A 72,089-nucleotide genomic window follows, 5' to 3' on the forward strand; every position below is an offset into this window, starting at 1 on the left:
TTCTAGAGTTTAAGTGAGAAAATTTGTAATTTGTTGCAATGATAAAGTATGTGAATCGTGCTCAAAGGACCGTTTCATGATAAGATGAGCCCACACAGCTGCAGGATGCACAGCACCGATATGTTGTCGGAGATCTGCGGTGCAACAGGAAACGTGGCGAACCAAAACACACAAAGAGGAACTGATAATATGAAGCAGAAACTGTATTTTGGCCATCACCGTTGTTTCTGTTGTGCCTTTTTAAATTATAGAACCATATTTATTTAGTTAAAGTATGACCAAAGTCACACTGTGTCATTTTTTTATCAATCGTCCGTGGTTTATATTATCTATATTGCATTTAAGTTTTGCTTTAAGTCTTTATTGTAAACAAAAAATAAATAAAAGTGTTTTTTTTAAATTATTATTATGAAAAATCCAGACTAGCTACGTGGAAGTGACGTATGAACTTCCGTTGTGGTGAAGATATCGAACACTAGCCGTTGTCAAACCGGAAGCTATGTGAACCTCTTTAATGTACGTTTATTTAGTTGGAAAACATCAACTACGCGTCACTAAATTACTTATTTATTTTTGATAAAAAAACAATAATATATTCTTTATATTATATTACATGTTTATCGTATAAACGGCTTGTCTGGTGTTATTAAATAAAATACGTTTTCAAATTAGCGCTTTTATTTTGTAAGACGACAACCGGATGTGGGTATCCTCGCTAGCTAGCTAACTTTTCTGACAGCTCGTTGCACGCTCGCAGTTTAGTTGCAGTCAACCCACCTGGTGCTGCTTTCTCAACTGACAGACGCAGTTGCGTAAACGGACTGAAAATGTTGTCCTACATCATTGGCGTGAGTATACTTTAATGAAAACTTTGCATTTTCGTGTACGTCCGCTCATTTTTGCTTTTAACTGCGTTAGCCGTTGACGTTAACGGCTAACGTTCGATTAGCTAACGGCCAGACGACGGTCTGTTAGAAGCTGGGTCGGGCCTGCCCTGCCCACAGGAATGACCGTGACTCATTTCTCCTGTTACGGCTTAAAAAAACAAAAAACAAACCCTGGAGCGGGACAACGCCCCGCGGGGCTTTTAAAACAGCTGTTGGCTAATGCTAGCTGGTGGTAGTCTGAGTCATTCTGTCGCTTTTTTGACCTTCATCACAGCTGATCCGAGGCGGCTTCGACGGCATCATCAACCTCATCTTCAGGCTCCTGTTCGGCAAGAAGAGGGCTGCCATCACGTTAGAGGACCCCAACATTAAGTACGCACTGCGGCTCATAGACAAAGAGGTACAAGCAGCCTGAATGGCATTTAAACGAACGCACAAATAAAAACACAAACTTTTTTTTTGTTGTTGTTGTTGTTGTGTCCGCGAACGCAGCAGATGCGTTCACGCACCGACGCTGCTCTGTGTGCATTGGAACGTAGCCACCTGAGAGTCTCTTGTGTTTGTGCAGATTATCAGCCATGACACGAGGAAGTTCCGCTTTGCGCTGCCTTCACCTGAGCACGTCCTGGGACTGCCTATCGGTTAGTATGCGCACTCATAGCATTATAACACAGGTGTCAAACATACGGCCCGCGGCCCGCAAGTGGGCCACCAGAGAGTCGGATCTGGCCCGCAGCATGAATTTGCAAAGTGCGAAAAATTACGTGCAATTTTTTTAGTGAAAATAACTGCTATCCCTAATTTGTCTACTGTTTTAGTGGACAGAACACAACACTGAGGCCCAGGACTAAACAGCAGACAGCAATGTACCCAAATTGCACTTATTTTCTTAAATTCTCCTAATTTACTTGTTCATCTTTGCACTAAAACAAAAATCTGGAGTTGTCGTTACTTATAGGTTATTATGCTGTTATCTTTGAGATCAAACTGGGCTGTATAGGCCCCCGAACGAAATTTAGTTTGACACCCCTGCATTATAATAAACTAAACTGGTTATAAGACTTCAATTTAACTTTATTTACAAAAATCCAAATACACAAAGACCACGGAAATACAGACGATGCCATTAAACACACATTACGATGTGTTCAGTGGAAATAAATCAGTATTTATTTTATGTATGTGGACAAATAAAGAAAGTGTAATATTTGAGCTGCAACCAAAGACTTGTGTCATCAAATCAGGTGGTTTAGTAGAACTAAATAAAAAAAATACTTGCATTTAATTTGGTTGGTCAGTTTGGTTGTTTTTTTTGGATTTCAAAAAGTAGAATAAAACCAATTTAATATTTAGTTATGTGATTATTCCTTTTATATTTAAAGCTAAAACCAGACATTAAGCATTTGTCTTCCTTAGTTGGTGACTGGTGTTTTGTTTCAGCTCTAAATGTCTTTTTTTCTACAGAAGAATTAAACAAACACTCTCTTTGTTTCCTGTTTCCAGGACAGCACATCTATCTGTCTGCAAAAATCGACGGGAAGCTGGTCGTGCGCCCGTACACTCCCGTGTCCAGCGATGACGACAAAGGCTACGTGGATCTGGTGGTGAAGGTAAACCGCTACAGAAACCTGTTTGTGTGTGTGTGTGTGTGTGTAGAGCTGTTAAATGAATTGTTTTTAATACCTTTCTCCTGCTGTTTCACGCCTGCAGATTTACTTTAAAGATGTCAACCCTAAATTCCCAGAGGGTGGGAAGATGAGTCAGTTCTTGGAGAGCCTCAGGATCGACGACACTATTGACTTCAGAGGACCGAGCGGCCTTCTCGTTTACAAGGGCAAAGGTGAGCACATGAAAATACGATTCCCGAAGGCGGACCGTTGTGTGGCAGGTGAATCAAACTTGAGCTTTAGCAGCTTGATGTGATGCCGTGACTCTGCTGCCGCAGGTGTTTTTGACATTCAGCCAGAGAAGAAGTCTCCAGCTGTGACGAAGACGGCCAAACATGTGGGCATGATCGCTGGAGGGACCGGTGAGAGCCTCTCAGTGTTTTAATTAACGAGTGAATGAGTAGCTAGGACTGTGTAATATTCAAACCGTGGTTCCTGCACTGAACAAGAAATCAGTGTGATCTCTGTTGCTGATTACCTAAAGGAATATTTTCATAAATGATCAACGTTTTCTTAAATAATGATCTTGTTTTTTTTCCACTAAGATAAATAGCTCAACTAAAAAAAGAAGGGAGGAAAGGTTTAGTTATTTAATCTGATCAAACCACACCCACACAGTCCTTACAGAGCAGAGCAGCAGTTAAACACAGAACTACAAGTCATGAATATATTTCTTTTTAAACAGAAAGCCAAGGTCTAAGCAGCTTTTTATTTTCCTATAATCTGACTCAAGCGTCTCAAACGTTGACCAAACATATCTAAACGTCTTCATACTTTACAATATGTATTTTGTTAATGTTCAAAGGAGGTCATTGTGCGTCTTGAACCCAGATTGTGACCTTCTCTCTGTGTCTTATTACAGGAATCACTCCCATGCTGCAGCTCATCACAGCGGTGATGAAGGATCCTCAGGACCAAACCGTGTGTCACCTGCTCTTTGCCAACCAGGTGACTTTCAGAAACCACTGTTTACAGCACGGATGTAATAAAATACAGACCGCTTTATTTATTTATTTATATTTTATTTTATTTTCTCTCTCCAGACTGAGAAGGACATCCTGCTGCGACCGGAGCTGGAAGAGATTCAGGTGAACCACCCGGACCGCTTCAAGCTGTGGTTCACCGTCGACAGAGCGCCCGACAGTAAGTCCTCCAGCTCAGACGGCTCACACTGATCAGGAAGCCGTGGAGATATTTAGGCGCCAGTAAAATGAAATCTAAGCAGCGGCGCTGAGTGCTGAAGAAAAGGAGAAGTGGTGTTCATTTAGAGACTGAAACTCTGAGGCGTCTGTGTTTCATCGTCTTCAGACATGAGTTAGGTTCTGTTTCCTGTAGAATCTTTAAAGTCAGTAGCTCATATAAGAGGAGCTTTTTAACACAGAAATAGTTTCTCTTTATTTAAATCTTCCAGCTCTGAATAATGACAGTAGAGATAGATTCAACAAATACATATTGGTTATACAGATATTTATAGAAAGCTTTAGTTTTCCTTATTGATTGAAGCTTGAGATCTGCAGCGTTGAACCACAAGATTATTTATTTACTCTCAAATGTGTTAGAATTTAATTTCTTAATCATTCCAGCTGCTTTGTTTTGGTTAAAACAGAATTATAGTTACAAAAGCAAACAAACAGCAGAGTTAGTCCAGATATGATAATAAGTGGATTATATTAACTATAGGAGCAGTAGCGCTGAGTAATTATGCATAAAGTTGATGTTTTTGCAGCGACACGTTCATGTTTTTTCAGTTCCAGATGTTCGCCACTAGGTGTCACTGATATTTATAATGTTTAACCTGCTTTATTTCATTAGTAGACGCTCAGAGCAGGTTTGGGCGTCTTACATATGTTGAAAACTTAGTTGAGGCATCCATTGGTAAATCTTATTCAAGACGTTTTAGTCTATCTTAGCTAACTTTGTCTTAGTCACTGATTCTGTAATGAACCGTTCTCACTCTGAGCTGTGTCTCAATCGTCTCAGACTGGGAGTACAGCCAGGGCTTCATCAGTGAAACCATGGTCAGAGAGCACCTGCCGCCCCCCAGCGACGACACCCTCATGCTGATGTGCGGCCCTCCGCCCATGATCCAGTTCGCCTGCAACCCCAACCTGGACAAAGTGGGACACTCTGACAGCCGCAGGTTCACCTTCTAGACCGTCCCGTCCCGTCCCGTCCGTCCACGCAGAGGAGTCGAGGTTTGGATATTTAAGGGCGTCCAGTTATTATCGTCTCAGCCCTGAAAGCTTTAAAAGCACTCGTACAGCTGCAGTGGGTATTGCACTACGTATAGTATACTATAAATAAATATATATATATATATATATGCCGTGATATTTATCATGCAACACAATCACAGCAAGGACCAACTCATGTAAGTTAAGATGGACGGACGTTATGTGTGTTAGGGAAGAAGGACGTTTGAAAGTTAAGAATGATCCAACCTGCTGTGGCCTCGTCTGGTTTCAGTGTCGGAGGAGTTGATGTTTACTGGCTGATTACTGAGTGCCTTAACACTTATTTTTGTCTTTTTGTTTTTTTAATTAAATGCGCCACTCGCTTCCATCACAACGCATTAATTATTCTGTCAGGATTCAGGCTAAGTGCAGAGTAAAACGTTGTTACGTCAGAGATGTCAAATATTTTGCTAGAAACGTGTTCCTGAGAGTTGAATGTGTCGTCACTGATGTCGCTTGTGTTTGGATATGCAACATAAAAACAACAACGACTGCTGTTTAGTTATTGATGCTTTGATCGTTGTATCATGATGACTCTATAGAGGACATTCCTCATTCACAAGGACGTAGGAAAACTTGATTCATTTTTATTAGCAAACTTAAAAACAACATACAAATAAAAAGATTTGGCCGTTCTGGAAAAAAAACAAACAACAACTTTGGTTTCCATGTTTTCTTTCAACCACATTCTTACATCAGGATGAATTAGCTTAAATAAAGACTAGACTGAGGTAAGTTCCGGCCTGGATCTGTCTGACTGACTCGTTTATTAAAGACGTGCAGAATAAATGTAAGTTGTGATTTTAAGAAGACGACAAATGAGGTGATGAGTGGACGTTGTCTGATCCAGGCTGGACATGTCCTCTGTTTGAAGTCTTTCTCTAAGCTAAGACATGAGTGATATCTCTCTTTTCACTTCCTTCTCTCTAAGACACATTTATAAAAGTGACTCTTAAACCTTCTTCTTTCAATTACGTCAGACATTTCAACCTCTGTTGAGAACCACAGACAATTAAATCTACCTCCGTCAAGTAGAGGAGTGACTCTCCAAACCCTAAACATTTAGCTAGACGCCTCAACACATGGGACAGCGAGGGGACGGGTCCTTTAACGTAAGGAGGAGAAACACTTAAAGCTGAAATCACTGGTTATTACCAACCATAATAAAACAAATGCAGTCACAAGTACATTACTAGAATAAAGTCCTGCGTTTTCAGTTCATGCATGATATTTTGGACAGCTTCAATAAATATGTGGTCACGGAAACTACGGTTGAATGATGGAAAACGTCTCACAAAGAAAGGCTGGAGGGATGAATCTGAGGACGGCACAGTTTGTTCTTTTTCCGCAGAGCTCAGCGTCTCTCGGTCAGATGTTGGAGTTATTGTGTGTCTCTGCAGCAACAGCAGCGTCGTCGTCGTCCTCCGCAGAACGAACAGAGAAAAACTCATCTTCCTTCAGCATGCTCTGAAACGCAGAGAGAGAGAATAGAAACCTTGTTCAGGTGCTCAGAACAAATGAACTGACCGCTGTGCTGTGTGGCCTCTCACCGTCAGGTTGTTGATTCCCTCAGAGAAGGCTCCGATCTGTCGGACTGTTCCTTCAGAGTCTTCCATCTGACAAAACAGTACAGAGAGTTAGAGAAGAAATTCAGTCGTGGGACAAAGTAGTAGAAGAAGAAGAAGAAGCATCCGTACCTGTTCCAGGTGGTCCTCATAGATCTGGACGCTCCTCTGGAAGCTGCTGTTCTTTGGCATTTCCACGTTCATGGGGCAGACGTACTCGTCAACATCGTCGTGACGTTTTTTCCTCAGAGTCCCAAAACCACCGAATGACAGACGCCTTGGCTGGACGAGGAAAAAAGACAATCAGCTGATGTTTGTTGTTTAAATATATATGTAGCCACAGCTAGTTAGCTTAGCATAAAAAAAAAAAGGGCAGATTAAACATGTAAATCACTGAGTTTTATGTCTGACACACATGATATCAGCCTGAAATTAGCCTGAAGAGTGTAGGACGTCTCACAGGATCACGGTGTCAAACCTAAGCCGGTATCAGCAGAGAGGGATTTGTCTGAGAAGCAGCAGCCGGCGCCGTTACCTTGACCTTGGCCGTGGCCGTCAGGACGGCGTAGTCGGGGTTTTCCAGACAGTCCTGTTTGAGCCGCTGCGCCTCAGAGCCGATGAGCAGGTGGAAGTGTGTGGCCAGGTGGCGTCTCAGCAGGGTTTTACTGGGAGGGATGTTGAGCAGGAGGGCGAGCGCCTCCACGTTGAAACGAGGCTCCAGGACCTGCAGGACGCCGCCGTTAAAACGCCAACGGAGCAGAGAAGGTCGAAAAGAACGAGAGACGACATGAAGTGAAACGATGAGGATGGAAACAAGGTGACTTTACTTTAACTTTCTTTGTTTATCTGACAGTCAGTAGCGTCCTAAGCTACATTTTTCCATTTAACCAAATTAAATCCAGTCATTTTCTGATCATCAGCTAAAAACAAATGACTGATGAACTTAATTACTAATTAGCAACAGAAATAATGACCTTCTAGAAATGATCTTAAATACGCAAATAACTGGAACGTGATAAAACACTGAGGATAAAGTTATTCATGTTAATGTAAATTTAAAAAATGCAGGTCGTTAACTGTGAGACTAATTAGTTGGAGCTGTCACTAATGAACAGATTGGTGGATAATTAGCCGACATGTTAATGACTGCTGCATGTTTTTAGGTTTTTAAAGGCAACACACGCTTCCTGATGCCTCAACACTGACTTTTAATAAAAGCTTTAAAGCTTTGATCAGTTATTTTCTAATTTTCTGCTCCAGTTAGTTTCACTTCAAGTTATTTATGTGACTTCCCTCCTCACCATCAGGCCTCCATGAACACCACTCCCCCTCAGGTTGGGGGCATATTCTGCCAGATCTACGGAGCGGAGCCACTCCATCACTCTGTGGTTGGTCCACTGGGAGATCTCTGCTGGAGTCATGTTGTTCTGAATCACAAATTAAATAAAAAAAACAGATTTCAGATACGTTTAAAAAAAAAGATAAAAAGTAGAAGAGGTGCTGGTGGTGACTTCCTGTGTGATACCTCATCAGAGGGTCTTCGTCTGAGACAGCTGGGCTCGTAGGAGTTGAGGCGGAGGACCTGGATGGCTCTCTTGATGCTGAGGTGATGGAGGACGCTGCCGACCTTCAGAGACAGCAGGTCGTCCTGGGAGACAGACACAACATCAGAGAGTTAGCACAAAGTCATGAGACCTGTTGATTTATTCAGTGGAACAGAAGAGTCAGAGAGTTTCTGTCTGGATGATTTTAAAAGCTTTGACATGAGGAGGTGTAAAGAGTCGCCACAGCTCACCACCGTCATGTAGTGCAGCATGCGTCCATCAACCCGAGCCTCGTCAAAGTGACTTTTATACTGAGGGAGGCCGATGTCGTCCAGCCATCCTGAAAACATCATAAATCAGTTGAATCTAACTGTCGGTTGTTGTTTTTTTATTAAGTTCTGAGACGACGTCACTCACTGGTCACCCAGTTGTGGTCCAGTTTGCCCTTCAGATCGTCGTCCTCTGAGCCGAGGGCCTGCAGGGCCAGCTGCAGCTTCTTCCTGTGGAGAGGCTGCTTCATGCACAGCTCCTGAAGGAGGGGAACAGACGGCGGCTGTCATTAGGAGCTGAAGAGGCATCTAACTGATAAACATACTCCATGACTGAGGCGTTCTGAGTCTGCCTCTCGTCCCTCCTACCTTCTCCAGATCATGTTGCGACGCCTGCAGTAGCGTTTGTCCTGACTTGATCCAGCTGTGGCCCTGAGCCACGTACAAGCCGAGGCCCTGCTCATGGAGCCACACACACACGTCGTCTTTACTCCACCGAGAGAAAGGAACATCGACGGCACTGAACAGAACAGAGACAGAAAACAAAAAAAAAAAAAGATAGTGATCAGAGGAAGTCTAAAAAAACAAGCCAATAAATGTCTGAACTAAAGAAATTAATTCAGTTTAGGCTCAACAAGACTTCCATTAAGTTGTAAAATGCCACTAAATACATTAACGAGTTAAGACGAGGACGTCATGTTCAGAGGAACCAGATCAAATCAAGTCCTAAACAATACGAGGCAACAAATGTACGAACTCTTTTACTCGATTAAAGGTTGAGAACAGCTGATAAATAAGAGTCTTGGGAAAGAAATTATTCACATATCTTTTTTAATCTATGATCTAAACATAAATAAGAAGATGTGAAGCAGGACTGGTTCTGTAAATCTCATTCCTACCAGTGTTTTGGTTCTCGTGACCATCCGAGTCGCGGGCCGGCTGTGGCTCTGACTCCGCCCCTCCTGAACTCCATCTCAGCTGCATCGTCCAGGTTGAAGGAGGTGGAGTGACTCCTCTTCAGCCTGCAGGAGCATCTCATTAGGAGCGACTCAAGGTAACGCTCTCACATTAGTTCAGACACGGGTGCTGAGAGTTACCTGCCGAAGAACTTCCTCAACCCTTTGGACTTCTTTTTGGTTTCTGGAGAGGACGCCAGAGGAGCTGCGTCGTGGGGTTTCCGTGGAGGGACGCCGGCCAGGTCGAGGTGCTCCGTGGCTTTACGCTCTGTCTCAGCTGTAAAAGTTATTATTGACACGTTAACACACAGCGACCAGACGGGATCACCCACCACCACCACCACAGAGAGGGAACAGGAGCTCCAAGAGCAGCATCCATAAAAATAAATGTTAAAACTAAAAGTAAAGTTGGATACGAGCAGAAGAACTGACACCACACATGCACCACTCTACTGGTTTTACTCATTTACAAACGAATGAGAAAACTTTACTAGACTAGAAGAATTCATTGCAGATGGTTTAATGTCACGGATAAAGAACAGCTGGATGGTTTTGAGACAACTCAAAGTTTAAATCCTCTAAAAAACTGCTTTTCATCAGTGATTTACAACCTGTTTTACCTTAATGTGAAATAATATGGTTTGATTTGTTTATTAACATGCTGTGATGAGGGGTCATGAGTAAAACTGACTGGAAGTCACTGATTTAAAAGAAGCAGGAGAAGAGTTGTTGGATCAAAGAACAGTTTTGCATGGCTGCCTTTGTTCACATCCAGCTGTGTCATCCAGCGCTGCCATACTGCAGACCGACAACTGTACCTAACGCAGGCGCACTGGCACTCCAGGTACGATCTTCACAGTTTACAGAGAGAAACACAACGATCACAAATAAAACAAAAGACACAAACAAACAAAAAAAAAGAAAAAGCATAGATGAATTTAAAGCAGAGTCTCACCGAGGTTTGGGGCGCTGGCCGCCTGCTTTCCTCCACGCAGCTTAAAGAAGCCGCGGCCGAAAGAGGCGCGGGCCTTCTTGGTACCGAAACTCTCCACGCTGGAGTGATTTCCTTTATTAGGAGACGAGGAACCTGATCCTGCTTTATTTTTGGCCTAGGATGAAAAAAAGACAAAACCAAATATTAAAAAGTTTTAAAATTCAAGTGTAGCTGCAGGATTCAACCACTAGGTGTCAGTGCAGACCACCTGTAGACCTGTGACTGAGGAGCATCTCGTCTCAGTCACAGGTCACAATCAATCATAACAACAAGGATCAGTTTGATGGATTTAGTGTTCAATTTCAAAAGGATGATTACAGACTAATTAATGGCATCATATCACAGTGTTGTACAGTCGTACCTGGTCAGAGTTGCTGCTTACAGCTGAGTTGCCTGGCTGTGGGACATCTAATGAACTGAAAGAAGAGTATTTGAGCTTCAGTTAGTTTAAGAATCCAGATAAAGGCTCATCATCATCATCATGTCAACAAGAGGTACACAGCTTCACTAACAGAGCTCGTAATTCAACTCAAATAGGTGGAAAGTAGAGTTTAGGTGAAGGTAAACTACAATACCGTCTTCTTTGAAAAGCATCTATAAAAGGAAATTAGTTTTCCTCTCAGCCACATTTAGCAGCAACTGCTTACATCATATCTTAGTTGTTGTGCATCTTCATAGACCCACACAGTCCTGAGAGGTCTAATCAAGCAACTTTCTTTCAAAAACTTTAGCTGCATCTTCTAGGGCAGGACAAAGAGACTTCATTAAAGCCAGCTCTCATTTAGCTCAGGTTAAAGGTGAGCGTGTAGCTGAGCTGGCAGCTCATTAGGATGTGAACACAAACCGGAAAGTGAAAATTTGAATAGATCTACTAGACTTAAACTGATATTTTGTGCATAAATGTCTTTAAGTTAGTTTTAAATTCCACTTTTGAGACTAAATAAAGCAGAAACGAATGGCTTTTTACCTTTTGGCTGCGTGCAACTGTCGTTCTCTGTCCAGTTCATTCATCTCAGAGAGCACTGCTATACATGGAATAGACTGAGACAACACAGAAAACATGATTAGCAGAATATACAGCCCCAAAAAACCCCTGAAAGAATCTGTGACTTCCTGGGAGAAGCCGTTTCATAGTGGGAGGCAGAGATTGAGTTTTAGTGAAGGAAGTCTACAGTCTGGGGTTCATCCTGTGTCAGGATTGTTTTGACAGAGGTTGTGTTTACCTCGCCAGAGCTCCTTCCTGCCTCCCCCTCCAGCTCCAGGGTGACCTGATCCACCTCCATGGACACAGAGGCCGAGGGCTCGTCTGTGATATCGTCGTAGTCGTCTTCCTTCAGCTTCTCTGTGATGAAAACACAGAACGTTAGCGAGGGTTCATTCAGCATTCAAGACATTTACGATAGAAATACAAAGTATGTAACGAACCTGAGGCTTTAAGATGAAATATTTATGTGTTTCATCAAAGCTACACAAATAATTTTATTACTGATTAATGTGCAAACCCCCAAATAATGAAAATTAGCCACCACAGTGTCCCAGTTCATACAGTAATGGCTCAACTGTTTTATTTTGAAGGATGTACGTATTGAATAAAGTCTAAATGTGTAAAAACAAAGAAGGAAACCTGTCGTTAACTCTAATGTTTTGATTGAATGACGTCTTTAACGACAGCTTTGTGTCATCTCTGACCTCTGACCAGCTCCTGCACCTTCTTGCACTTTGTCAGCGACTCCTCCAGCTCCTTGATCCTTCGTTCCTGTAGATAAACACACACAAGGCTTCAGTAATGACCTCTGTTAGGTGACTCGTCCACACACACACACACACACTTTACCTTCTGATCGTTATCTGACATCAGCGACTCCAACACACTCTTCATCTTCAACGTTTCAGTATCTGGAGGTTAAAGGAGAAATAATGAAACTATGGGACGACGTTTGAACTCGTTGCTCTTGATTCAGTTATCACCACAAATGGTAAAAACAGGGACGTCAATCAAACACGTAACAATCACTTAGTGATCTAATCAAAATGTCACAAACTGTTAGATGCATTTAACTGAATCAGAAACTCAACACCCTGTTGCGATGCTAATAATCGGAGTAATAATGTCTCGTGTAACCAGAACAGCCTTCTGATGTGAGAGCCCTGGTGTAAACCTTTAATAATCCATTCAACAGGAAAATATTAGCTCATAATAACCATGTAAACACATGATCCAAACATTCCTCTCTGCTCGGAACGAATCGGTTCTTTCTGCTCATGTTTGCCCCGAGTACAGTAAACATCAGGTGACGTGATGAGTTTTCCAGGAGGGACAGAAAACATGGAGGTAGTAGAACAAGAGTTAGAAAAGATGAACGGAGCTTGAATCGGTGTGGGCAGTGTCGTTAAAAATCACCCACTTAGTCTTATCCTGGTAAATGAATTCCTTTATGATGGATGTGTTTTTTTGGGGGGGTAAACACATCTCATCCTATGAGATCACTTATTTAGCGTCTATGTAAACTGTTAGTTCTGAATCTAATCCGAATCATCTCAGTTGGCTCGCTGGTAAAAGCCGAGTGTAAGTTGTTAAAGAGGAACAAGCGGTTCCTAATGGACTCGCTCGCTCACATTATCAGCTTTAGAAGATGATATTATGACAATATTGTCTTCACAGCTTGTTCCACTGGCCTGAATAGTTCAAGCTCAGCGCTAACAACCTCTGAGCAAAACCTCCCGTTGTTTGAGTGACACTGACCTCTAAAACCAGGCTACCATGTCCCTCGTTACATAAAGTTATTCCACTGAAAAACTGGGGAGAAGCTGCAGTTTGATTTTCTCCAAAGCAGATTCCTAACCTCTAACTTGTGCTGGGTGTGTTGTTAGTCAGTGTCTAGCTGCGGGTGCCCGTGCAGGAGGATCTGAGGACAAAACAAAAAGCTGCGGTTCTTCTTCAGGTTTCACCGAGCGGCGCGTGTTTACAGACGGACCTGCACAACAGACTCCAGTTTAGATACGCGGCATTCCTCCAGCATCAGTGAGGATGAGATAAGGTCTGCAGCGGGTGGAAGGAGTAAAAGAGTCAGACGTGTTTGGTACGGATCCTACAGACGCACAGATAAGGGTCGGCCTCAAATTGACCCCTGTGTAATTAAAACTGTAAGATAAAATGATTAATGGAGGACTCCAGATAAAAGGAGGACATGTAATATTTGTCCAGTGAGACGGCTGGAGGCAGATGAGCTGTTGTTGGAATGTGAAATGTCTTTTTATCTAATAACCTCTTCTGTAATGTCAGAGCTGAACTACATGATTCGGGACAAGAAGAGTCCAGACAGTTATTTAAACTGCTCCCACCTCTTTCTCCTCCGTCAGCTCTGTTGGGGCTCTCCACCCTCGGTCGGCTCTCGTCCTTCAACCTCCTCAGCTCCACCTCTCGCTCCTCCAGCTGCTTCTGAAGAAGCTGCAGCTCGTCCTGTAGCGTCAAGTCATCAAATTATTATTTATTTACAAGATTATCAGCAATAAATTAGATGATGTTTGGCTCCTTTTTTATTAAATTACTTCATGTGCGCAATGATTATTAAAGGGGAACTCCAACTTATTTGTTTTCTATAAAAACTGAGGCATTCATCTTTTAGTTTAGCTTTTAGTTCAACCTCCATGACGTCGTCAGGGTTTAGTATTACACAGACATGTCTGAGCTGCCCTGTTATAAACGTCCATGCGTATCGACTTGTTCCGTCTTCAGCTCAGTTAATTAGTCAGGCCAGAGCAGAGGTTCCTCTAATGAGTCAAACAAGAAAATGCACCAACAAACTAAACTTGACCTCCGCTGACGAGACGAGACGAGACGGACGGATTCTGCATGTAGAGGAATGTCTCTCAATAACATACCCTCAAAAACTACTAATATGTTGCTGGAATAGTGATTAACCATGTCTTTAGTTTATTTTACCGAGCTAGAAATCACTTTAAACTTTATAAAAACATTGCTAATTGCATCGCTAATAACATCTGTGATCCCTGACTAAATGTCCTCAGTACTTTTGTTTTTACCTCAAGCATCCCCATCGTCCTCAGCTGCACGTCGTTTAAGTAAATGCTAACGTTTTGAGCATTTTGAGCCAGTTAGCATGGCTAATGTCACCATTAAGTTCAAGTATAACCTCCCAGAGCTGCTAACAAGCTTTAAGACAGACCTACATAAAAAACAAAAGCTGAGTAATCCAAGTAAACTGTGTAAAATCATTGGAGAGCCCCTTTAATACGACACTACTGAGAACACACTGTGATTCTAGCTACGTGAGGCTACGTTAGCATGCATGCTAGTGAACACAAAGAAAACTGTCTGCTAACAGCTAATAAAATCTACTTGGATGACTCTAAACTCACGTAACGACGACTGAGGCTGGATGCCACAAAGTTAATATGATTACTATACAACAGTACGATTCTACCAATATGTTATTTCAGTCTACAGGTGTTATTAATTACACAGAAGTTAACAGAGGATTTGAACCTGGGACAACACCTGTAACCGGTGCAGGGGGAAGCACTTACAGCCAGTGTGGTGAAAGTCAGGAAAGCAGAGTGCAGCGGTGGAGAAGGTTTAGAGGAATCTGGAAGGACCAGGAAGGAAGAGAGAGAGAGAGAGAGAAGGAGCTGCAGATTAAACCTTCACCTCGTCTCCAGTGAAGCGCTCGGTGTTCCACTTTGGGCGCTTGACAGGTTAGCATGATGCGGAAAGATGTTAAAGTCACGGAAAAGACAGAGAGAGAGAGAGAAGAAGAAGAAGAGCAGGAGGCAAATGAAAGAGGGCGAGGGGACGAAAGGTCACGGGTTGAACACCATAAGAATTCAAACAGGTAACGATGCATCTCAAAGAACAACAAATGAATTCAGATCTCCTGAAATGGTCAAATGAAGACACACACACTCACTTTAGTAGCTCTGAGTTTCTTCTCACACTGAAGTCTTTCATTCTCTATGTCAGTCACCCTGAACCGCAGGTCCGTTACTTCCTGGTACAAGCCCTGGGGAGGGGGAAAAAAAAATAAAAATGTCTGTGTGGGGGAAGAGTTTTTCAACACAGTGAGAATTCCTGCCAAATGCATCAACATTATTTTCAGACTAATGTCCCTCTGGAGAGAATATGAGAAGTTTGGTCCACACAGAGTCAAGTCCCAGACGAGAGGGAAGAGTCGTGGTAATTATTATTACTGCAAAGCTGCTTTAAACCTGATCCACAACACTTCATTTTTTAACATTAATATAAACACATTTCTTTACTTATCTTCCCCTCCCTGCGTAATAAGATGCTTTTTAAATCTGAATGTGCATGTCAAAAGCATTTTAAAATCTCACCGTTCCCACACTGAAGCTAGAAATATTGCATAAAGACGTCAATAAGCAAAACAAACAGGGCATTTTTTAAAAACATTGCACCCGACATTACAAAAAGTGCCTTTGTGCAGCGTGTTAGCAATTTGTTTATCTACCCTCTTAGCTGTACTTACTGGAATAAATGCTTGATTTAATCGCTTTAAGCCGTTTAAGTTTTAGCGATTCGGCCGAGGAACGTTAACGCTGCATTAGGGTTGTTTTATTGTTACCGTCACGATGGATGCACAGACAATAAAACTGGGTGTTTATCCTGAAGCAAAGTGTCGGAACTGGATGATTATGAGGCTAAATCTAAAAGATAGAAGTAGTTATGTTTCTTTTGAACGGGCTAGATGCAGTGATGGACAGCTGAGCACTATCCAGTTTACTGTTTAATATCTGTATCTGTTAAAACACGCCCCATAATGAATTATCATTAGGATAAGAACTGAATCTGGCTTCTCCAGGCTATATATTATATCAGGAATCCCTATTCCTACATTGGACTATACCATGAGTTCCTCCTGGTGTGTAATTTAAACAGATTCGTGGACATTTCTCCTCAGCATCTCACTGAAAAGCTTCGTTCGGTTTGACTTGATTTAAGGCGCTGAGAATTGAGGGGGTGAGATTCTTCTATGCATCAGCTGCTCAAGGTTAAACAAATACATCAATCAGAGCAACGGCAGAGTTTGCTCAGACTGGACTGACATGATGCGTTTTTCAGAGTTTCACTTAAAAAGCTAAACGGCACCTAAATGGAAACAGAAATAAATTGCTGAAAATGCTACGTACCCCCTTAAGGTTTTTACCGTCTGAATATACCACATAATATGTCCCAGCAAGCGTATGGAAACTATAACTCTCACAGCACTTTAGCCCCTCAGAGGGGGACGACGAGAGATTTGGCCGGGTGGGGGTATGTGGGCAGGAAACAGCTGCTGGATCAGAAGGGGTGTTTAGGCCTCTTTTGTGGCCCTTAAAGAACTTCACCCTGCGCCACATGACATATGTCTGCGACTCTAAAACAATGACTGGGTGACTGCCAGGAATCAGCGACACGCTTTACATAAGGCGCAGGTGCAATTGTCTGAGAACTTCGTTCCCAGGATGAGGGGGAGGCAGGGGGGGTGGGGGTCCTACCTCGTTGCCTCTGTGGTCCCTCTCCACAGAGGTTAGCTTCAGCTTCAGGCTGGACACTTCAGTCATCAGCTCCAGCTTCTGGGTCTCCAGCGCCGTCCGGTTCAGCAGCTCCTGTGGAGAAATGTTGACGCTTGACTAAAAGGCTGCACCGACGTTAACCGACGGATAACTCACTTCTCATTCGTCTGGATTTGTTGTTCTGTTCATTTTGTGGAAGCCTCACTTGTTGGAGCAGCTCCTCGGTCGCATTTAGTTTGTCCCGGTGATGCTCAAGACATTTGTCCAGGTCCCGAATCTTTTCGCCTTGCACCTCCACCTGGTCTGTTAAAACGCTTACCTGGACAATAATGACACAATATTAGTAAACGTTAAAGAACTGAAAAAGAAGAGTTTGACATGTTTGGGGGAAAAAGCTGATACTCTTTCTCGTGGAGAGTTAGACGAGATGCACCAGACAGTGAGACTTCTCTACTTCTCAGTGGGTGAAGAAAACTGAGGGCTGTGTAGGACTATTTCTTGGCCAGACACAGTAATTTCCTAGAGTCTTAAGTCTTTGTGTCTAGGCAACAGACAGATCTGCTCATAACTCATTTAAAATCCCCGTGTGTCATCATTGGAGTGGTATCAATTTTCATCAGTGCAGCTCATCTGGATTTTATGAATGATATAAATTCAGTTGCTATTGCACAGCGTCTCCAAATTTTCTTCTACAAGTGTTACGCAGACGCACCTTTACATCCACACGGATATGGCAGCCGATTAAAATAAAGAGTATTTCCCCCCCCTGTTTGGGCCTAAACCGACAGATTTGAAGACAAGAATTTTGGATTTCGTCCCCTGACTACGCCTACAGTGTTTTTCCGTGGCTTAAAATGTGGATTCGAAAAACTTCTTTTGGTTGTTTTTGCAATATTCTTCCAACTAACTGACAAACGGGACTAACGCAGCTAATTACACGACGGCAACCACCTACAATAACACTTAATTGACAATTTGAGAGCCATTGTTCTGCCGTCGTGGGCGCACACACCTGAAGAATAAGACACTCTTTGTCACTCTCCAGCCGTGACAGACGTTCTTGGTATGCCGCTTCAGCGCCGTGGACGTTAGTCTGAAACGAGAACAATATAGTATTGATTTGTGTCGTCTGAACAAACGGCTGCACTTGTTACATCGGTTACGTAAGGCTTTATACTGTTGTTTCTTTTGAAACGAGAGCCCATGGAAAAAAAGGGGAGGAAAGCCTTCAGCTGTCGCGTTAAAATACAGGTCTGGATGAAGATGCCGAAGGAGAACACACAACAACCTCGAGCAGCAAAGATCGTCCTAATGGGTATACTTGTTTTTGTGTATAATCACATAACCTCCCAGACAATGAACTCACATGGTTTCCCATTGATGAACAGACGTACGAGTTGTTCTGGAAAGCATGTGATGTGGGTCAACAGTGACCTCTCACATGAAAGTGATTAGAAAATTGAATCAAAAGCAAACTCCTCTCTCAAATATCACACGTGGACGACGGCGGCGGACGAGGCCGCGAGGGAAGAAAAACAAAAAGGCCTCGCTCTGAGTCAGCGCGACTTTAAATGATGGAAACTGTTCGCTGCGAGAGAGAGAGGCCCTATAGGAACTCCATCGTTCACAAAGCACGTCATAACATTACTTTTTACAATAAACACAGTCACGGTAAAGTATAATCTAGAGATGGAAAGCAGATCAGAGGATAATTCAAAGCGGGCTGTGTCTTTAACCTGCACTGTACAAACACAACAGTCTATGTCTATGATTTTAAACATCAGCTATAAGATCTTTTATGATGGCTGCCCCAAAAAAGCTTCAACAAAAGAGAAACATACATGTGACTTGAATGTAAATCAAAGGCTACTTTACATGGACACTAGTAGTTTATTAAAATTGGATTGATAGTGGTAAGGGCTGAACGATTAATTGCATTTGCGATAATATCGCGATATGATAAAACGCGATTTTCTAACCGCAACTTGCGCGATTACAAGGTGGTCACGTGACGCGAGCGACGCGGATGATAAGCTTCTGACCTGGACGATGTCTCTGAGCGGCGCGCGCACCCGCGGCAGTCGGCTTGTTTACCTGTAATTTGCTACTGCTAGCTCAGAGATGACATCATCCGGGATGATGTTAACACGTAACTCTGTTCTCAACGGGGAATAGCACTAGCGTATCATAACAAAATATTGGCGGAATTAACGAGTTTCGCTGCCGATAATGCGTTATTATTTAGAGGCTGCGTTTCGAGGCCTTGAACACTCCCGCTATATGGATATACGCTGATTTAATAATCTCCTGAACAATTGCAAATGAAACAAAAGTGATACTGGTGAGTAAACGATGATATTTTATGCTAGAAATAAGGTCCAGGTTGTAAAAAAACAGTAGTTTCCCTTTAAATGCACGGTGGCAAAGCCACAGATGTTTCTGTTTCTGTTTCTGAGCAGTTAAATAAAATGTCATTTATTTCAAGTCATACATCTTTTAATTTAATTATAACAAATAGGCCCAGCCAATGGGAAACAACATTTTACACTAAATGTATCTAATATTGTGTTGTTCATATTTAAATCATTCATTATGTTTTGTTGGGGAAAAAAAAGGATAAAATAAAAAATAAATAAAAAATCGCATATTAAATCGCAATCGCAATATTGGGGGAAAAAAAATCACAATTAGATTATTTTCCCAAATCATTCAGCCCTAATAGGAAAATCTTAGCTCCATAACCACGGCTTTGTTTAACCAATGACACACCTGATCCGATCATTTCTCTCTGGTCGGAGTGAATAAATTCCTTCTGCTGGTGTTTCTACCACGTGGGGTAAACATTAGGTAACGGTCCAGGACAAAAAACAAACGTTTGAAATGATGACTGAAGCCAGAAAAGGCATGTGGGCAAAAACAAGAAAATGTAGTTCCATCCTGGTCGTCTTCGTCTACTGAATGAATTCAATGTTGGATTTCAACTGCACAAGCAACACATGAAAAGAGAAGTGTAAACGTAAGCACAGAGAACAGCTCTTAACGTCTCACGGGCAGCAACACTACAGAACAGGCTGATGTAACAGCAACAATAACTGTTTAATCTGAGATGCTACAAGCTGCCGTGTTTGACGATTTCTTGTACAAACATAAACCACGCCACCATCGTTTTGTTTCAAACACAATCAGTAAACACTGGACTGTGAAATAGATGTTCACCGTTCGTCCGTGCAGCCAGTCCGCCAGCCCCTCTGCGGTGGAGTCGGGGATCTGACACCGCAGGTTGTCCCTCTCCTCGTTGTCCATGAGCTCCAGGGCCGCCCGCAAATCCTCCAGGAGGTGCAGCACCCGAAGGCCACCCAGGAAGGGCGACGTGGGCGACTGGCAGTCAAACAACCCGTTGGAGTAGTCCATGGCCTTGGAGCCTAGGGAGGCGCACAGACACACAACATAAATCATAAACACAAAAGCAAAACAGCGACGGTACGAGAACTCATTAGGCTGGCATGAGACTCTGAATGAAATGTGTTGGGTTGTCATACACCAAATGACAAGCGCTGACTGAAGAGAGGCATTTATGACTCCAGCTGCATCTAGTGTTGATGTGGAGGCTGTAAATTGTAGTTTTTGTGTAACCGTTTGTTAATACATGGCAGCAAACTCCTTTCAGATACATAAAACACAGCGTATACACAAAGACAGAAATATACCCGTGCGTTCTTTCGTCATAAAGCAACGCAGACACATGGTTTTGACAAAGAAATCATTAAGAAAATGGATGATTGCCTTCCACTCTCACAGAAAACCATATATGGACGCAGAGTGGAGCTACTACTGCTATCAGAACTGTCAGTATAAGACTTAAGTTTTAACTGATGTTGTTCGAGCCTTAGACGTCAGCCACGAGCGTCACCAAAGTCAAATCAAACACCCCAGACTCAAAAGTTTAAAAAAGAGCTGTTCTAGAGTTGGGTGCAGCTCAGAGAAGTTTAGGAGTTAAACTAGATTTAAACTTGCTCAGCTTGTAGTTTAGACATTCGTAGGTGTCATTAACCTCTTCTCAGCTGTGCAGTAAAGGTGCCATTATTTTTCAGCTGGCTGCTACAACAAAAATCTTTCCAAAAAAAAACAAGAAATAAAATGGCAAACTAAACAACCTGCATGAGGTTAAAGTACATGTAAGGCAAGCACACGTTGTCCAACACTTTCTCTGTCGTCAGTGTGTTATGACAATTAATTGCAGCACACGTAGTAACAGTCTATTAAACATGCCAGATTTATATTATGGCATGACTAAGGGTCTGACTGCGTGTGGTGTTTAATTTCCAGTACTTCACTTTCCAGGATTGTGTTTGACCTGTATTCATCTTTACCCTCTTTATCCAGCTGCATGACAGGGGTTGGGTATCGAGTATCGAGAATCGATTGGAACCGGGACTAGCTTTGCGATTTTCCCGGAATCGTTCAAAAGTTTAATTTTTGATTCCTAGTTTCGATTCCCAGTCCGCCGACCGGAAGAAGAAACCGCTGAACACCAACGAAGAAGCGTCCACCGGAAGTGTTGGATTAACCGAATGTCTATGGTCGAACATGGATAGCGTGCGTCGGAGGTCGAAAGTGTGGCTTCACTTTTCTAAACAGAATGAAATCTCGGCAAAATGCAACATTTGCGACAAGATTGTTTCGTGCATAGGAGGGTGCACGTCGAACATGATAAAGCACCTCCGAATTCATGGAGTAGAAATAAATGTGTGCCTCGTCTTTGACGCGCTGCGCCGACCGTCCTCCGCTGCATCCAGCAGCCGGATTCGGACTGCAACCGCTGCCGGATGCAGTCCGAATCCGGTAAGTAAAACAATACATATACATTAAATAATACGTCTTAAAAAACAATACATATACATTAAATAATATGTCTTGCGCCAACATTGAGGCAGCTAACAAATTAGCCCACGTATAGAGTTCATAAAAAGGAAAAAGTTCATAGAATTAAAATTGATGGAGAAGGTCAGACTATTTCCTTCAGAAAGACCGTTGGCTAGCTAGCTCATTTAAAATATCCTAAACTTTTTTTGACCCTGCCTCTTAAAAGAATCGGAATCGAGAATCGTTAGGAACCGGAATCGAAACAAGGAATCGGAATCGGAATCGTTCAAATTCAAACGATACCCAACCCTAGGTATGTCAGGGGTTTCACGAGTTCAAATTTTCGAAAGTCGACTTATTATGTGATAAAAGTCAAGTTGACGCCGACCAGTCGCTGATGGCGTCACTAACAATAACACAGTAGAAAGTAATGCTTTGCAACAATGAAATCTATATTCTTGACGTGAACACATATGATGAGACAGCTCATGCACTACACCTTCCTAATACTGTGACTCATCAGAGAATGGACATGGGCCTTGTGAGGGTGTCCTGAGTGTTGTAGCGGGGGCCTTTGGGTCCTATGGGTTGAGGGGAGGGCCCTCTGTGGATCAGGCTTGTTCCAGATACTTGATCAGTTTGGGATTCGGAGGACAGGTCAACACCTTGTGCCGTTCTTCATGTTTTTTTTGTTTTTTTTTTTAGTTGTTCCTAACGCGTTTTTGTGTGTGGATGGCTGCAGCTAGCCTGGTCGTTACCATCCTATGTTTCCGCCCAAAATTTGATTTCGGTCTGGCACGTTAGTCTGGCACATTGTAATAGGAATCTGTCTCCGTAATGGGCGGATGCTTATTTTGAGGTTTAAAATCATTGGAGTTCCCTTAACCAATCAGCAACGTTTGGTAATGACGTATATTGTGCGCCAGAGTTCAGGCTCTTACGCTTACCACTTCCGCTTCCAGTTAAATAAATCAAACTTTTCCCAAAGCCAGTTGGAAGGAGAGCTACGACGTCCTTGCCATTTATAAAATTGACAAGACAAGCCTCTTGTTCTGGTTTTAATTCCGTGATGCTCTCGAGAGTCGAGACAACTTCGCGGATGGCTTCTAGCGTCTCTTCCTCCGTCGCCATTGTTGCTATGCTGTTGAACTACAAGCTTCGCTGGACTACAAGCAACTCGGGCAGGCGAGTTCCGCGTCATCACTCTCAACTGTTCGCTGATTGGCGCGGTTACACGCGAACCGCTGAAGTGCAATTGGGCCAGACTCCGTGCGAGACCGAAATCAAATTTCGGGCGGAAACGTAGGATGGTAACGACCAGGATAGGTCTGCTGCTATCAAGGAGTGTCATTGCTATAGGGTGGGGGGGTCTGGTCTGGTCTAGGTGGGTGGTACATGTCTAAGGAACATCCACACGAGTCTCAAGTCCAAAAAGTTTCCCAGCAGAACACTGAGTTGTCACAAGATGGCCAGTGTTATTCACTTCACCTGTCCGTGGTTTTAATGTTGTGGCTGATCGGTGTATGTAGACTATTTTGGAGTATTTGAGCACTGTGTTTCTTCAAGCCTCTTTCTGTAGCTGTGAACCCGTATTTTACATTTCTCTTGGAAGCAAATTCAGCGGCGCATTGACTGAACTCAAGAGCATGATGTTCTCATCACGTGCTCCTTCCTCCATCTGTCGTCCGTCTTAAATGTCAGCCATAATGAAGACGTACAACGGTAACAAAGGAGGGGGGGAGGTAAATAAATAAATATCCAAACAATCATGGCTTCCCCACAGTAGCAAGGGAGCGGGGCTTCATGATGATGGCTGTGGTTTCTGCGGAAACAGGGAGGAGGAGGGGGGGGATGTCATGTGATCAGCCGCCTTCGCTCCCATTGGAAAGGTCAGTGCTATAATTACACACATCAGTGGAAAAGTGGGGACTCTAAAACTGAAGCCTGGTCTGCTCATCTGCAGCAGCACACAAGTACACAGAGGGCAGCCAAAAGCTTCCAAGCAAGAAGTTAGTATTCCAGGACTCACGGAGCTTGAATAATCATTAGCTTCCGTCACTGCAGGGACAATGGAAAATGAATTATTCGTGCAGCGGAGGCAGGGAGAACCGAGAAGCAGAGTTGCAGATACAGATTTTAACTTAACTTAAAGTGCAGGTAGGGAGGAGTGGGCACATTGTTATACCCTCCACTGGAGCTTAATGGCTTCCAGATGGGACTAGACCCCCATAGCACGCCATGCCCACTTAACCGACTCCCAAGTGTTCAGCGCGGTTACCTGCTATGATCCCATCCATTTGCTCCAAGGCTGCTGCCAACATGTCGCTGGCGTCGGACATCATCTTGCGCTCGATGAATCTTGAAAGAGAAAAGGGAGACGAAGGAGAGAAGACGAGATGAGAAGGGGGAGAAACGGAGAGGGGAAAAAAAAAAAACCATAAAAGGACTTGGCCGGAGCCGAGACAATAAAATATAACGCCGCGAATCCAAACGCGCCACAGACAGGAGGTTTGTTACGGTGGTCAGGAGTCGGCGGCTACGTCCGCAGCTGTTGTTTATTTCTTGGTAGATTTTTAATCTAGACTGAGGTATTATAGTAGATATTTGTCAGGCGCTACCAGTATCCAGTAACATGTCAGCTGTGGTAATAAAAAGCCTGGAACTTGGTCATTACATGCGACACCAAGCAGGCGACCAAGAGCCACTTCCTCCAAGTAGGAAGACAAATTAGCAAGCTGGTTATTCGTCAAATTAACTGTAATTAACGTGCGCAGCAAAACAGACGCCTCACAAAACTGCAGGGCTAACTCTGTTTTTAAAGCGACGGGATAGAAAAGCTTGCGCCATTTGAAAAATAAACCTAACTGCGTTATCACTAATCCTGTTAAACAACAAGGTCTCATTCTTCCTTCTCAAATGACGCCTGCATCGTATTAACCCCGCCGCCCCCGTGCCAAGAGAAACCCGGGGGGGGCCGCCTCGGAGACAGAAAACACAAAGTGATCTTCAGGAGTTGTTACCCAGAAGGCCTGATTTCCGGACAGTGGGCAGTCACGGGTGCTCATGGGCAGGCTCTCCTGTGCGGAATAATGACGCTATTCTCCAGGGGGTCCCGGGCCTCGTATCGCTGGCACGCCTGGCATCTCAGAACTTCCAAAACAAAGCTGGACAGTGTCCCCGTGACTGCTGAATTCAAACACTTATCACATGCCTCTCGTTTACTTACTTCGGCCACTTTATCACTTCAAACTAAATCTGATTTGAAGGGATAGTAAACAGCTTGAGCAGCTACGGCAGCAGAAAAACTGTGCCTCTTCTTGTTCAGCCATCCCAGGGTAGCAGTGGTCGGGGTATAGACTATATACTTTGCTTCATTTCCTCCTTCTCTGGGGTCAAAGTGTCACACCCAGTAGGGTAAGAAATGAGCATTAAGAGACTAATTAAACCAATGACCTCAGTGTGTGAGTTGGGGGCCGGGGGCTGCGGTTAAAACAAGGAGTCTTAAGTGTTGCCTGATTTCCACTACACACTGAAAGGGGGTGTAACTTTCTCTTCCAAAATCCTGGTTATGCAGACGCCATTACTGGCCAATAAGCGTGTTGTGAATACTTCAGATTTGAAAATAAACCTGTTTTCTAATTAAACTTTAAAGTTCCCGAGGGGACTGGGACTACGAACGTGTTTTCCTCAGCAGGTATTTCCGTAGTTTGATGGAAAACCATCCCTCACTCCCACCAGGGTGAAAGCTGTATTTAGTCAGCTGCTTGACTTGAACCCCATGGGAGTATCCTAAAGCTTGTTCCTTTCTCCAAACTGTCTTTTTGTTGTAAATCCAAATATTTTCTCTCTCTCTCTCAATGCGAGCACTGAAAGGAACCCAGTGTGTAGCTGGCTTGGTCCCGATTTAACCACAACTAAGAGCATTTTTGTGTTAGCGTAGTTGAGGCTAATATCTTGTGATAAAAGCCATTTCAAACCTGCTATTATGACTTTCATGAGAAATCTCGACACAAACGCGTCAGTCTGGGGTCAATTTACGTCACAGTCAGAATAAGCATCAAACAAAATCAATCTTGTGCCGGTTCATGCAGCAGAAAATTCACCCGCTCGAAACTAGACTTACAAAACTAGACTCTTTAAAATGCCAAGACATTTTCCACTTCTGCATCAGTGACGATCAGGTCATCTGTAAAAGAAGAAACCCTACAAATAAGAGCCCACCTGTCCAGCCAAGAGGCCAGTGATTGATGACGTAGTAGGAGTGAGCGCTGCACACATTCCTTAGCAGGTCTTGTCCAAACTAAACGCCTGGTACTGACATCCCCGCTGACCTATTTGACCCTCCACATTAAATCCCCCTGAGGTCTGTATTCTGTCAAAAACAAAGACATCTAAACTGACAAAAAGAACAAATAATAGGCCAACGAGCCACAAGTGTAGTGCGTGCGTCAAGGATAAAGCGAGCGATATTCCGAACCGTCAACAAATAGGATGAAAAGACCAAAGCCTGCAATGAAGTGATCTTAATAACAAGCCTCGTCTGTGCAAGCAAGAGCCTGAAATATCTATTCCTCTGCGCCATTGAGCTCTATTGTTGTCCACTGCAGTTTGTTTTGGCTACACACACACACACTCCATCCTGCTGCTGTAAATGCTCGCCAGAGGTGTGTTCTTCCCCTCAACAAAACGTCCCAATTTTCATTTTTCAAAACTGATGATTCTGACAGTGTCTTGTAGGACTGGACTGAACGGGCCTCGGAGAAATGTTTAAATGTTTATAAGTCAGGACACGGACGTCGCCCTGAGGTTTCCTGGGGAGTGGTTTTGAAACTCAGTGTGGTGTCTCCGGGCCTTTAACATCTTTGAATTGTTAGATACTGCCCTACTCTCTGCAATTCAAAAATGGATAAAGAGGTAGAGCGGCGGAGTGGCGCTGAGGTGAACATTGAGGCAGAAAGCTGGGAATGCCTTTAAATCTAGATATACATTTTTTAAAGTGCGTTAACTTTGAGGCCTATGGCGATTTGAGTGTTTTTGGCAATTATTACACCTTCAGAAATCCTTCAGTTTTGTAGCTCATAAGCATCCAAAGCTAGAGTCAAAACCAACTTACATTAATCCCATAGCCTAGAATCTAGACGCGCCCCTAGCGGCAGCAAATTACATTTGCTTCCAGGGTCAGTCTAGTTACTCGCCGTTGACTTGAGATTTCGAAAAATCCAAGATGTACCGGACCAATCACGAGTCGGTGGGCGGGCTTAACATGAGGACGACTGACCTGCGAGAGAACTATGTCTGTCTCCTTGTTGAGCTTTACCGTCTTCTTGCAGGACGAAGGCAGAAGCATCAAACGAGGTGAAAGTCATTATAAATCGGGTCATGTCGAGAGCTGTAGTTACACGAAGGGAGTTTTGGTCGGTTCTGTACGCGCCAGCATGCGGGTAAGCGGTAAGCGACTTGGACTTGTTTTACTAGCGTTTTACTGAACTATCTTGCGACAAACTGTGACATTCTTGACATGTAAAATCATTTTTTATTCTGAAAAACAATATATGTATAATCCAAGGCACAAGTCGATCGGGACCAGAAAATAATTTATCTTTCGCCACAGACTGCCGTTCATATTTTTTCGAAAGATAGGTCCCATGGAGGCAATCGGCTCTCTATAAATTCCGTGAATTACGCGGGAATTCCCCATCCTGGTCAATGACTACATGAATGCTGGACCGTCAAGTGGCAGAAAGTTAAGACAGGTATAACAGAAAGATGGATCCAAGAAAAGTAGTTCTGTAGAGGCAAACTTTAGAAATATTTGACTCTAAGAACATAAGGAGTACACTTCAGCTTCTAAGCAGGACTCTTACAGATGGAAAATGTGCTTTGGAAACTGTAAAACAGGCTTGGGTTTAAAAAAAATATATATAAAAATACATATTTCTAATTCAAATTGATCTTGTTTTGGCAAATCCTCTGATCAATACATGCCCTTTCTTTCTTGCATCCTCTTGTAAATACCTTGAGAAATCCTGCCGCGGTCTCAGAGACTGGTTTCACACAACAAATTTCACAAGACAAGGAAAACCCAAAACATGGCGGAAGCAACTCTGAGACCACCGTCGGATCTATGACAGCTGACAAGATTTAAAAACTATGACAACAGAGAAAGAGCTGCGCAAAAGCAAAGCCACATGCGAGATGTGCCAACCAGAGGTAAAATATTACAGTAAGATCACAAATGTCTCTCAATCAGAAGCTGAAATCTCTAAAAGCATTGATGATAAATCAGTTTGAGCTGCATTGGGACCTTGTGAATTGGTATTAAATCAAACGAGGAAATCTGTAATGATACCCAACCCCTAGTTGCAAATGCTTTACTTTAAACTTTAGGTCATTCGTAGACAATCGCTGTCTTCTGTACAAATACATCTGACAGAAGCTGTACTATTTTAACAGAAAGAATCAAAGTTGACTTTTCTAACGCTGAGCGGCGGGTTTTAACGTCAACCAGATGCCCCGAAAGAGATAGAGAGGGGGGAGGAGGGACCGGCGACCACGACCTTGAAAAGAAAACAGGGCTGGGGATCGCTTGACCATACACTCAACTATACGCCCCTCCACCGCTGCCTTGTGCTCCAATAACCTACTTCCAGCTGTGGCACAGATGTGCGTTTCAGGACTGGACTGGCTCATTGTAGTAAACGGGAGTAGCTGAAGCAGTAGTAGTACGACAGCGCAATTAGTAGTAGAAGTCAGAGTTTAGACGAAGCAGTGGTTATTTTCTTGTGGAGGAACTGTGGAGACAACAAGTTTAAATAAGTTACTTTCCATTTGTTCAAATCAATGCTGTAATTTCTCCATCCATACAGACTTAGTGCAGCTCATAAACTCACAATAAACTAATAATTGGAAGCTAACTCTGATACCCAGACAGACAGAGCTCATTTCTCTGTATGCCAACATTGCTGCCGCTGCTCATAACGGTCTCCAGTGGCATTTGATTTTTAACTCAAGACATCAACTTATGTCTTGAGTTAAAGGAACAGTATGTAAGATTGTGGCCAAAACTGGTACTGCAATCACTTTCAAAATACTGTAGAACGGTGTATCCCCTCCAACCTCCCCCCTGACTCGAGGTTGCCAGGTTACCGAGGTAACGTTAGGCTACTCAATACGTCTCAATTACGTTTCACGTTGCCATAATCGACGTGCTAATGTTGTTTTCCTCGGCGTTTCAGCATAATGACAGAGAAACGGGCTCATAATGCATTGCTAATGTTAGCAATGACGACTCGCCGTTTTTATTTCCCAAACAATTCCTTACCTTTTCAATTCGATGACCCACCTCCTCTGTATGCGCAAACGTAACGTTACTTTGCACGAACATGCATAACTTTGTTCGACTGTCGTGAATATTTTAAATGTCCATTTACATTATGTACAAGTAAGTTAGCCAGGAGAAAATTAGCAACGTTGGCGTCTGTCTTCAAATTCTTCTCCGTTTTCAGCCGTCTCCATCTTTCAAAGGCACCTCCGATACAAATCCTTGTTTTATTTCGGACTTTGTCACGACGTAGTTCGGATTCATAACGAGGTCTTTTAGGTTTCGTAACGTTATACATGTTTTATCCGACACGTTCGTAGCTGCAGCTGCGGTAACTAGAGCAGAGCTGGCAACCCGGATGACGAAACTCTACTGACTTCGTGATTGGTCGATAGGTGGAGGGTGGCGCCTCAGGCCAAAACACAACATGACAACATCAACATCAGTTGAGGGCTGTAACTTTCACTTTTAAATGACAATATCCTGGCCGGACCACTGTTGTCAGTGGTATAAGTATTTGAAATGAACATGATTTCTTCATGTCTAGTGACATATCAGGGCCATTTTATGATTAATTGAAATACATTTCTTACATACTGTTCCTTTAAGGATCAAGAGAAATATGATAATGTCAGACTTCATTAATGCATCCAGAAAGCCCCGAGCATATTTGTGTTTTAGACTTAAGAGATATCAGTCCTCCTTAGACGAATGGAAGTTTAAAGCCCCTCGTACATTAGTAGATGTAGTAGTAGTAGTAGTAGCAGAGGCAGAAAGAACTGCAGTAATATGTGCAGTAGAAGGAGGAAACCATTCAATAAAAATTGTCGTTAGCAGATTAATTACACCTGTACTTGTAGAAGTGAAACCTGACCTGGACGTCTGGAAGTCAGTCCCACGTTACGGCCACGGCTCCAGCCAGACACCCTCTCTTTGTTTACCCTTTCCCTTAAGAGACGCCCAGACCTTAAGAGATTTTTAGTCTGTGACGGCTCAGGCTTTAAACTAGCGCTTTACGTCTCCCTTTAAACAGCAGAGGTCAAACTAACAAGCTAGTCTTTGTCTTCCAGGGGGCTCACATGGTAGCACCGCGACGCTGATCCCAAGTTACTGCACTTTTTCCACGTGGCCTCAACTACATCACCGTCAGAAATCACATTGAAGGGGAGGAAAAAAAATAGAGAAGGGGGCTGGAGGAAATGAGTAACATCTCAGCATGCCAAGAAAAACTGCATTTCTTTCCTTTTGTTATCAGGATCTTAAAACTGAAGAAGCCCCCCGAGTCTCAAGTCTTCTTCGTAACATTAGTTCAAATATGCTGCTATAAAATGTAGTGAGAGCTGAAGCTGTAAACAGGGACCGAACTAGAGGCATCCCTACGCTCAGGAAGACCTTCACTTTGTCCTGTCAGGAAGCGCTTCCTGGCACATCCTGGAGAAATGTCTTCCTCTAACTCAGAAGCTGCAATCTCCCTGTAATCCCAGTCTGCTAAAAGCTGGAGCCACACCAGATAATATATTACTTCAGTCACATCATACGAGCCTCAACTTTCCCCAATTTAGAGAGGAATTCATTCAGCCCATATATATATATATATATATATATATATATATATAAAACCGAGCCTTTAATTATGTTCATGTGAAACAAATGTTTCAGATTAACGTAATATCTTAATTTAATTTCACAACGACGTAAACACCCCGATATATCAACAAGTGACAGATCTCGTCTTTCAAAATGCGCCACAACGCGAGTGCTGTACCAAGAATGCGAGGAATGCAAACGCGTCAAGAAAAAAAGGTGACTGAGACAGAAAGGCCTCTGTCGACTCTCTGGATATTTGGCTTCTAGAAAAATAAAGTTTTAAAGCTAGAGAAGCTTCAGGGGCCGAGCCGTGTTGATCTTTGTGCAGGCCGAGCTCGCTGCGAAGACAAATAGGGGCTGATGATGGACTTTGTCTTCTCTTTACCTGACTGAGCAACAAACAAACGTGATGGCCGCCAAGAGATTAGATTGATTCGTCTCTTCAATAATCACTTAGCAGTGTGAAAATGTGTTTTTATGATGCCACTGTACACACTAGACTTGGCCCTGAAAGAGCACCAGCATGGATTTTTTGGATGAGCTCTGCAAGGATATAAATATGGTTATCAGACAGAGAGAGAGGGGGAATAAAATCCTTTGTTATGATTTCAGCTCTCTGCCTGGAAGCAGAGACAGGATCAGAAGTAGGCAGTGAGCGGTGGAGGGCTGCCAGCAGGTCATGCAGCGCCTCGGGAGGAACTACACAGGTTTACCCAAACAAAAGGCCTGCACTAAGACCGAGACTGACAATGAAAGAAGCCGACGCTGGACCAGAAGCAGCTTTAAAGTGCTCCTGGCCGCCGTCGCTGCTGCTTTTTCTAAATGACGCTGGGCGCCAAAGAGAGCCTGGCCTGGAGGTTCATGACAGTGATTCACGATTTGGCTTTCACATCTGTGGACATGTGATGCATAAATAAGCTGCGGTGCAATTTGAAAGAGGCCTCAGACAAAATTAGCATAATTTAACACAGTAAGAGAATCTAAAATGAAGTAAATTTGATGGAATATTAATAAAATGTTGTCATAACTTTTGTTTATATGGCATTTAATATAAATTTGGGTAGATTTTTTTTGTAGAGTTGCAAGTGTATGACACAAGTTACTTAAAAAATAAACATTACAATAATAATTAAATAATTCCTATGGAAGTTTTTACTGATAACTAAATCATTTTACTTCCGGTGGTGTTAAATATACATTAAAACTACAAACTAATTTAATATTTAAAAACATAATCAAAAAATAGAGAGCTAAATTCTTACATTAGTACGTTAGCTAACACAAACACATACTATTTAGCTGAGATATGTCCAATTTCTACCGAAAATAAAAGAATTTTAGCTTTTTTTTCCATGCTAGGTTCAATACTATTAACGTTAAGCTAGCACTGCAACCTAGCTTGAATAAACAAACCGTTAACGGCTACTCTCGGTTAAAATCTACACAAACTTTGGTGAACTTACAGTTTTCGACCAAGGAAAAAAAATAAAAATGTTAACGACGGGAACCTGCAGTCTCCGGTAGCCTTAATCCAAACACTTTGAGGAGCTTTTGTTTTACCGGAGCTTCATGACTGGCGTTCACCTTCCCATTGAATTTCTCTGTGAAGTGAAGTTTTCGTCCCAAGTAAAAAAAAAGCCGAGCACGGCGCGCGTCAAGCTAACGGCCGGAAGCTGGGGGCGGAAGTCGCTCCGTCCTTCAGAATAAAAGCATTAAATAGAACTACAGTTCTGGTTAATTCTAGGTCTTATTTCCGGTGTCACTGTTATTATAAATAAAAGAAAATTTAACTTTTTATTCTATCACAGAAAGTTGATACTGTTAAAAAAACTATTATAAGGATTTTTATGCAGTTTAGGTAATTGATTACAGATCAGATTTATTTATATATATAAATTCCTTCCCATCCTGCAGAGTTTTTACATTTACTTGTTTGTAAGAAGGTGCATATATGTCTGTACAAATGCAGCTTTTATAATTCTGCATGCAGGAAAAGGTTGCACACACAGAAATGAGAAATGCACGCTGTTTGGCTGCATTAAAACTGGCTGCTGCTATTTTAATAAAGATTAAAACGTCACTCAAGCTTGAAAAATCTGAAATCAACTTTTCACCATTTTTTTCCCCTGTTTATGTAATATTTTTATTCACTGTCTGGTGAAACGCGCTAGATATCTCAATTTGCGTGACCTTTCTTATTTCGTATTTTCTAACTTCTATTTCCTAAAAACCAAATTGTCTCTAGATGATTTGCAGAATCCGGAGACTTAAATCACAGCGAGCACTAAGGTGAGGGTGATAATGAAAAGCTCCCTTTTAACAGGAAGAAAATAGCTTCTCTTTTTCTCTCTCCCTGAGGAGAAGAGAGAAGAAGACTTACAGGTGATGCATGAAACAAAGTGAGCTCAATAGTGGCTAGATAGATAGATAAAGCCAGCGTTCAAACTATATAAATAAGGCCTGAAGACACTGGCAAACTACATATATCGCATACATTTATTATGGCAATTAAATCTGCAGCTATTAAAGACTTTAAGAACAAGAAAAGAAGCTAATCTCTGCGAGGGCGGGTCACCGAGGAGTTAGCTGGGCTATAATAAAAGCGGTCAGTGCGTGGGCGGATGGGAGAAAATTGAGTTCAAATCACATTACACCGTGTGCAAATGAAAAGCCCTAATCTTAGCCATAAATGTCACATTCATTTTCAGTCAATTGTAGACTAATCACCTGTTTGCATCTCTCCTTATATGTATGTTCAGGCCGTTCAACCAGCAGGTGGAGTAAGAGGTGTTTTCATTAGACTGAGGGAACGTCCAGTATGTTTTCTATATGACCTCGCTCTGTAATAAATTAAGCGTGCCTTCTTTAGGCGTGAGGTAACAGACTGGCCCTGTAGCACAAGATTAACCGACGGCAATTCGTCTCCCTGGCTGAAAACTGGAGACGCTCACGGTGCATTATGGTGTTTGATTTAACGACAGTTTAAACAGCTCCCACAGAGAAACAAGGTGATAATGGTGCAGCAGCCTGTGGCGCAGTGTAATGACTGTGTGTTATACTTAAACATGTACCCCCATTATTAGAGCAGACCCCTGAGCCCCTCGCAGATTCTTCTTCTTTCTGTACACTATTTGAGATTCTGAAACATTTTTCCTGAAAAAAGTGTTTACACTCCGTTTTGAAATCTAATTCCTTTCCATATATTGCTTCATCGGCTGCATATTAACTGAGGTTCAACAAAGGGACTGTCGGCTGGTGTTACTTTGCAGCTTCTTCGTAATGAAAAACATCACAGAGCGCGGAGGTGAGATACTGGAGACCTAGAGCCGATATTAGGGGATTAGTCAGGCGGATAAAAGCTATTTATTTTTTTAATTATGGGTTTCAAAATCATCTCGAGACTTGACATTAGGAGTTGCACCGATCTAAACTTCTTGCCATTATTCTATTTTACGGCAACGTGAGCCATAAAGGGATTCAAGTAAGGCTAAAAGTTTGTTGACGATAGCGAGCACTAAACTTTATAGTGAGAAACCTTATCAAAGAAGCTGTATTTGTCATTATACGTAGATTCCTCTCAGGAAGAACTGATGCTGACTTTGAGAGAATAAGTTCTGCAGCATTAAATCCACATTACATTCCTAACTTAAGCAGACACCATCGTAGCTGGGAGTGTTTTCCTTGCAGCCCCCACTACTTGTATGTAAGAAAAGCTGAGCCCCCACAGTTTGCACACAAAAGCATTAAGAGCGTCTTTGCAGTGCATGCAGCGGTGATCCACAATTCTCCAGGCAAAGGCGCATGTGTGGTATCCTCCAGTCCAAGCTAGAATAATCTGTTATAGTGTAAATAGAAGTGGGTCCCTGGAGGGGGTTGTGAAGTATTGTCGATGCACTGTAGGACCGTCATGGGTTTAGGTTTATGGTGCACAATATGGCAGAAGGTTTGTGACCATCTGAGGGCCCCTTGGTCGCTTGGTTTGCCTGTCCTGACGGTGCCCTAGACTGCATGATGCGCTTTGAGCCAAAAACTGTCAGTAGGCAGCAATGCATTCTGGTTAAGTGTCCCAGCCTGGTGTAGCTACACTCGATTTGCAATTCAGTATATAAGTCTTTCTGTGTGGAGTTTGCATGTTCTCCCTGTGTCTGCGTGGGTTTTCTCCGGGTACTCCAGCTTCCTCCCACCGTCCAAAGACATGCTGGTTAGGTTCATTGGTGATTCAAAATTGAGTGTGAATGTGAGTGTGAATGGTTGTCTCTCTGTGTCAGCCCTGCGATAGAGACCTGTCCAGGGTGTACCCCCCCCCCCCCCCCGCGACCCTTCACAGTACAAGCGGTTACAGAAGATGAATGAATGAATGTAAGTCTGGTTTCATTATGGGGTGTGTTTCAAGCGAAAACCTCTGCACACAATTGGATAGTCCTACAACCAATCAGAGCCGTTTTGTGTCTGGTGGAAGCCGGGCACTACCTCCTCCCTGTGATCCTTGGCGCCCCCTCCTCCTCGACCCCCCCTTGAGGGAACCACAGTGTTATTTTATCAATTAAACCCAGAAATAAATCTCAGATAGTTTTCGTCTGAAGTGGTTTCGCATCTTGATCAGAGGTGGGAAAATTTGCAGTGAAACCGAATTTTGAAAAGTCTTTCGATTGGCATATATTTCTTTTCTGGATTTATTTCTGCATTGAGTGAAAATGACTTCAGCGGGAGGGAAATGTCACTCGCTACCCATTAAGACGCGCCTCGAACACACTGTCCTCCTCTAATGGCAGCCTCTGTGTGTCTCCGAGGACGTAAACTAAGCCGTACTTCAGCGTGTACGGCGGCGTATACTGTATGCTAATTGAGCTAACAGCTGACTTTCATAAGACGTGTTCCTCTGAGCCTCAGTCCCTCTGCACCCCATCGTACACCAATCATAGCAGTAAAAGCAATCAGCATTTTTCCCCCCTCTCTGTCTTCAGTGGTTTTTTTTGAGTACAGCACTTAACAGTTGATGAGATCCTGAATAAGTGCTGCACTTGATTGAAATTCTGACACTTTGATCGTTTCTTTTGTCTTTTTTTATTGAAGGGAAATTACGCAGCTGAAAGATTTAACTCTCTAGACCAGGGGTGTCAAACTTATTTTAGCCCAGGTTGATCTCAAGGGGTCGGATCAAGCAAGATAAGAGCGTATTAACCTATAAATTACCACGACTCCAAATGTTTCCCTTTGTTTTAGTGCAAAGAAGTTCATAATAAAAATGTGTACATTTATTGAACTGTACTGTTTCAAAACATGTAATGAACAACCACATTTTTTTAAGATGTCCACAATGTCCACAATGTCCACAACTCTTACTAAAAAAAAATGTGAAACCTAGGATATAGTTGTTTTTTATGTAATTTTTGCAATTACTTCCCTCGGGCCATGTTGGACCCTCTGGAGGGCCGCTTTTGGTCCCCGGGCCATATGTTTGACACCCCTGCTCTAAACATTCCGGCTTCATAAAAGTGTTTTGCCCATCCAGCGGCACCTCTGGAGACGGCGTCCCAAAGCATCCTGTCACACAGCGCAGTGATTTTAGTGGCCATGGCAACCCCGTTGCTTGGAAGTACCCATACAAGCCCCTAACAATTTTTTATTTCTTAGCGGAGGTGAGGGAGCCCTGGAAAAACACGGCTGAATCGATGTCAAGTTGCCCCGGCTTGAGCTGCAGGGTGAGGCTCCAGGCTCGGGTCGAGTGTGCTCCTGCTGGTGCACATTAGCCGATGTGGAAGCACTCAGGTTACTGAAATGTCTGGCAGTGCAAACAGAAATCATAATTCACCTGCAAGCAGAGAGATCTCACAGGGATGCAGAAAATAAAATCTGTCTCACAATCAATAAGCAATCACAATCCAGGGAGAATCCTTACTTTTGGTCTCTGCTGCAGTATTGTTGGATAAATGTCAAACTCTACAGACAAACACACGGTATCCAGAGTGGAGGACAGCTGGAGGGGGGCCGGCCTCTACTTGACCGTCCACTGCTCTTATGGGAAGTCTAATAACTACAAACGCTCAGTGGAGGCCTGAAATGGATGCACAGGGACATGCTGTGTAAACACGGACTTCACTCCTCTCGCTGCGGTCGTCTCTCTCTCTCTCTCTCTCTCTCCTCTTATGAGATGCCTTTCATCACACCCTGCACTGCAGAAGCTTTCTCTTCTCCCCGGAGGGAAATGGAAAGAAACGACAGCTACTATGTCAAAGCTGGTAGCAGACAACAAGCAGTTTAAAATCACTTTATGTCCCAAAGCGTCCCGAGCTCGGAGCGGCGACGGATCATTCTTAGCAGGTCGTGTTTGTCTGTTTAAAAACCCAATTAGCAACGTCAGTTCTAATGCAGCCAAAGTGTGTTCAGTGATTAAAGACCATGTGGGTATATTAATGCTGGTGGAGCAGGAAGATGTTATGGGTGAACTTAAAGGCTGTACTTGCTATGTTGCTAGTTTCATGGCAACATACACCAATCAGGCATAACATTATGACCACCTTCCTAATATTGTGTAGGTCTCCAAAACAGTGTGCCTTTGGGTCCTATGAGCTGAGGGGAGGGGCCTCTGTGGATCATCCCACAGATACTTGATCAGTTTGGGATCTAGTGAATTTGGAGGCCAGGTCAACACCTTGTCCTGTTCTTCATGTTCTTTTTTAGTTGTTCCTAAAGTGTTTTTGTGTTTGTGCCTGTGTCAGGCTGCATCCTGCTGGGGATGGCTCCTGCCATCAAGGAGTGTCATTGCTATGGGGTGGGGGGGCCTGGTCTGGTCTAGGTGGGTGCTACATGTCTAAGTAACATCCACACCAATGAATGCCAGGTCCAAAAGTTTCCCAGCAGAACACTGAACTGTCACAAGATGGTCAATGTCACCTGTCAGTGGTTTTAATGTTATGGCTGATCCGTTAAGATTTTATTTAAAGACTTTGACAGATGCATTACATTTATTTGCCTTTTTGCAGAGATTTAGATGAAAACATCAATGCTCATCACACCTAAACTATAAATTTAAAGCTACACGTATCACCCAGATAGCTTAGCTTAGCTTAGCTTAGCTTAGCTTAGCTTACAGACAAGGAATGCAACCAGATAGAATTGACTAGCTTGTCTCTGTCTGAACGTGAGATGACTTTTTGTTTTATTGTTTATTTATTTACGATTAAATGAACAAGATACTATACAATGCTGTAGAGGTGCAGCTGCACAATGCAAGGTGAAGCCTTGACAAAACTGCAGTTCCTCTAATGGCCACTTGAGGCTGAACCCAAAAGCGACAGTTTAAAACATCATCAGCCTATCCTAGCTGTCATTGGGTGAGGGCCGGGGTACACCCTGGACAGGTCTCCAGTCTATCTCAGGGCTAACACAGAGAGACAGACAACCATTTACACTCACACCTACGGCCAATTTAGAATCACCAATCAACCTAATCAGCATGTCTTTGGATGGTGGGAGGAAGCTGGAGGACCTGGAGAGAACTCCACACAGAAAGGCCCCAGTCGGCCTGGATTCGAAGCCAGAACCTTCTTGCTGTGAGGCATCAGTGCTAACCATTTAATTTCAATGTGAGTCAAGCATGTTTACAGCCTGGTAGAATGGTTTCTATATGTTCTCTACGTCTAATTTCTCTATTCATGCCTGGCAGTCATGAATAACTGTTAATTAGCTGGGAGGTAGGTAGAGTCAGTCTCTGGCAAGATGGTGACAGCTGTGGGCACCACGCTGAGCTACAAAACCGCTCCCATAATCCTGTTTATATACAGGATTACTGTCTTTATATACAGTCGCTGCCTTGGAACAGAGCCCAGCTGGGCAATTCCAAATTCAAAGTCAAATCATCACTGCAAGATTTTGACAACTACAAATGCTTTGGGTGAAATTTATTTGATCCGTGTTGTGTTTGTTCACAAGTGTGGACACGGGGATGCACATCCAGGTGGCACAGTCCACTTTCCTTAACTTTGAAAAGTTAAATTTCAATATTCGCCAAGAGGATATTGCTGTTCAGCTGATAAAAGAACAACTCCAGCTTTCGTTCAAGGTTCAGAGACGTTCAGTGACCATGCAGGAGGTAAAGAGCAGCTGGAGTGTCAGTTTTGAAAGGATGACTGATCCCTTCATTAGGCGAGAGCAGAGGGAGGAGGCACCGAGGCGGGTTTCGTTTCATCATTTAGCTCCGTGCTAATGAGGGCCGGCAGATCACATTCCTTTGTTATTTCTTTATTTCTTATGTAACGCACCTGATGGGTTGATAATTAATGAGATGAGAGCTCAGGTGGCGACGGGTCCCCGGGGGTCCTGAGACATCCCTCTGCGACAGGTTCAAACCCACGGCTTAATGTATGCCTGCTTTGCAAAGTGGTATTTATCATGACACTGCAAAGCAATGCGGCGTCTCAATTTCCTCTTCCATCCACCAATACTGAATCTTATCCCACGCTCGCCATTGTCATTCTTCAACCTTCAATCTTTATTTGCACAATGAGCCTTAATTACGCGTGGTCTATATGAAGTTACACAAAAACGCAAGTGGGATTTACATTGCTAATCTCATGCGACAACTGATTTACATACCGTGACACGACTCTAGCAACCATCGCCTCCGACTGCAGGCGTCGGGTTCTGCATTTCTATTCCGAGGCTGCAGAACAGAGTCATTCGTCCCCGCTTGTCACACGGACGCCGTCCCTTCTGCCTCTTAAGTGCAAGTTGTGCTAACAAAGAAAGGAACACACCACAAATAGCTTTGTCCATCAGCCACGTAGAACCTCCTGACATCCCATAATTATTCCCCGGTTGTCAGGAGGCTAATAATAAAGTAGCGGCTGCCCCACAGAGAGCCAATTGCACTCGGACGTGGAAGGACGCCACGGCAACCACGGAGAAGAGGAATGGACCACAAATGAGCCATAGCAATTTTCTCCCGATGGCAAGTCCAGACCGTTTAAGACGAGAACAGTGGGGAACAGAAACAACAACTTGTTTGTGGTTCGAGGTGGCGGCCATGTTGGACATTAGCGCAGGGCCGCAGATCTCCAACAGCTAATGGCGCTTGTAAATGAGCTGCCAGTGGGGATCACCATCTTTTATCAGGCATTTACTGAATCTGTCTCGGCTTTTTCCCCCTTGTATCAAGCATTCTCAGAATCCAATCGTCATGAGTAACGGCAACTTTATAAGTGAGCCCAAACTCCGGCCTGTCGGGACTGCTCAGTCCCTTACAAAACTACTAGTTGGAGCAGGAAAAAAATGCAGAAATACAGTTTCACATGCAGCTATTACACTGAAAAGCGCCACATATATCCATATAGTGGGAGTGAATGGGGCACCGAAACGCAGCCTCTAAATAACGCATTATCTGCCACGAAACTCGTAATATTTTGTTGTAATACGCTAGTGCTATTCCGCGTTGAGTCCGTTGAGTCCGGAGTTACCTGTTATCTAGCAGTAGCAAATTACAGGTAAACAAGCCGAACATCGCCGGTGTGCGCGGCGCTCAGAGATGACATCATCCAGGTCAGAGGTTAGTAGGTCAATCTCCAGACCCCAGATATGATAACAGGTAACTCCGGACTCAATGGGGAAAGCACTAGCGTATCGTAACCAAATATTGGTGAAATGAACGAGTTTCGCGGCAGATAATGTGTTATTTAGAGGCTGCGTTTAGGTGCCCCAGTCACTCCCACTATAAGGATATATGCGGCGCTCCACTGGATCTAAATATCGTCCGAATGACTCAAAATGACACCCAATTTATATGGGTGAGTAAACGATCGTATTTTATGCCAGAAATAAGGTCCAGGTTGTAAAAAAAACGGTAGTTCCCCTTTAAGAGTTCTTTTATCCTGACGTAGCAGCAAGGATATAACGGATGTAAAAATGAAGCTAATGCAGAAGTGCCAAAAACTGCGGTTCCTCAACAGTTAATCTAGTCTAGGCGGAGTCAGGCGCTGCCAAGATGGCGACGCCGGCAGCTTCACACTGAGCTTCAAAATCAAGATCTCCAATCTGCACAACAAGTGATAAAACTTAAACTCTGAGAAATATTTCCCCAGGGAAATCAGCAAACTATGTAGCTGAAGCAGTCCTTAAAATTGCATTTGCATATTTTATACAACTGGGATTGTTTGTTTTTTTTAAATGCATAAATCTGCAGAGATTACTTTTTTTTAAATTAGCTAAAAAAATGCACAGCTGCAAAGTTAAAAAGTGTACACCCCAAACTTTCCAAAAGAGTGGTGGCGAGTCAAATGTTGACAATACATGGATAAAAATGAATGAAAAACAATATCCAGGCTACAAAATACCTGAATTCGCCTTAAAATAATAGAAAGCAAAATGGAGATTAAGTCGCTGCACACAACAGGTTTGTGTTACATTATTTTTTAATGAATTTCAAGCTGTTTGTGGAGATACAAGCAGAGAAATAAACTGTTTCTGTTGCCACAATTTCACAGCTTGTCCATAATTGAAAAATAAATGATGTAACGACGCAGTGTATGCGGCAACAGATGCGTGTGGGAGGATGCATATGTTCACGCGCCATCCAGTATATGTCTGCGATCATGTCAGAGTCATATTGTTATGGAAATAGTTAGGATCGCACACCAGCACGAGCGCTGACTGAAGCTACAGTAAACAGGTTTAACTATTCATGTTTGTTGGTGATTGCCGCACATTAAGTGGTCATATCCACGTCGCAGCGTGGAGCCAGGACTTGTTTATACGTCTGCAGATGACATTTACCTTCCAACAATCTCTATTGACCCTCCGCCAATCCCCGTCACAGGAACTAAACACCAGACTTATTGTCGGTAAAGCTCTCCAGGTACTCCATTTCCTTCCACGGCTAAAAAAAAAGTTTGGTGGTAGTCACAAAGCCATGATTCACTCCAAAACTGTGAGTCACCCCTTCTCACTTTTCCGCTGTAGCACCGCTTCCACAGAGGAAGTCGCAGCTCACAACAGAAGCAGCAGGCTTTCAAAGTGCACACGCAAGAGAAGAGTATAGGACAATAAAAACGCAGGTGTAAACAGTTTGGTCTTCAGGTGTTCACATTGTCCTGAAACACTCTGATTCAACGGCAGTGGAAGCCTGCGTTGTTTGAACATTGTGTTATAGTAACCGTACTGTGACGGATGCTCGCCATCCTGTGGTTGTTTTATCTGAGACGACGAGACCAGACTAGAGCTAAAGTGAGTCACAGTTAGACACCGGCTTCCCTCAAAAGTTGCTTTCGCTTACACTTTAGTGCATAAATTTGATTTTCATTGAACTGTGTAAGAAGGTAAACTGAGGTTGGTCGTGAAAAGATACAAAACTAAACCTTTAATTACTTAATTCTGTCAGTACACTCAATCTACTATAGATGTACACTAATCGGGCATAATATTATGACCATGATCTTATGACAATTCAGTGTCCTGCTGGGAAACATTTGGACCTGATATTCATTCATGAGGATGTTACTTAGACATGTAGCACCCACCTAGACCAGACCAGGCACCCCCACCCCATAGCAATGACACTCCTTGATGGCAGAAGCCATACCCGGCAGGATGCAGCCTGATACAGACACACATAAAAAAACGCTTTAGGAACAACTAAAAAAACATGAAGAACAGCACAAGGTGTTGACATGGCCTCCAAATTCACTAGATCCCAAACTGATCAAGTATCTGTGGGATCATCCACAGAGGCCCCTCCCCTCAAAGACCCAAAGTAGCCTTGCTACTTCCATGTTTCTGTCCGTCCTGGAAGCTCATCACGTCACCAGATGTTTAAAAATGTGCAGTAAGCATAAACTTTTTTCCAGCCCGAGATTGGATCATGGAATATGAGAATAAGGAGCTTATATTTTTCTATTAAACTCATTACCAAAGGTTTGCACCGCCCCCTCAATCTGATTGGAGATTCCTTCTCATCAGACAGCCTCACACTTTTCTTGTGAACTGTTTTGGTTTGATATTTAATGTCGTTCCTTCTTTCAACTCACTTTTTTTTTAGGCATGAATCTTGGAAATTGTTCCACAAACAATCCCAAATTTACCAGCTTTTTCTTGTCATTTGTAAATGAGGTTTACACAGCCATCTCCCGCTGCTGCTTAGTGTCACAGCCATTGCTATTTCTTCATTCATTTTCTATAACTGCTTGTCCTCTGGAGGGTTGCACCCTGGATATGTCCAGCCATTGTTATGTCCTATAAAACCAAGGTATAACAAGAAAAAAATAAAGATGGTGCTGTGCTATTCTCGTATTTAAAAGAGCATGCAGGGGAAGGTTTATGTGCATACCTGAAACAGGCACTGACTAATTGGACGGTTTCATGAGACAAAAGCATCTGCTCGGTTTATCTTCTGCCAGGCTGAGCGCAGGGAAGCCTAGCAACAGGCTGCAGCAGAGCGAGCTCTCAGATTGTTAAGGTACAGATGACAAACGACATACTCCAGTACACTCCAATGTAACACGCACATTACTTGCAACCCTCAGCTGGGCAGACAGGACTCATTGTGCCATGGGGAACACATTATACACCACATTAACTGGAGCCCATTCCCCCCCGCTGATCCTGTTGATTCCAATAGAAAAAGTCAAACGGGTACAGTTTGGCTACGGAGGATGTTTCTGAATTGACCCAATTTTCTGTGACACTGTGTGGGTTAAGGAAGCTAACTGTGTTTAATCATCTGTTAAACAGCTTGGACTAAATATGCACCATCCAAGACCCTTTTGTTTGCAGCTTTTATCGCTCATTTTAAATAAAACATAACCTGGAAGGAGGCAGATAAAGGATGTTTGTTTGGTTGGGTGTTGTTGTTTTTTTTCTGAGCGAATCGCTGCAAGATTCGGGAGGTTTAGGAGGGTCATCGTTAATGAAATGCCCTTTCCATTCGATATAATAAATAAATAAATAAATAAATAAAAGAAAATGAAAAAAATAAAAATAAACAATTTGCAGGCAGGACATTTTCCGGTGTACACCGTGCTCCAAAAACACTTTTCATTTACTGCAATCACAACAAAATGTTTCTGCAAGGATGCACTCACCAGCTACTAATGTCGCTACAAATGTAGGCTTCAGCATTCAACATTTATGATGGATCAAGTTAAGATGTGCAGGATCCAATGAAAGCTATGGAAAAACACACAGAATACAGAATAACTTTTAAGATACATGATTCATAATGCCTGCAAAATGTTATATTGTGCAGATTTTAGAGACGTAATCTTATTTTGCTTCACTAGTTTAGGATTGCACTTCAATAAATCTCAAGATCTCATGGGGGACTCCCGAAAGCAAAAGCGATTTCATCAAATGTCTGTTTTTTTTGGACAAAATATGCATAAAACTAATCACAGTTCCCCCAGCTTTGGATGTGCCTTGTGTATCTGATTAAATTCTGCATGTTAACGCTGCCACTGTGAGCATTTCAGACTAACTGAGCTGAGCTGCACATAGAACCACTAGTAAAAACAAAAAATAGGCTTTATATATGTATATATATGTTAAATAAATAAAATATTAATTAATAAAATTTAAAAATAAAATAATAAAATAATAAATAATACATTTTAAAATAAAAATAAAATGTATTTTCATAATTTGCATATGTAAATATTATTAGCATGCTAACAGGCTAGTAATAAATTTCATTTTAAATGTCAGGTTTAAAGGAGAAGTAGTGTTTTTTACAACTTGGACCTTATTTCTGGCATAAAATACGATAGTTTCGTACTCACCCATATAACTTTGGTGTAATTTGTAGTCCTTCGGGAGATATTTAGATCAGCTTATATCCATATAGTGGGAGTGACTGGGGCACCGAAACGCAGCCTCTAAATAACACATTATCTGCCGTGAAACTCGTTCATTTCGCCAATATTTTTTTATTGTATGCTAGTGCTATTCCCCGTTGAGTCCGGAGTTACCTGTTATCATCATCCGGGGTCTGTAGATTGACCCCGGATGATGTCTTCTGACCCGGATGATGTCATCTCTGAGCGTCGCGCCCCCCGCGACGGTCAGCTTGTTTACCTGCAATTTGCTACTGCTATGGTTCATCCACAACTTCAGAATTGGAAAAAATATTCAGCCGTAACGCCATACTCAACAGGGAATAGTACTAGCGTATGATAACAAAATATTGGTGAAATGAACGAGTTTCGCGGCAGATAATGCATTATTTAGAGGCTGCGTTTGGTGCCCCAGTCACTCCCACTGAATGGATATATGCAGATCTAAATATCTCCTGACTGACAACAAATTACACAAAAGTTATATGGGTGAGTAAACGATCGTATTTTATACCAGAAATAAGGTCCAGGTTGTAAAAAACACTACTTCCCCTTTAACTGATTCATTGAGCCGTTTGGTGTCACAGTAACAGAAACCCCAAGTCTTGCATAGCGCCTCTGTTTGCTTCCACACTGAGGCCTGACTTTAAACTCAGTCTGAAAAGCTTCCTGTTGATCTGGCATCTGATAAAACAGTCTTTTCTCACCAAGTTTGAACTTCAAGCGAAGCACACAGCGAGCTCAAAAGGCTCGCATACTCAGTTATTTCCCACACGCTGTATTATTTGTGCTTAGGACCAGTATAACACCGCCCACATCATACTGTGTAAATAATGGCCTTGGAGGAGAGTCAGGAATTAAGGCGTTGGATGTTTTCACAGACGGTGCCAAAATGATGTGCGATCTAGTACAGTGCAAACGATAATCACATACTGTACATTACAGAGCATCACTCAGCCTGTTTAAAACACCCCGATCATAAATGTCGCTCATATTCGGTAGTTTACGTCTGTTTTTTGCTCAGCACGTCTTCATAAGTCAAACACAGAATCAAAAGAGGTCAGATCAGATCAAAGGGGATAAATGGTGTGATGTGAGAATCAGATCTGTGAAAGATGTCATTACACCATGATCCTGTGAGTGGGCGTCGTGGAGAGCAGACTCTTCATGCGCTTTAAGCCTTATCCAATTGAATCAATTAGTCGTAGGCTAATATGCTAGAAGTGGGTGAAGTGATATCCCCTCTCCGCTCTGTGGACGGGCTACAAAGCCGATCAACCCGTCCTCTCTCTCCTCCTCTGACTGATGAAATGTGCCGTTTTTCTGTCATAAATGCAATTACGTTTATATTGAGCCTTCACTCCGCTGGCCGTCCCACTGCACAAGATCACATTACTGCCTCGTCTCGGAAAACTTGTCCTCCTTCAGACAAGAGACGCAACTCTTTTGTTCTTCTTTTGTCTGCATGAGTTTGTGTAGAATTACATCTAATCTTGTAATCGAGAAACATATATATTTAACAGTTAAAAAAATATATACTTCAGTTTCATAACAGATGGATTACTCTAAAAACCAACTGTACCCTGACTAGCTACTGAAGAAAGTTAATCATTTGGCATCTTAAACAAAGAATGAAGGAAAGCAAAACTGAACAACATCTAACTGACCTTTTGTTGGCCTTCTGATTGGTCTGCTGACCACCAATCAGAGGGCTCCTACCCTTTGTAAAGTCTCAACTTCCTGTGTTACCTTTGGTAGACAAACGATAGCAATGCATGGGTCCATTCCCAAGAGTCCATTAGCACGTTAGCAACCATGCTAATGGATGGCATTGGAAAAATAGCTTAACGAGAATAACTTTGGAAGGTGGGATTTGGCAAAGGGTAGGAGCCCTCTGGTTGGTGGTCAGCGGACCAATCAGAAGGCCAACAAAGGGTCAATTGCAGGTGAGCATCGCTCAGCACCAAAGAACTGATCAAACAACTAGCTAGAGGAGAAAGTCCATCCTTTGGTATCTTAAAGAAAGAATGAAAGAAAAGAAAAGCTGAACAATATCCTCTAAATGGCGCTTTGGTGTCCTTCTGATTTTCTTTTTAAACAGAGAGTGGTGATGGCAAGAAGATCTAGCTCCATCTATACACTACCAACATTTTCACACTCCCCTTTATGCTCTGCTAGGTTACCTTAGCAACTATAGCCTAGTTGGTCCACTAGCACTCAACGGCTTAATTCTCCTTGGCTTTGATTACTCCAGAGATGTATCAGAGATGTCAGATGTACAGCATTTAAGTCTGCTTGTTTTTCTTTCCCCTTGTTTCATAATTGTGCAAACAAACGTATATAATGGTTCAGCATGAATATGAAGTGCCGGTAGTTGTTGACAAAATCCCCAGATTAAAACAACTGGTTAAGCGTAGGCGTCTCTCAGAGTCCCCTGCTGTAGTAATCCTGTTATAAATCTCCTGCAGGCTGAGCTCTCCCAGAATTACTGAGGGATAAACCAATGTGTACAGTAAACACCACCTCTGCCTTCCATTGTGATGCCATTACATTACCTCTGCAGGGGACGGGGAGCTAATATTAGCTTTGACAGTGTGAAATATGTTTATCACTAAACTACTGCAATACCAAAGTCACTTAAACCAAAAAACATATGATAAGAAATGTAGAATGTGTATAAATGTATTTGTATATATATATATATGTAAATGAATATGAACATAAACATCTAGAGACTTAAAATATTGGAGAAAAAGCCATCCACTCATTTACTTCTGTTCTGAATCAGTCAAAAAAAGCGTCCCCCATCTTAAGGTGGTTTCATCCTCTTATGACTTCTTATGGGATGCAATTTTCATCCCGTCTTTAAGAAAGGGGCGTGACCAATTGTAGCTCATTAGCATTTAAAGGTACGCACATGGAAACGGCCCGTTTTAGAACAGGGCTAAAACCAGTTGTGTACCAGCCTGTTAGAATGAATGACCTATGATATATCATAGGCTGAAACTTGAAAGACACATTTTGGGGATATGTGAGAGTTAAATTAACTCGTTAAAAAGCGGTAAAAAAAAATTAAATAAAAGTAGGAGCTTTAATTTGAAGACAGAACAGAAACAGAAAACTTGTGTTTCTGTTTTAGTTAAATAATTTAAAAAAATAACCAATCTGTTAAACTAGATAATGATTAAAAATTAAAATCTACATACACATCTGCGGATAGTTGCAATTTAAATGTATCTTGATAACGTCAGGGAGACAGGACTTTTAATTTGAATTTAATTAATTTTAATTCTTAATATTTTGTTCATGGTGAATTGGAAACACTTGGTTTGGTTTGTGGTGATGTAATTAATTTAGGACTATGATAAAGAGTTTTAAGCCACAGACCTTAAGTTGCACCTGCAGGTGCAACTAAAGACTATTGTGTGGTAGTTTGTTTTTTTCACTTTTATCTGCACTACTTTTTCTCGCCGTATCCTGCAGCTGTGTGACTTCCTCTTCTAATCCAAGCGTGAACAGGCAGCTTCTTGAAATTTGCAAATCCTCCCTCCTCTTTGATTTATTTATTTATTTATTTATTTGGATGACAGGACACAGGAGCGGTCCGCACTCCTCAGGAAATCTCAGCAGGTGGTGCTGGATTGGAGCCAAGAAAAGACCGACTGTGAGCTTTTTTTTTTTTTTTTTTCGAATGCCACATCGGAGGTGTTTGACACTAACGTCGCAAGACAAACGGGCAAACTAAAATCCCACTTGACAAACAGGGTCGTACGCTCGGGCAAAGTTTGGAAAGGTTGCTCAGGGTCTGTCTGCTGCCTTTCTGCAACAGAATGGTGATGGTTTGCATCAAAAGGATTATATATTTTTTGCAGAGATGTCAATCTTTTGTTGGTTCGTGCACAGATTAGATTGGTCTATTCCCTGCACACTCCCATGAAATAATGATGACAGTATATAATATGCAGGCTTTGTTACATTTTTGCATAAAATGATCCCCTGTCTGTATTGGAGAGTATAATGTTGTTTACGAAATGAAAAAAAAAAGGTCATAGTTTGTAACCAGTCAGCTTACGTTATGCAAAAGTTATCAAAAGGCCGCGAAATCCGGTGAAACACAGGTCGCAACATAAAGGTCAAGCATTGTCTAGACAGCTCACTCCTGCTCCAGTAACTGCTGTGCAGTAATAAATGCTACGTGAGCCCCGCTGTTATCTTTTTCTATGTGATTTAAAAAGTTAGCAGACCTTCTCTTTGGAGACATTTATTTACCTTTGTGCTGAGAAGGTGTGAAGCCCTCCCTCAGCTCTCCGAAGACAACTCGAGAGGAAATCTGTGGTGTTAATAGCACCATTAGTTGTGGAGTGTTAGAGACGGAAATGGCCACCTGTTACGCTGAAAGGACTTTCTTATATTTTTTCCAGAAATGCATTCATCAGGTGTCACTGATTTTAGGGTAGCCACACAAGGTGCTCCCCCTGTTTGTTAATCAGCTTGGAGTGAAAAAATTGGACTGTAGGTATAAACAACATTTAACCAGTACACTTATTATACAACAGGAGCAATCAGAGAGCTTTTACCCATCTCTCGTTTAAAGCAATAAATTGATTCATTGAAATCATACAGGTTCTTGACTAGTTCCCTGTCCATGAGAAACATGGCTAGTGCATTTTTGACTCATTGCTCTTTGCAGGGATTTTCTTGAGTGCTAGCTAACTGGCTAAATTACCTAGATGCTAAAATCTACAAGCACATGAGCTCAGGCAGTTTGAAAATAATAACAAAAAAACCCCAAAACAAAACAGTATAAGAGAGTCTTTGAGGTCAATCTGAGTGATTTGCAGCCATAGTGAAATCCCCAAAAAGGGGCGGGGCCAGCAGAACTACATACAACAGGGCTTTATGCTGATTGGACTATATTTAGAGACAAAAGAACAGTCTATAACTAGACATGGTGGTACAATGTGGAGGAAAACAATCTATTTCTGCCTCCCTTTGGTGGGACATTGTCCAATTGGTATCCAGTCATCCATTATTGTATATCCAAAACACGCACTGAAACAAGGGCAACTGGACTCATGTTGAAGAAGTTACTTGTATGAATGGCGAAACATCTTTAAGAAAGTCCAGTTGCCCTTGTTTTGGGGTGTTTTTTGGAAAATATGTACAACGCAAAAAAAAAGGTACAAAAAATCTCCTTTTGGTGCAGCAAATAACTACCAAACTTTAATGGAAAACTACATATTTGTTTCTCCTGATAATCTCCAAAATGGAAGAGAAGCTTGTCAAAACCCTCCAGATTGTGTTAGAAATTGGTTTGTGCACCATTTTAGAAGAATATTTTACCTACAGCTAATCAAACCAACAGTGACGTATAGAAAAATGGAATGGAACACTGTAGGTTTTTGGTTATTATCAAACACAATATCAAACTGCCAGTATTATTACTACAAATATCATTTTTAAAAACATATTTAATGATATTTAAATGTTCGTTTAATATGTGATATAAAACGATACCAGCCTACCTTTCAACAGAATAACACGCACACACACAAAAAAAGAGTGAAGAATCATTCTTAGCACCTGTTTGCCTTCCCTGTACACTGATGAATTAGTGCTGATAGATAAAGGTTGATCCAGTGATTCATCTCGTGGTTCTTTTATATATTAATAGCTGGTTGAAGCAGTAGCATCTGACACATTGCGAAGGGTCAGCAGCACTTTCACTCAGTAATGCTTTAAAGGATTGGCCTCAGGTTTACTGCGTCAGTTCAGTGGCAGCCTGTCAGTTCCTGCTGAAGTTCCCTTTGGCTTTTCCCTTTATAGCAGCTTAGTACAGAGACAGCAAATGCATCAGGGGAAGTTTCACATGTTATACAAGGCACGGGCATCTCCAGGGATATTTTGAAAAGAGCAGGAGATTTTTTTTAAAAGTGATAACTATAAGAAATATTAATGTGGTTCAGATTGATAACTTCATTTCGGATTTTTTCCTTTGGACCAGCTCCAGGTGTTTCCACCAGATGTTGCAGAAGCTGTTACTGGTTGTTTTTAGTGTTGACACCTGACTATTATCACATTGAGCTCACAGCTGCAGCAGCCATGGAGGTAGTTTGTCAAAACGTGCAAATGCATTTTGACATGAACATAAGAGGAAATATACAGCCATAACATTACTGACAGGAGAAGTAAATAACATTTAAACCATCTTGTGACAATTTCAGTGTTCTGCTGGGAAACTTTTGGACCTGGCATTGGTGTGGATGCTAGACATGTAGCACCCACCTAGACCAGACCAGACACCCCCACCCCATAGCAATGACACTCCTTGATGGCAGCAGCCATCCCCAGCAGGATGCAGCCTGACACAGGCACACACACAAAAACACTTTGGGAACAACTAAAAAAAGCATGAAGAACAGCACAAGGTGTTGACCTGGCCTCCAAATTCACTAGATCCCGAACTGATCAAGTATCTGTGGGATAATCCACTGAGGCCCCTCCCCTCATGTCCATTCTCTGATTAGTCACAACTGATTTGGAGGCACAAGGGAGACCTACACAATATTAGGAAGGTGGTCATAATGTTACGCCTGATTGGTGTACCCTCTCACTGTCTGCTCAGTGCACTCTGTGCTAACGAGTCATGATTACAGGGGACGGTTTCTTGAAGAGAGCGAGGGGTTTTAAATATCATCACACCTCCTCTCCTTCCAGTTTCCCTGCTTGACTGAAAAGCAACAACCTGGACTTTGATTCCAGGGACACTCGGCAGACACCTTTTAAAGTTCAACGCTGGCACACCATTTCCTGATGTCTGGCGCACACACACAAATACACACTCTATCTGTTACACATCCGAAACTTTCCGAAAAAGCAAGATGTGCTCCGCCTCAGGGGATTTCAGTACGTTGTTTTCAGCTGTGACTTTCAGAATTGCATATAGGACAGTTTGTCGGAAGGTTCCTGCAGAGAGGAGGTCAGGTCGGATGGATGGGTCAACAAAACATTGGACAGTCAGCATTTTCTGGATTAACCTTGAATTTTTGGGGTTTTTTTTTGTTTGTTTGTTTAGATGGTGATGCCCAGAGACACTGCATTGAGCTTCAAAACCAATGAATCCTATGGTTAAGATGTTTTTTTTGATCAATGGGAGGAAAATACAAACATTGCACACAGTCTAAAGAATATAGACAGATAGACATCCATCTCTTGAACTCTTTACTGAACAAGCAAGTGGACTATCTTAAACTGAGCCAGCACAAGACTCAAAACCTTCACAAGAGACATTTGCGTGTGACATTTTACACGGAATCAAAGGAGCCGTTTTAATCCGCACAGATGTTTCTGAGATAGATTTACTCTCATATCAACTCTAATTGCAGGTTCTCTCGGTTCTTTTCCCGCGCCGTCCCTGTACTCATTTATTTAATTGGCTTCTGTGTGCATGCAGACATAAATATAGCTTTATATCTCACCTGATTTAAGATGTCTCAGACATGTCATTATGGATACGCGTGACTCTCGTCCATTAATGGGATTCTGCCACAGCCGTAACTCAGTCATGTTTTAGCTTTCTTGTAATTTACCCCTTAACCTCAATTATGTAACGGCTTACCGGGCTTGCCAGACAACCAGAAATCTGTAATGCTGCTTCAATATTAATTACACATGTGAAGTGTTATGGTCGGGATGTTGCTGGAAACTGTGGCTTTTTTGTTTGCTGATATTGACGTGTGGAAGAAGAGGCAGAGGGATTTGCAGTGTGCAGCATTAGCCGTGGGTCACAGGCAGGACTTGGCTCATTATTTCGGCTTCATCGCCACACGGAGAGAGCGGCGCGCCTCACAGACACCTTGATTAGCTTGACAACTGGCCGTATGTCCATCACAATGTGCTCTCGCGTCTGATGAAAGGGGCCCGGGTGGTGGAGGCGGTAATAGGACTGGGAAGGACATAAAAGCGAAGAGAACGGACGTCCAGTAATTGTACTGGCTGTGGTGCTCAGACCTGCTGGCAGCAGTCAATGATTTCCTTAAAGAGTCCAGCTGGCAGGAGACAACAACAGAAGAAGTTCTGCCACCTTTTGTTTTATCATCCAATGACTTATAGGCAGAAGTGGAAACTTTCACTGTGATCATCAAGAAGTTCAAAACCCTACTTACAGTTTAAAGCTTAGTATAAAGTATAAAATGCACAATTAAAACCGGCGGTTCTTTAGGGTCACCAAGCTGGTGGTAAGTCGTTTTCTGATGTTGGGCCATTGGTGCAGGTCTGTTCCTAGTTTTTTTTACAGTGCGTCCCCCACCCCTGGCACTGAACGGACCCCTGGGTGGAGGTCTATCTAATTGGCTGTTCATCTGAGAGAACCAGTTAATAGAAGCTCTTCATACCCAGATCAGGCATAACATTATGACCACCTTCCTAATACTGTGTAGGTCTCCCTTGTGCCTCCAAAACAGTTGTGACTCATCAGAGAATGGACATGGGGCTTCTGAGGGTGTCCTTTGGTGTCAAAATGTTGTTAGTGAGGGCCCTTTGGGACCTATGAGTTCCCATGGATACTTGATCAGTTTGGGATCTAGTGAATTTGGAGGCTAGGTCAACACCTTGTGCTGTTCTTGTCAGGCTGCATCCTGTTGGGGAAAGCTCCACTTTAAGTAATCTGTACAGATTTCGGTACCGGTTCTGTTTTGGTTTAATGATAAAAATGGGAATATATCATTTAACTCCTAGGTAATTTAATACAGTATTATGTACTTGTTTCCACATTTAGCACAGATCTAGATCCACATACAGATCTAGTTGCTCTAAATCCTGATGAGACACTTGGAAAATAAAAGTGTAAATGCTATTAAAAGGTCAGCGATGAGGACAGAAGGAAGACCAAACTCTGAAACTGAAAAAGTCTTGAGTTTCCTGAAAAGTTATAACTTCATTAATCCTCTTAAAATATAATTTATTCGATGCAAAATGAATGATTTAGTTACCCCCTCATTTTCAGCTAGACATGAAAATTAATAGGTTTGCAGAATGACTCACTTAACGCAGCATTAATAGTGACTTTTATTTTAAGGGTTCCCTTTCAAATGATTTGATAGTTGTTTATATGGCTTCCCTGCGGATTTAAAGCTTCAATTAAAAAAGAAAAGAAGTTAAGTATGGCAGTAAATTATCATTTCCAGGACCAAACAAAAACACATTAAGCAGTAGACTGAATGTACTGCGTTTACCCAGTGAGCAATTTTGATTATGAGAGGAGCGAAGCCTCGCAGAGATGCAGCTCATTCTCCGTCTTTGCTGCCAACTTCACAGTCAAGCGCTCTGCGAACGTTGAATGTTCCTGACACGAGAACAGGGACGCTGGAAATCTTTTGGTCTCCGCTATAACTGAAGCATATTAGAAAGCAGCGCGCTGTGACTCACGAGTGTGTCAGCCTTTAATAAATAATACGTGCAATTGAGAGTATTTTCAACTCACTGGATATTTTCCGTAACATCACATGCACTCAGCTACACTCTGACATCCATCTCTATCATCAGCAAAAACAATGCCCCTGCCTTTATAGTCCCCTCAATCTGCAGGAAACCAATCTAGGCTGAACCACAAGACATAGAAACTTTCCTAAACAGCTTTGTGATGAATGTATTAAATTCTACCTTCTTGCAAACTTCCTATTGTCCTAAGGGTCAAATTTGATGTTTGTGTTGCTAGTGGGGGCCTTTGAGGGGAGGGGCCTCTGTGGATCATCCCACAGATACTTGATCAGTTTGGGATCTAGTGAATTTGGAGGTCAGGTCAACACCTTGTGCTGTTCTTCATGTTTTTTTTTTAGTTGTTCCTAAAGCGTTTTTGTGTGTGTGCCTGTGTCAGGCTGCATCCTGCTGGGGATGGCTGCTGCCATCAAGGAGTGTCATTGCTATGGGATGGGGGTGCCTGGTCTGGTCTAGGTGGGTGCTACATGTCTAAGTAACATCCACATGAATGAATGCCAGGTCCAAAAGTTTCCCTTCAGAACACTGAAATGTTATTTACTTCTCCGGTCATAATGTTATGCCTGATCGGTATACAATTACATTTTTTTTTAAAGAAACTGCAGCCAGTGTCTTCTATGTAATTTTTGCTCTTTGCAAATTCATCCAGAGGCCAGATTGGACCCTCTGGCGGGCTGGTTTTTACCCACTTGCCGTATGTTTGACACCCCTGCTTTAGCTGCTAAATGCTCCACTGTGCTCCCCGTCTTATTGCTAAATGTGATATTGCCGCTCAACGCCTGAGCAGAAGCCAATTCTGAGTCATAAAAACCACAACAAAGAGCTGAAATACCGCCGTAGATTTCCTTCACTGCACATTTAATATCTGAAACGAACAATTTCAAGCAACAAATGGCTCTTTTCACGTTTTTATGGTTTCCAGCTGCAATTTAAAAAAAAAATAACACACACTTAGGTGAGTACACGCCACATCGGGTCGATGAGAAAAACCAAAACAATGAGCCGCTGAGAGGGAAGGTATGATGGTAATTCTAAGTGAGTTCGCCTATACAGTCAATAACTCAATCTATTGTAGATATCGAAGGATTTAAAGCTGTACTTTTAACTCATACGATGTGAGTTAAAAGTAGAAATTTATGTGAGAAATTTTTTTACAAAAGCATCAAGTTTTTCCTTCCCTACATGAAATGCTCTTGAACTTTTGAAGACCTCTCAAGGATGAGAGCAATTCCCAGACAGAGTAGCTGTCAAAATGCATTAAAACCTCAGTATGAGAATACATTTAAAAAAAAAAAAAAAAACTTGTGTTGACAACTCCTACAATACTTCAGATGACTTTATTCATCTTGAAAACAGCAGCAACGAGAAAACCAGACAGAAAGATTAAGGAATGACAACATCATTTAAGAAGACGACTGCTGACAAAATGAATGGTTCTTGCAAATTAGTGTCTGCTCTCTGGCTGCTTCTGTGACAGCGAAGAATGCTCGGAGCCCCGACGACAGCCAAAAAAGATAAGTAAATAAATAAATAAATGCCGCCGCTAGATGGATTATTCTGGATGGGTGAACATGAACGTGATGTTAAGGAAAGTATCGCGCTAAGAATCTAATCAGCGATGCCATCAAGAGGCAGCGCGGCTCTACTGCTGACGAATGACATTCTGGTTGTCTTGCAGTGAACAGGACATTATTCCCATCAGAGCGGCTGACTCTTACATGAATCAGTGCTCATTCTGATGCATGACAAGCTCATTGAACGACGCAAATAAAGAAAGAAAAATTAAACTTCCATACAAAAGAATAGCTTTGACTTCTTTCTCACTTTTCTGTGAATTGGACATTAAATATGACCAAGAACATGTATTTATCTTTCCTGTAGTAATTATTATTAAGGATAATCTTGAACAGATGTTACAGCTATTAATGAAAATAGCTATAATCTAATTAGTATCAGTGTTGTTATTCAGCATCTCATTCAAAAGAGGTTGACAAATAGAGATGAGAAAATGAGATGAGATTGCCTTCTCCATAATTATCTCCTTAAATAATAAATAATATCATATCTCAACATCTACTGGATTGATCACAGATATGCATTGTCCCCAGAGGATGAATCTCAAAAACATCTGGGTGAAAATTTTTAAAACCTGTCCAATGGAATATCTCAAAATTGACAAGAGGATGAACCTTTAAACTTCTGAAAAAAGTTTCTCTTTCATCATTCTGCAAGTACAAATGTTATCATGTCCAATGAAACATCTCAAAATTGGCAATTAGAGATTCATAGCCCCCAGAGGATGGATCTTTAAAGCTTTTGGTTAATCTTACACAACTGTGGGTAGCACACACTTTTGTCAGAGTATGATTCTTTTTGAGGATGATTCGTAAAAAGGTGATTTTTTTTTTATGGGTAAAAAGTTTAACTTGTCCAATGAAATATCTCAAAACTGACAAGATGGATTTACACTAGTATTTATTAGTAATAAATATACATGTGTAGTCCCTAGAGGATGAATCGCAGAAACATCTGGGTGAGTTTTCCCTAGAACACCCCAATGTATAAAAATTTTAAAACCTGTCCAATGGAATATCTCCAAAACTGACAAGAAAGATTTACACTAGTATTTATTAGTAATAAATATACATTCGTAGTCCCTACAGGATGAACCTTTAAACTTTTGAAAACAGTTTCTCCTTCATCATTCTGCTAGTACAAATGTTATCATGTCCAATGAAACATCTCAAAATTGACAGGGTGGATTTGACTTGCATATTTTTCAGACATTCATAGTCTCCAGAGGATGAATCTTTAAAGCTTTTGGAAACAGTTTTTCTTCCATCACTTCAATGGGTAAAATCTATTCCACTGTCCAGTGGAACATCTCAAAACCAATGAGATGGATTGACATACATCTTTTTTTAGAGATTCGTAGTCCCCAGAGGATGATTTTTTTAAAGCTTTTGGTTCCTCTTTCACTACTTTGTGTAGCACTCAATTTTGTAAGACTTTTCTGATATCATGGCTTCATGTGGTTGGCACTTTTGGTTCTAAGCGTTTGGTGAGTTTGTCCTCTAACATCCCTGTGGGTAAATAGTTCAAGTGAAACATTTAAAAAATCAACAAGATGGATTGACCCAAATATTTTACAGACATTCCTGATCCTCAGAGGATGAATCCTACCGATTTGGTGAACATGCAGCACAACAGCCAGATGAGAAAAGGTGATATCACGGCTTCGTGTGGTTGACATTTAAGGTTTTTGGCAAAACGGTTGGAAGGATTGTCGTGAATTTTGGTGCACACGTTGATATTCCCTTGATAAAGGGATCAACTGAACTTTGCTTTGTGTTAAGTGCTAATTAACATGCTAACATTCTAAACTACAACGGTGAAGATGCTAAATATTACAATATCCAAAACATTTTTTAGCTTAAAACACAGCTGTGTCAACATACAATCTTCACAGCCCTGTATTGTCTATCATTATTTTAGCAACACACAAGGATGTCTCGTGCTATTAAGTGGTTTTGGCATGTTATTTCACACCGTGTAGTCTTGGTGAAGAAATCCCTTACCCCTGTTCGTAGCACTAACCATCTTGCATGTCCTTTAACGCCGTATAATGACACGTGAAATGTGCCTGAAGTGGCTTTCTGTTTCTAAGCAGCTCCATAATGGCACGTTGATTTTCATTATCATCTCTATCCTTCTATCCTTCCTCCTATCCTCCATCTCAATTTCTTATCATGGTGGTCTCGTTGGTCGCCAAGAATGGTTTAGGTCGTATTTATTTTATTCAGTTTCACTTTTCTTTGGCTCAATCACAGGACATTCAGATATTTATTCTTGCAACAACATAAATCCTGCCTAAATTATTCCTGTCACCACCAAATACCATCTTAAAACTATCTGAAAGTCAAGTTTGTGTTGGACTCGTGGATTTATTTTGCCTGTCATGTTTCATTTTACTTTGAACAAGGCCTCAGTGAAGTGAGGCAACCACACTGGATTTCCTGGTGACTTTCCAGTGCAGAATTTCCCCCTGGTTTCCAGTGGCCCCCGCATCGCCGACCCTGTCACTACGAATCGCCTGTGCTCGCAATTATGCCTTGTTTACTTCTGTCATTCCCTTCAGCTCTGGCAAGATGCTTATGTAACGTAATACGATGCACGATCATCAGCACCGCTGTCTCCATGAGAGAAATCAATTCGCCCCATCAGTTCTCGCCTTGCCCTTTTCCTCTTACTTTCTTCTTCTCTCTCTGTATCGTTTGTTCGCCATGTTTCATGTCGGTGTGGGTGAACAGTGGGAGTCCCTTCGTGGTTACTAACAAGAAAGGCTAACAATCTGCCCACAAACCAGAGTTTGAAGCTTATTCTTTATGAAATATGGCCCTCTAAGACAAAATATTCTGAAGTGGTTGGACTGAGCTTTTGTTCAAACTGCTTTGTAAGTGCTAATGTGTTTTGCACAACATTTAGCTCTTTCATGGGTGTTTGAGTGTAGTATCTTATGTTAATTTAGTCCAATTGTTTACATAAAAAAGGTCAGTCTTTGAGAAGGGCATAAAATTCCTGTCCAGTAGGCGTTTATCTTGCTCCCACTGTACTTCTCAAACGGACAGATTTGATGCGCATACGACACGACCGCGACTCCCATCCTGTTACGCTTCACCGCACAAGGGGGGCGGGAAAATCTATTAACCTTTCAGGCAGCAGGAGAACCACCCAGCTAGCCGGGAGGGGAGCAGATGCATCTGTATTTAAAGGTTAGGGGGAGATGTGGAGTAATGAAGCACGAGCGAAGAGGAGTGGAAGCAGGGGGGTGGGCTTGAGTTCAGTGGTGATTTGACATCTGGGAACATAAATACACTAATCACTGTTCACGCCCAGTATTTGCGTGTAATCTCACCAGGCATGTTTGAAGCCGTTTATATAATCTCTAGAGGAAAAGAGGAGCTCGGGGCTGTTGCACTTTGACCTTCATAGTGATATTTTTTCAGCCATTAATGGCGTCAAGATTTGCAGAAGATAGAGCATTAATGGAAAGATGGAACTATTTGAGAGGGAAACTAGCTGTATTTTCATACAATTGCAAAGTGTTACTGGCTAAACCTTTCACTTTTAGGGGTGCTGCCTTGTAGGTAATGTTTGGGAAATGTAAGCTACACAGTGTCGGATTATGGGAAGTTATCTCCAGGCCACGTGCGACTGTAGACACTGTGTAATTTACATCGACAAGAGTAATGTGTTTTACTTTGTATGCCAAACAGTGGCTATATTCAGCGTTGAGACACACAATAAGCTGCATGATGTCCTGATGTCAAGCTAGTTACAAGCATCAAACCAGGAGGTAGCAAGTGAAACTATGGTACGAAGCTGAGGATCTGGGAAGAGAACACAAGAAAACTTTGAAATGTCGCAAAGGAAAAAACAAAAAAAAGAGCAAGTGAATCTGGCTGCATCTCCTGTAATCTAACCAGGTGAGTTTGAAGCAGTTTATATAAACTCTAGTAGCAAAAAAAGCAGCTCACTTTGACCTTCACAGTGATATTTGTAAATGTTAGATTTGCAGAAGATTAATGGGAAAATCGAAATATTTAAGAGTGAAACTAATGGTATTTTCATATAATAGACAGTTCATTTGTTTTGTTCATTTGTTTGCACAATTATTGTAATATTAAACAAAATTAAGAATGCTTTTGAAACAGAATAACTGCACAAAATGAGACAATTATTAGGCTTCTCATAAAAACATTGAATGCAATACGTATTTGCCGTGTTGGGCTAAAATATTAGGTTATAAACGATACTAAATAAAGAGCCGTTCGGGAGCCGAAAGAGCCGGCTCTTCTTTGGGAGTCGTGGCAAAAGAGCCGGCTTGCAGAAAAGAGCCGAACGTCCCATCACTAGTTTAGACTTCTGCGTCAAATTGACGAGGCGACGGCGCAGAGCATACGCAGACCCTGCGCAGACGCCAGCACCCGAGCGCACAAGTATAAATGGCTCGCACCGTTTTTGGCTACATACGTAGGTTACGGTGTCTATGTCCCGCAGTACACTAAAAGAGCCTTAATTGTCAAGTGTTTCCTTTTAGGGGTGTGACCTTGTGGGTAAGGTGTTGGTGAAATTACCTCCTGCAGACACTGTGTAATTTATATACTACATGGGCAATGTTTTTTACATGCCAAAGAGTCAGAGCACATCCATCATGTCAGCTCATATTCATGTGTCATGAAGGCAAATGCATCCAACACTGCTAATGCATATGACGACAGGTGGCACACACCTGGAAGAGAGAGAGCGTATTCATTCTCTTCTCTAGAAGCTGAAGCAGCTAAAGTTAAACATAAGCTACGTCTGAATGCATTTGCAGAAAGTGTCTCACATTAAGGGGGTGAAGTTTTCCTGGAAAAAACTGCACTTTAGTTCAAATCTTACCACTTTGGTCACATTTTTGAACACATTACTTCAAAATGGGGCATCACACTGGGTTTACAGAAATACAGCCGCTCGGTGAAATGTTGCAGGTGCGACCAGGAGAAACACTTTACGCTCGTGGTCCTTTTTTATAAAAAAGAAAAAAGAAATCAATGAAGAGAGTGCCTCTTTTTGTAAAGAATTATTTTTAGGAGGAAACGAGCAGTGGTGTCACATCACTCAGATAAAAACCACACACAAGACTCTTTTTCTTCCAACTAAATATATTGACGAAAGCAATGAAATACGAAGCTATTAGCGCTTAACACCGGTATTTGCTGATTTTCTGCAGGTAAAAGAACAATTTTCTTGGCTCTGTAAGTATTAAAATATTGATTAATGAAACAACCTGCAGCAGCCTGAGGGAATTCTCTCTTGTTGTTCTAAGAAAGCCTTCGTGCAATCACTGTAGCTGCTTTTTGGACTTGAGGTGATAAAGTAAGAAGTCACAAGTGGAGTTTACCCTCACAAATAACACTGGGGAGGATTCAGAGAAGGACCTCTTCAGCATCTGCAGCATCCCTCGGTGGATTTTGACATTTTCAAATCATCGTTTATGGAGCAATCTGTTTAAACTGCCACTGAAAATACATGTTATCTGAGGCACTTCAGGAAAGTAATTTATGTATTTATACAGTTTCATACTGTGCAACATAATGCTGCTGGATGTGTTTATCGTTGAAACTGCCGTGTGCATACTTTACACAATGCATTTCCATATATAGAGAGCGTCTGAGTTTAATTGTGTGGCTTAACAGTTCAATATTGTGGATTTGTCGCAGTTTTTAGTCATAAATCAAGAATTGAAATGGGTACAAATGTAAAATTTTGCACTTTTCTTCGACTAGTTCATCCTGATTAACAGCAACTACCACTTGCCAGTTCATTAGGTACACTAGTGAAAATAAATGCATTATAAAAAAAGGTCACGCACTAAATCTTAGCTTCATGAAACCTGTCGATTCAATTGCTGTTTTCATGGAGGCTATGCTTTGCATCTGTTTATTTGACAACCCCATTTGAATTTTCTACCTGCATAAGATTGTTTAAACATAAAAAATAAAAAAATCATATGCACATCATATATTCTTCTTATTTTGAAGACAGATGTCTCCCAGGGGTTTTCCAGTCTATATACCTCACATCGTCATTCTTAGTGGTTAATGACGGGTGCAAATGTCTCGTTCTTCTGTGGATCTCTGCTCAAGGCCACATTAAAACATTTAATGAGATATAAAGTGGATGGTGCTGCGTGAGGACATGATCTCTCACACAGAAAAACCTAGGTTCCCTTCAAATGCCTCTTTGTAACTGTGCATGAAGCTGCCGGCGTCGGCGCACGGATGGTGGGGAAAGTAATCAGAAATGCCATTTTGAATCCATCGTTTTATTAATGCCACTCACTTGCAACGCTTCGGAGGCACTTTGCTGAATTGAGGCAAATTCAAAGGAGGCATTCAGACGGAGTGACAGATGTACTCAGACCCAGACAGACACAATGATCTGGAAGAGAAGCACTGCTTCATAAGATGTTTTTTTTTTTTTTTTTCTTTTCCACTTCAGCATAATTTCATAAGACACATCACATGCAGGATGCAGCAATCTGCTACAAGACAGATTTAAAGGACGGCCATTTCATCGCGTTTCAACATAAATAAGCCGTTCAAACAAGCTGCAAAGAAACTTAATTATCTTGCTCGATCCGCTTCTGTGTGAAGTGTTTATTCAAAAGTCTCCAGGGAATCATGAGAACTTGTGAACCTTCGATCTTAACCCACAGACGTGACCACTGCTACAATCTTTCAAGTGCTCCTTCTCTCCGCAGGAGGCTCAGAGAAGCCAACTAATCCATTAGAGATCACCCAGAAAACCGACTTTCTTTTTGCCGCTAGCTGTGTTTGTTAGAAAGTACAGCCTGACTCTCGGCGTGACAGCCGGAGAGTGAGATGAAGTGCTAATTCTCCTACAGATACTTCATGTCCACTCGTAGGGGTCGAGGTTCACATTAGCGACCCTGCAGAGCTGCACTCAGAAGTAAAATGGGACTCTCGCAGCCATTAGCACCAACACTGGAGATAGCCATTGACTTTAATGCATTTTTCTTTTCATACATTTTCAAGGAAGACATTATGTATAGGATTAGATTCCTGGATGACTTTGGTTTACTTTGTAGTACCCAGTTCTTTCCAAGTGCTCAGACCATCATTGTGCCGCTGTTCGGTAAAGAGGTTGTTATTACTCAAAGGACCCTCCTATATTCCAGTGACATTTAGTGATTCTTGCATTGTGTGTATCCTAGGGGTTGAGTGAAGTATTGCAAAGCCAATTTTTCATTAATTTTAAACCTTAAAATATATTTACATCCATATTTGTGTACTGAGATTCTTCTGCCCTACCTTTTCCTAGAGCTTGGTATATTTCTTTGTGTCTTACCAAGAAGTGTTAAAGGCATAAAACAACCTTTAATGAGACGACTGTTGATGAAACTGATGTAAGAAAGCTCCATTTTGCTTCGGCGGATCTTTTCTTTGCTAAAAATCTTTTAGCAGAGATGGGAGCAACTCATTGTTCTGTCAAGTCTTTGGGGCTGTGAGCTTTTGAAAGCAATGCTTTCCTGACCTATTTTTTATTTTTTTTTTACTTTGCCATGAAGTGTTATAGTAAGTGGTGCTTCAAATGCTCTCATCGTGCAATCATCCTAATGTTTCTTTTTAGTTATTCTTCGCTAAAAGCTCTAAGCAGAAGTGAGACCAACTCAGCCCAAGCCCTGTTGGGCTGCCAGTGTTGGGCTGTTGTCCAGAGCCAAACCATTGGTGGCCGTAGTGTCCAACACTGACTATTTAGCACTAGTTGGACACCTCAGCCGATTGAGGATGGTTGAATTATCAGTGAAGCTGTGCAGATTAACGAACCGGAGCATGACAAGAGAAACCGAACTGATTAAATTTAGCAAACAAATCGCCAAGAGGGTGCACACTGAAGGCTCTTCTCTAGAATAAACAAATACTTTCACAGCAACATGATCATGTAGACTGAATAAATTGTAAATTAACTGATGAGTACAGTTAGCTCTCTACAAGGGTTTGTAGCTCTTCCTAGATTCAGTGTGCAGCCTTTGTAGGTTGGGAAACTTTGTGGTCAGTTGGTGAGTCAGGGCCTTTAAACTTTGAGTTTTTAAAAAGTCATAATGTGCCGTTGAGAGTAATTTTTCATTCTAAGAAAACATGGCTCCAGATTGCAGCTAAAACCACTGGCACCTTTCTTTTCTATCCTTCCTATTTCTCAAAGATCAACCTCCTAAAAGCGCGGAAGTGAAACAAAGGAAGGGCCTGACAACCCACATTGCTGGCCTTTACGTCCCTGTCCTGCCCATTCCCCAGAACCATTACCCTTCGGTTTCGATTAAAAGAAGATAGGCCGAGACTGAAGCAGGTGTCTCGGTTGGCCGTGATTACACAACAGTGTTATAACCGTCCTCCTGCTTTGGCCTTTTATCCCAGGTGATGTGCTGATGAGCTGCTGCTCCCTGTAGGCACGCTATCTCTGCGGACGACCCATACAGAGGGTGCAGACGGCGAGATAGGATCAGTGCCTGGCTGCTTGCAAGAGAGCAGAGCCAGAGGCAAAACAAGGCACTGGCTTCATCTAGTATGCCCTTTGTCAGGTTGTTTCACAGGGTCTGTGTTGCTGGAGATAGAAACAATCAACAAGTCATAAGAGTTATAACTCTTTGTTCAAACCAATGCACCCTAGTTCCTGCCTCTCAGACTACCAGCACCTCTGCCTAAAGCTGAATTTAGTGCATGCTTCTGTCTGATTTACACCATAGGTACTGCATAGCTTCATATTATCCTATGAACCTAGTCTGACGTGCACCACCAAAGAAACTGTAGTTTAACTTTTATTACCTTCAACCAGTTTACGTTGCCATTGTTTGAAGAGCACTAAGAAACTTAACACAGCTGGCTAGCCATAGACCAACCTTTTAAGGTTCAGACGCACCAAGCCTACTTCAACAAACTACTGGCAACGAAGGCTGACAATGATCTAGCTTGACGTCACCTGCGTCTGAGCCAAAAAGTGGCACTTAAACACATCGCAAAGACTACAACCAAGCTCCCATATACTTGCCTGCATGAAGATCCTACTATAAGATGGAAAGTTGACAAACTTTTGTGCAGAGCTGGCCTCCCCTGGATTATGCCGATCAGTTGGTCTACAGTTTTATTTATTATGCATGATCATGTCAAGTATGGGGCCAACTAGGGCCTTTGTTTGCATGTTCCCACTGTGTCTGCGTGGGTTCTCTCCAGGTTCTCCGGCTTCCTCCCATCATCCAAAGAGATGCTTGTTAGGTTGTGTTAGCCCTGAGATAGACTGGAGACCTGTCCAGGGTGTACCCCACCTCCTGTCCAATGACAGCTGGGATAGGCTCCAGGCCCCGTGACCCTCCAGAGGACAAGCGGTTACAGAAAATGCTAAAAATAAGAGAATAAATCACAGTTTTGTCTGTTCTAAAATATTCAATATCTAAACTGGAAACTGCAGAAAGGTTTTAAGTACATCTCATAAAGACCAGACATTCTAGTTAAACTGTATGTTATTGTCCAATTACCCAATAGCCAATTGGGTTCCTGACTTTTTGTTAAACCTAGTGATAAACTCATAAAGTGGATAATTACCAGAGAAGTGGCATTGGCAGACATCAACGGAGTCTGTTCTGTAGGTTGCAGTACTGTCTAGTAAAGATTTAAAACTTTGTAGAAAAATATACCTTAAAATATATAAAAATATATCTAAAAATATACTCCAACAAGGAAAAATACAATTTTTGATGCTTGGAGGTTGTTGATTGATTAAACCCTTACAAAGATTTTTATAGCTTGCTGAAACTCAATAGATTCGAGGTAGGAAGCAGCAAATAAAGCTCCAGTTTATTTATGTAAAGCCAGTTGGTCACTGTTACAGGAATGTTTCTGAGTGAAAAGATCTCACATGTGTCCATCACGGCGGGTGGTGTACTTTGCACAACAGGTGTTATGTAACACAGCACCTATCCACTCTTATGTAACCGCCATGGCGTGTCTTAGCCTTTCCCTTTTATTAATAACCCAGTCGGTGTTGTTCCTCTCTCTAATAGCCTTGGAAATAAACCAAAAAGAGAGAAGGTGAAGAAGAGCCTTTCAAAGGAGGCTTCAGTCTTTTTTTTTTGGGGTGCGTGGGCGAGGATTTAAGAATAGGTCATCGTGTGTTTGTCGGAGGTTTGTCAGTGTAGATAGACAATGAAGCAGCTCAATACCACGCTCCCTAGCCCTGTTTGTTTGGGCGTCTGCTGTTGATTTCTGTCAAATGTACCTCAGGATTCTAATAAAGTCGCAGAGGCCTTATGACTTTTACGGGGGATTATGTGTTCCCGTCTTATCTCCTCTCCTCTCATGAGATTTATTTCCTCCCATTCAGGCGAAGGAGCACATGGCGGCGTGGAACAAATCATTTCTCCCTTCTTCTCTTTTTTTCCCATCTACCGCTGATTATCCGAACAAGACATTCATTTTCTCAAATGTTTGCAATCCGTCTTACATGGTGTAATTCTGACTCATCACATTTTTTTTTTTTCGTGTGTGTCACTGTGCCTCTTCTCTCCAGCGTTATTAATATTTGCCTGCTTGATTAACCAAGCTGAAATTATGAAACTAACCTAAAAAAAAAAGAAAGAAAGGAAAGGGGAGCAAGTAATGCCACAGTTTTGGCTGATGTGTGGTTTCTGCACCATTCATCAAAGCATGCCGTCACCCTGTTCTCCCAGAGTCTCCCCACAGTGAGTGGAGTTTTGAGTTGAGTTGGCGGACACGCATTCTCTCCACATCCCTGCAACGTTGGGCCAGATAAAACGCCGCGGTTAGCTCTAAATTGTGCTTAATTATAGCTCCGTGAGAAGAGGGGAGAGTCTCTCTTTCTCTCTATCCCTCTCTCTCCGGTCCAGCCCGGTGTCTATTGAACATCCAGGTAACCATGACAACAGCTCAATCAAGGCCCAACAAATTGAGGACGTCTACGCCAAAGTAATCCAGCGGACTGGAGACGGAGAGTGGAAATGATCAGACGCGTGCGGTTTCCCCCCGTCCCAACAAATGAGAGAATTTAAATTAAAGACACTTTTACAAAGAAGGTAACAAGAACGGAGGGCTTTCATCATCATCTCACCATTCAGCCCTAAATTAATAATTCACGTCGAGTAGCATTCAAATGAGGAGCTTGTTTTTCTCCGGAGTAATATTTGGAGAGACGCCAAGGGACCAAAAGGAGGTTATGTGAAATTGAATTGAACCACTGTGCAAGGAAGAGGAAAAAATAAATGTCATGAATTATATAGCAACACATTTAATTCCTATCACGTGTTAGAAGCGAAAATCCCCCCCTTCAAGTTATTGATTAGTTCACCTGAAAGAGAATACATTAGATGCAGAGGCTTTGAGTGTGCAAACATGGTTTTAATTCATATAACTTTGATTTACTTTGATGGTAAATGGATTTCGTGCATTCTTCATTTTTAGGGGAAACTCTGGAATCTGCAGCAAATACAGCGGGTATGTGCGTCTAATCAGCGAGATATGACTGCGCAACGATTATCGTGATTAATATGCCCCGAGGTCAGACTTCCATGGATGTACCGTAAAAGAGAAAATCAATCCGGACTGAAGAGCAAGCTAAGACAATTAAAGCAAGGCTGCTGTAATATGGTACGTCTTAGTAAGGACATCTCAAGGAGGGAATAAACAAGGAATCTGCTTTTCTATGAAGCTATCAAGACACATTATTACCAGTCCACGCTCAGCGACTATGTGTACTGCTTACCAAGATGTTTTATATATACTCAGTAAGTAACGCCTCTAATGGAAATGGTTTCTAAAAGCCGGAGTCCTGAGGGAAGAAGCCGCCTGTGCAAATACCCAGAAATCTATATTTTTCTGTCAGTACGTGAGTCTCTCAGGACACAGCCTTGTTTACACACTTTGCAATTTGCAAGAGCGAGTTCCCTTAATGCAGCGAGGGCGATATATGCCTCGTCATATTTTCTTTGCTTTGGAAGCTGTGTTTTGAGTTGACGAAGACTTATCCTCTGCTGTACACTTAGCTGGAAACGCTCTCACCAACCTCTCCATGCTATGCTAGCAGTGCTCGATTAAGCCCCCACCCCCGCTGCCATAGTTTCTTGCCCCTCCCCCACATTAGGATCCACTTTCAAGGCTGGGTAAACAGAATATTATTCCAACAAGAGATCTGAATATTTCGTTTGTTCATTTACTTCCTAACCCTAACCCTAGGAAAGGCCATGGTTTGGGTAAAAATGACTACCAAGCCCAAAGAAGCAGAAGCAGTTACAGAAAATGAATGAATCAATGAGCTACAATCTTGTCTTTGTAGTGTTCATTGAATATATTTTGAAAAAGATTGGCAAATCATTGTAGTCTTTTTTTTTAATTTATTTACGTTTTACTAAGCGTCCCAACTTCATTGTCATTGGGGTTCGTATTTTACCGTTCATCTGTCAGTGCTCAACGACAATGGATGTATTTAAAATGAACAAAAAACACCTGATCAATTGCAGCAGCCTTCCTGAGTGCTCACCGTTTAAGGTTCGCCTTCATGCTGAGCGAATTAGATAATGGGACGAGATGGAAGAGAGACAGGGTGCCCACCAGTGTCACCAGATCTCCTGTGCATTTAATAATTCAACATGTGAAAAGTTAATGACCATATTGTAGAAAAAAGTTAATACCAGAACCGCAGGGGCACAAGATATATGTTTTTAGAGAAATTACAAGAGAAAATTGTGATCTCAGATCTAATTATCTGAAGGTTTGATTTGCAGGCCCAGTGCAGTGGACACTGATCTATAAAAAGAATATTGCCCCTCCTCAGAGGAAGTTTTGAAGTAGCAAATGAAGCAAATTACTCATTTGAATTTGAGGATATTTAAAACTTCACCTACCATTACCTTTCTTTCGTGAAGTCACCTCCCAGAAGTGCCCTTGTGCTTTGCGGTGCAGTGCTACAGGAATAAAAAGGACCTTGCCTTGTCCAGTAATGAGTATAATTGCAGCCATGCATCCAGATGGCGCTGGTGGCCCAAGCCCCACTGTTAATGTGAATTAATTGTGACTGTAGTGTGCGGCCTCTGGTTAAGATAATGACTTCACCTGAGGGGTCCTGAGTGGCAGCGAGGCAGAGGTAATTGTTCCGAACATCCCAGTGAGGCGCTCTCAGCGTGATCAGTCACCACTTACCCGAGTGCTCCTGTGCATGAAGAGTGTGTGTGCAACGCCAGAGTGAAACGGAGACGAACGGAGGGGAAGACTGACTCCAGGTTCACTTTCTAAATTCCAGCCCCTTTACCTGTTTGTGAAGCAACACCCACGGGTCAACTACAAAAATGTTAAGAAGCCACCACCTGTGACATTAGTGTATATTACACTCGCTGGCCACTTTATAAGATACGCCTTGCTAGCACCGAATTAGACCCCATTTTCTTGTCAGAACTGCCTCTGTTCTTTGTACAATGTTCTGGAAACATTCCTCAAAGAGATTGGTCCATAATGACTTGATAGCATCAGATTTGTCGGCTGCACATGCCATGATACAAATCTCCCATTCCACCACATCCCAAAGGTGCTCTATTAGCCTGAGGTCTGGTGATTGCTGTGAAGAGAACTCGTCGTCATGTTCAGGAAACCTGCTGTAAGTAGCCATTAAAAGGCGAGCACACGCTGTCATGTTCAGCAACAACACGTGGGAAGGATGTCGCATTCAAACGAAACTCAAAGTGTGCCAAGAGAAAATCCATCAAACCATTACACTGCTACCACCAGCCTGAAGCACTGGTACAAGGTGGAATGGATGCACGTTTTCATGCCGTTCACGCCAAAATCTGAGCATACCGCCCAAATGTCACAGCAGAAAGTCAGACTCATCAGACCAAGCAGCATTTTCTCAACCTGAAGCCTCAGATTCCTTGCAGAAAGTGTGGCATCCTGCTTTGCTCCGCTAGCTATGTTAACTAACGTTAGCCGTTAAAGAAAGAACAAGCGGTTACAGAATGAATGAATGACTTGTCTGTTGACAAGCTACACCTCTGAGTCATTGACATGCGACCAAAGGGACTATAAAGGTGCCAACAAATGTTTCACAAAGATACCGTATAAAATACACAAAAGAAAGGGCCTGGAAAACTACACAAACTGGCCTTGTAGTGGAAGTGCAAGAGTCTTTGGCTTGTGCTTTATTACCGCCATGTGTCTCCACTTCACACTGCGGCCCTCGAGCTGGGTTGTAACGCAAGACTCATGCTATATTCTCACTATGAGAGACAACGACACAAAATCATTAACGTGCTTTAAGCTAAATGCTAATGGCAGTATTCTTTTATGCACACAGTCACAGTGCAGTCATGCTAATTATTAGGCAACGTTTCAAATGTTCAAAATTAATATGGCACTAACTAACAAATTGAGTCTTCACATTAATCGCATACATGAGATGGTTGTGCATTTAACAAATGAGCCAATAAAAAAGAAAAAATAGCCTGACTCCAGAGATTTATTCTTTCGGTTCAAATGATTTAACGGCATCGACAATGCCAGGCGTGTGTGTAAGAACAAATACTACATCACTATAGGGACCTGTGACCCGCGCAGGCATTTATGTTTAAGGCGTCTCGCTGCGAACGCTTGCTGGGAAACGCTCATTATTTATTTAAAAGTAAACAAGGAGAACAGGCGTCTTACATGTTTTTTTTTTTTCCCCACTGTCACAGGTGGGAGCTGCAGAGGGAAGCAGCGCTGCAGCAGTGAAAGATGCCCGACCGTTGTGGATGTGGGCGCAGACCTGGCAGTTAACCTTTAAATGGCCTAATTAAACCACAGAGCCATTAGAAAATCCGTGATTAAATCAGACCCGCTCCATGAGGGGAATGAAAGATGTCTTTTTAACAGCTTATCCACAAATCAGAGCCGTTTTTTTCCTCCCTTTAACAGGCGGCTATTAAGTGGATTTCCTTCACTTTTGAAATATATCCCATTTGTAGGACATCAGTTGTGAGAGACACAACAAATTAAACTGAGTAAATCTATGAACAAGCGCTAATAATTGGCGACAAAAAACCCAAGGTGAGTAGCTTTTATCATGAGATGTGCTATGACTCATTTAAAACTTACAGTAATGCAAAAAATTCCAATAAATTTAAATTTAGAAGCCAGCGTTTGCTCAGAATAATACAGAAGTAATTCAAAAGTACGACTATTTACGTGTTTCGAAGTGAAGCTAATCCTCTACTGGTGCGGTAAAACCAGTCAGCATAACAATGTGGAGTTTTCAGATTCATGAGGCGTTAAATCCGTGTTTATCCTTTTCTACTATTGAGATCCACCACTTAACTCCCTGTGTGTTTTTGTATTTTAACAGCTCGGTGTCTTTAAAAAAAAAAGCACGAGCACGGAGGCACCAATCTCAGGGGTGAGTGAACATAAGAAAATAATCCCCGCTCTGTGGCTGCGACTTTTAAATCTGCCAAATGGCCCATCGCAGGCGACAAATCCCGGCTTCAGCGGCTTCGAGTGCCGTGGGAATAATTAACACCAAAACAGTCTTTTTTAGGAGCCGTTTACAGGTGGAGGGGGGTGGGGTGGCGGCCTGGGTGTCGTTACACTGTTTGGTAACAAATTGATCCAGCTGCATTCGTTGCATCGTCATGCCTGTCACGGGGAGATAAGTGGAGACGGAGGAGCGACATCAACACCAGAGTCATCAGACACCACTAATGCAGCTTTGTGAGAAACAACCGCAAGAACTCACACAGCTCTTGAGAGCTAAACACAGTGTTTTTATGGTTTTCCTTTCCCACAATCAGAGTGCTTGACATTCACAGAGGGCTGTCTCTCCTCCTCGCGTTGTGCTGATGCATTCTGATGATGTTCCGTCTCCAAAATAATCAATTACGGCTGTAATTTCAGTCTATGTTGTGTTTTAGGCAGCAGCGCAGCACGCTGGAAGCCACCCCATGTTCCTGCTCATGAATGTTAATGATTAAATCATTTCTCACTGGCAGGCTCTCTTAATGTCAGCCAATGTAACAGACCATGTTCTAAAAGCCTGTCTGCCACCACACGGCTCCCGACGCTGACGACGCCGAACAGCTTTCTTTTTAATTTGGTGCAAGAGTCAGACTCCGAACCTCCTGCCGATGTTACAAAACTCCACACCGAGGAGCATTTCTTCTTATGTTCAATAGGCTGAACATAATGTGGAGGTGGTCCACTGCACCTGGTGCTTACCCTTTTTTTTGTAAGTTGCAGAAATTGAACATTTTGTACTTTGCGTCAGGGACACTTTCACACCGCCACGTTGGTGGTCACTTCGCTGACATTTACCCTGACATTTGACATTTTCTCAGACCAACACAATGGATCGCCAACAAACATTAGAAAGCTCCTTCAACGGCCACCCTTTTTTTCTCCCTCCACTGGCAGCACCACTAAGTGAAAAAGATCTTGTCTGCTGCGACTTTTCACTCTGTTTAGCCTTGGCGAAGTGAAAACACTGAGAAAACAGTCTTACATCACATGCGGCTTTCTGCGTTTTGTGTTCCTGTCTCTGCTGATCCTCGTTTTCTAATCTCATTTTAAATCCAGTTATTTGCTGATAGGTGTCAAACATAACTGGGCTGAAACTTCCATGAGTTTGAAGGATTAAAACTTATAACAAGAGAGCCAAAGATTTAAAATGAGATAGATATATACCAATCAAGCACCGTCAGGATTGATATCATCCCTGTGAACATCTGTGCAAGATAATTTAGTCTCCTAGGGAGTAATTACACA

At 42.2% G+C, this 72,089-nt stretch overlaps 2 protein-coding genes across 5 annotated transcripts; one reads left to right on the forward strand and one right to left on the reverse strand.

The window, feature by feature from the left end:
* Positions 1–699: 699 nt before the first annotated feature.
* cyb5r3 (cytochrome b5 reductase 3) lies at positions 700–5,425 on the forward strand. The gene is made up of 9 exons (XM_084573818.1): positions 700–848; positions 1,162–1,287; positions 1,456–1,528; positions 2,391–2,497; positions 2,598–2,727; positions 2,833–2,916; positions 3,417–3,502; positions 3,598–3,697; positions 4,535–5,425. Exons 1-9 carry the CDS (start codon positions 828–830, stop codon positions 4,705–4,707), a joined length of 900 nt encoding a protein of 299 aa, XP_084429944.1. The 5' UTR covers positions 700–827; the 3' UTR covers positions 4,708–5,425.
* Positions 5,360–32,028, reverse strand: LOC311508831 (liprin-beta-1-like). 4 transcript variants are annotated; one of them, XM_084573815.1, is made up of 25 exons: positions 31,882–32,028; positions 23,789–23,868; positions 19,864–20,069; positions 17,660–17,740; positions 16,853–16,966; positions 16,630–16,740; positions 15,045–15,137; positions 13,459–13,576; positions 11,951–12,012; positions 11,806–11,872; positions 11,340–11,458; positions 11,084–11,157; positions 10,478–10,532; positions 10,078–10,231; positions 9,264–9,399; positions 9,066–9,188; positions 8,536–8,686; positions 8,315–8,426; positions 8,149–8,237; positions 7,879–8,001; positions 7,655–7,780; positions 6,889–7,077; positions 6,486–6,635; positions 6,339–6,404; positions 5,360–6,255 (listed from the first exon to the last, which is right to left on the reverse strand). In XM_084573815.1, the coding sequence occupies exons 2-25, from the start codon at positions 23,850–23,852 to the stop codon at positions 6,157–6,159; spliced, it is 2,682 nt and encodes an 893-aa protein (XP_084429941.1). In that variant the 5' UTR covers positions 23,853–23,868; positions 31,882–32,028; the 3' UTR covers positions 5,360–6,156. The 4 variants fall into 4 exon arrangements, with proteins under 4 accessions (XP_084429941.1, XP_084429942.1, XP_084429940.1 ...); XM_084573816.1 differs by lacking the exon at positions 31,882–32,028 and having other exon boundaries at positions 23,789–23,895; XM_084573814.1 differs by lacking the exons at positions 23,789–23,868; positions 31,882–32,028 and having other exon boundaries at positions 5,360–6,243; positions 19,864–20,652.
* Positions 32,029–72,089: the final 40,061 nt, after the last annotated feature.

The sequence above is a fragment of the Chelon labrosus genome (genome assembly GCF_963514085.1).
Source record: "Chelon labrosus genome assembly, chromosome: 23".
NCBI classification, from domain to species: domain Eukaryota; kingdom Metazoa; phylum Chordata; class Actinopteri; order Mugiliformes; family Mugilidae; genus Chelon; species Chelon labrosus.

Excerpts from the sequence above, each read along its gene's own strand:
- cyb5r3 (XM_084573818.1), top strand. The coding sequence starts at position 828 with ATGTTGTCCTACATCATTGGC. Across the intron at positions 2,728-2,832 it reads TCTCGTTTACAAGGGCAAAG|GTGTTTTTGACATTCAGCCA; the intron begins GTGAGCACATGA and ends CTGCTGCCGCAG. Across the intron at positions 2,917-3,416 it reads CATGATCGCTGGAGGGACCG|GAATCACTCCCATGCTGCAG; the intron begins GTGAGAGCCTCT and ends GTCTTATTACAG.
- LOC311508831 (XM_084573813.1), bottom strand. The coding sequence starts at position 20,184 with ATGACAACCCAACACATTTCATTCAGAGTCTCATGCCAGCCTAATGAG. Across the intron at positions 11,158-11,339 it reads CAGGAAGGAGCTCTGGCGAG|TCTATTCCATGTATAGCAGT; the intron begins GTAAACACAACC and ends GTGTTGTCTCAG. Across the intron at positions 10,232-10,477 it reads TAAGCAGCAACTCTGACCAG|GCCAAAAATAAAGCAGGATC; the intron begins GTACGACTGTAC and ends TTTTCATCCTAG.